At 32.9% G+C, this 72,089-nt stretch overlaps 4 protein-coding genes across 9 annotated transcripts in view; 3 read left to right on the top strand and 1 right to left on the bottom strand.

The window, feature by feature from the left end:
- Window positions 1-1,916: 1,916 nt before the first annotated feature.
- Window positions 1,917-41,352, top strand: LOC116350236 (putative inorganic phosphate cotransporter). Of its 3 annotated transcripts, none has more exons than XM_031781984.1 (9): window positions 1,917-2,604; window positions 12,887-13,407; window positions 36,227-36,411; window positions 37,942-38,278; window positions 38,379-38,605; window positions 38,701-38,853; window positions 38,949-39,081; window positions 39,160-39,401; window positions 39,485-41,352. In XM_031781984.1, exons 2-9 carry the CDS (start codon window positions 13,323-13,325, stop codon window positions 39,755-39,757), a joined length of 1,635 nt encoding a protein of 544 aa, XP_031637844.1. In that variant the 5' UTR covers window positions 1,917-2,604; window positions 12,887-13,322; the 3' UTR covers window positions 39,758-41,352. The 3 variants fall into 3 exon arrangements, with proteins under 3 accessions (XP_031637844.1, XP_031637851.1, XP_031637839.1); XM_031781991.1 differs by lacking the exon at window positions 1,917-2,604 and adding an exon at window positions 12,699-12,717; XM_031781979.1 differs by lacking the exons at window positions 1,917-2,604; window positions 12,887-13,407 and adding exons at window positions 30,244-30,365; window positions 30,556-30,866.
- Window positions 41,353-45,246: 3,894 nt separating this feature from the next.
- On the top strand, window positions 45,247-57,857 carry LOC116350204 (ankyrin-1-like). Of its 4 annotated transcripts, XM_031781964.1 has the most exons (32): window positions 45,247-45,421; window positions 46,915-47,013; window positions 47,078-47,176; window positions 47,249-47,347; window positions 47,409-47,507; window positions 47,570-47,668; window positions 47,746-47,847; window positions 47,936-48,025; window positions 48,091-48,189; window positions 48,530-48,628; window positions 48,730-48,828; window positions 48,907-49,008; window positions 49,203-49,301; window positions 49,380-49,478; window positions 50,202-50,300; window positions 50,371-50,469; window positions 50,996-51,094; window positions 51,175-51,270; window positions 51,498-51,596; window positions 52,633-52,731; window positions 53,784-53,846; window positions 54,273-54,377; window positions 54,848-54,946; window positions 55,260-55,358; window positions 55,432-55,530; window positions 55,604-55,702; window positions 56,197-56,241; window positions 56,331-56,431; window positions 56,534-56,674; window positions 56,921-56,971; window positions 57,047-57,224; window positions 57,315-57,857. In XM_031781964.1, the coding sequence occupies exons 1-32, from the start codon at window positions 45,322-45,324 to the stop codon at window positions 57,656-57,658; spliced, it is 3,399 nt and encodes a 1,132-aa protein (XP_031637824.1). In that variant the 5' UTR covers window positions 45,247-45,321; the 3' UTR covers window positions 57,659-57,857. The 4 variants fall into 4 exon arrangements, with proteins under 4 accessions (XP_031637824.1, XP_031637810.1, XP_031637829.1 ...); XM_031781950.1 differs by having other exon boundaries at window positions 57,047-57,857; XM_031781969.1 differs by lacking the exon at window positions 57,315-57,857 and having other exon boundaries at window positions 56,921-56,927; window positions 57,059-57,186.
- A 4,779-nt stretch (window positions 57,858-62,636) lies between these two features.
- Window positions 62,637-72,089, bottom strand: part of LOC116348226 (cadherin-89D) — a 21,930-nt gene continuing 12,477 nt past the window's right edge. The window contains exons 7-15 of the mRNA XM_031779140.1: window positions 70,316-72,089; window positions 68,452-69,573; window positions 67,232-67,558; window positions 66,728-66,894; window positions 66,585-66,653; window positions 66,282-66,503; window positions 63,425-63,559; window positions 63,123-63,359; window positions 62,637-62,973 (exon numbers count right to left, since the gene is read on the bottom strand). The exon at window positions 70,316-72,089 is cut by the window's right edge and continues 159 nt beyond it. Coding sequence (XP_031635000.1) covers window positions 62,823-62,973; window positions 63,123-63,359; window positions 63,425-63,559; window positions 66,282-66,503; window positions 66,585-66,653; window positions 66,728-66,894; window positions 67,232-67,558; window positions 68,452-69,573; window positions 70,316-72,089 — 4,204 coding nt within the window. The 3' untranslated portion in view covers window positions 62,637-62,822. The remainder of the gene's footprint in view (window positions 62,974-63,122; window positions 63,360-63,424; window positions 63,560-66,281; window positions 66,504-66,584; window positions 66,654-66,727; window positions 66,895-67,231; window positions 67,559-68,451; window positions 69,574-70,315) is intronic.
- Window positions 65,741-72,089, top strand: part of LOC116348247 (lipase 3-like) — a 36,935-nt gene continuing 30,586 nt past the window's right edge. Inside the window, exon 1 of the mRNA XM_031779162.1 lies at window positions 65,741-65,797. The gene's annotated coding sequence lies outside the window, so the exon portion shown is untranslated. The remainder of the gene's footprint in view (window positions 65,798-72,089) is intronic.

The following is a 72,089-nucleotide window of genomic DNA, read 5'->3' on the forward strand; positions in this document are numbered from 1 at the left end:
TTTCTTTAGAAAAATTGTCGATACATAAAAGTTCTTCTATTATCGCAATAACGTTATAGTTGAACATTCTTGCGTTCTCATGTTATCGAATTCTTTTCGTGTCAAATGAAAAAAAATCTATCACTCAATATGCAATATCATAAAAGTAATTGTAAATAAGTACCATACGCATTGCACCGTGTGAATGTTCTTTACAATTTTTACAGCTAACTATAAGCCTTCAGGTTGATTTCTGTCCCCCCATTGATTTAACTGGTTGAATGCAGTACAAAAACTATAGACATTGTTTCATCTGTTGTCATCTAGGTGTGTATTCTTTTACTCATTCGATTACAACTGTTTGCCAGAATAAAAATGCAATGATATTTCTTCCTCTGTTTTTTTCTGAGGTGTCTCTGACGTATACAAACGTCTATGAAAGGTTTTGCGTGCAAGAAAAAAAAAGAATCAGAGAGACGGATCGGTAATACTCAAATCAAATGAACAATTATTTGCACAACCGTGCACCGCGTTTAATTTTCTGAGAAATTAAAAACAAATGTTGCCATCATGGCTATAAATAAAAGAAAAGTAGTAAATTATAGAATGCGCCAAAAAAAGAAAGTGAAACATTTAAATGAGTGTACAAGAAAGGAATTTTTCGTGATTTAATGCAACGAAAGAAAGAAAAAAACTCTATGAGAAGGTGTGAGAGCATCAAAACACATTACCTGAAATATATACATATACAATGAGAGATTGTGCAATGGACATTCTTGCGTTCGCATGCATTTGTTGTGTATTGTCAAACGTTTGCCGAGCAACAAAACACGTGTAGTTGCAACAAAACTACCGTTCGATTGTTGTTTTTTTCTTCTTCTTTTCGTTACTTTCTATCTAAAAAGTTAGAAACTGCAGTCAATCGTGTGTGTGTTGTCGTTTCTGTTAATAGAGTATTTATTACGGTTTAATGTTACATACAACGATGAAGCGTATAAATATTTGATTGAAAAACGGTTTGATTTCATTTGAGTGAAACAGAGAGAAAAGACAAGGAAGAGGGATAGAGAGAGAGAGAGAGCTAGACCCAAATACGAGTTTGACAAAACAAAACGCCAACATGCTGTCGAATGCGAATAGGAAGAAAACGAGAGAATGAAAATATCAAGAAGAAATGTATAATTCATATCGTGCGTATCAATGTGAATCTTCTGATAGCATTCCACCACACACAGCTCTACAGTGTGATTATGTCTCTGTGTCTCTCTCTGTCTCTCTTTTACTCTGTACATCGGGAAGTGTATGTTCTGTCATTCGTCAAGTTTCGTTCTATCTCAATCATGCAATACAAGCATGCGACAGAAGCGCATAGCATAGAGCCACCAGTCACGCAAACACCCATAGCCACTGGCAAAACAATCATACAACAGCAGATAGTCAGCCTGTCATACAGCACACAAAATACTTGACAATTTGGATGGATGATATTGTTGTTGTCGGTTGTTGTCGTTTGTGTGTTTTTGTTTATTGTTGTTGTTGTTGCTGCTGCTTTTTTTGCGCGTGTGTATGCGACTCGAGAGATGCACGAGATTATGGGTGTGTATATGTGTGTGGGTGAATATGGACTAGGCTGAATGTGTGCGAAACGAAAAAGAAAAATATAAATAAATGTGTTGTTACCTGTTGTATGTGACTCGCAACAGTTAACTATTAGTTGATCGTCAAATTTTGTGTAATAAAGCCGGTCAGTGCATCGAATCCAAAAGTTAGATCTGCTCAACAATTTTTGGAAGAAAAAAAACAACGTCCGAATTATTGAATTTTTTTTATAATTTTTTTCTGTGTTACATTTGAATTCATTTTTTCGATCGGTAGTAACAAGAAGCATACATCATTTCACAAATCTAAATTGATTTTGTTTCAAATTGCAATCGTTTCGCTTGAATTGTTCGTTATTTTTTTTTTTGTATCGTGTTTTAAATTCAATTTTTTTTCTTCAAAATTAAATCGTTTTGAAATATGAGCGATGTCTTTAATAAATTGAATTTTCAACGAAAACACGTTCTACATTTTTCCTGACGTCGTTCCTGAGTTTTTCTTTGATCGCGTGTGTGTGTGTGTTTGTGTGCGCGCGCGTCATTTCAGCTCATTTTGTGTGTGACACTTGAACGTAAGTCGTGTGAATTTTTTTGTTCACTCTAATTAAAATATAGAGAGAAAGGCGACCAAAAGACACACAAAAAAAAACAGAATTCACATAGAAAACATACACACAACAAATATTCGAAAGAAGAAGAAATCTCTCTAAGCAAATTCTCAATTGTTTGCTACCACTGAAACGCACTCGTGAGCGCACTGCAATTTAAAAATAAAATCAATGAAATTTCCGCCGAAACATTGTAACCGAAACATAGAAAAATAACGACAAAAAGAACGAAGAAATAGAGAAATAAAAAAAACAACATATAACAAAACCAACTCTCGCTCTCCCGCTCTCGTTCACATCATTGAAGTAAGAAAATTGCGCGCACAGACTCTATATCAATAAATCACATTACATCGAATTGAGCACCGAGTGACACCAAACCAGGAAATAATTTCACAACCAAAATTATAACCACAAAAGTAAGTTTGTTCACATTTTTTTTTCTCATTGGTTTTCATTTATTTTTCAGTTTCATTAAATTCTTATCAACAAATTATTGAATAAAATCAACGTTTATCAATGAAGATAATAAATGATTCAAAGTTTTCCTTCGATATTTATCTTTATCATTTTACCTCAAAAAAAAGGTATGAAAATAATTAAAAAAAAAATTGGTGGTCGTTTGCAAAATTGTGTAATTTATCATTCGCGCGTGAAAAAAACTGGGCTATGAACGGTTCAAAGAAGTGATAAATAAAATGATCTATAGTGAATTTGTTGTTTGTGATTAAATCAAAATCGCCTTTAAGAGCTAATCGTTAATTAAATGCATCAATTAAGCAGCGCAAAATAAAAGTTCAATTAAAATCACATATTAGCGCCTTAAATGACTTCCCACTAAATCAACAATTCTCATAATCGTTGCGAATGAAATTTATTATTATTCTTTTAAATTTGCACAGTAATTAACGTTTTTTTTTCTTCTTTACATTATTTTATGAACAATTCACATAAATTTAGTTTGAGCAAAGAAAGTGCTAAACAAGTTGTTCTTGTTCACACATGCCATTGCAAAAGAAATAATTTTGCATATGATTCGGTTAAAATCAAGTTATGCACAAAATTTACGTTCATCAATCACGTGCGACGAAATTGTTTTTTTGATTCGAAATTTCTTACTTGGATTTGGCCACACATCCTATTTTTTTAACGCATGTGAACACTTGGACAGATTATAAATGAAACTTCTTATCATCAAAAACACTTGACGATTCAAAATTCCATTTCGTTTAAATTCTGTTGTTGTTGTTGTGTACGTATACAAGCCAGCACTTGTCCCGCGCAATGTCGTGCGATTCAAAAAAAAAAATCGACACATTATCATTATACAATAATCTGCTCTTTTTCTCTGTGTGTGCTGTTCTTCTCTCTCTGGTGATCGTATTTTTTTTTTTTGTTGTTCCCACTTAGATAGATCTGTGGCATAATGAAACGTGCTACCAATAAATTGTTTCTCGTGCAAACATGAATTCGATCGACAATTGTTGATTTGTGCGCTCGCGCCCTGTTGTCACACACGAACGGGTTTTGTGTGATTGGTAACTTTTATGTTTATTTACTTATTGATTTATAGATGATGTATTTACACGATTTCAATTCAACAAGAATTTTTATCACAGCTATATTTTTGTTGTTATTCGAATAATATGACAAATTGATAATTGAATATGGTCATTGCAGCGTAAAAAAACACAAACACACAACAACACCAGTCAAAAGAGACACGGCTGTGATAAGGAAGGAAAAATACAGACAGCGTGAATGTCAATGAAAATGTGTATACCTTCGTAGGCATGAAACACAAATGGCCCAAAGGAATGTGTCTGTGTGAATGGAGATTTTTAAAAATTGGCACGTTTGCCCATCGAAGAACTGACCATTTCCGATAATTTACATTTACTGTCATCCTACACTATGTAACATTCGGATATAGCCGAAGAAGTAAACGAGAGAAAAGGAAAAGAGGATACAAACAAAGAAACATTGTACAAGATGTCTGAGTCACAAATGTTTAAATATGTTTTATCTAATTGCAATCTTGTATATTTCACCCGAAGTGGAATCAATAGAAGCCGCCGTTTGAAAGAAATATGTGTGAAATGAGTCCCTTTTGTGTCGTATGTGTCAGGTTTGTTATTTCCGTTGCATTGGTTATGTTTGTTATTGTTGTTGCCCATAGTGTTTTCGTTTTGTTATTTCAATGGAATTCGAAATGCCGAAATTTCTTCTGAACTAGAAAGTCGGATTCTTTCCAATTCACTTCTCCTTTCGGCAACATTCAACGAAACAATGTCAATTCATAGAAAGTTTTGTGCGTACATGTGTCTCTCTCAGTGTGTGTGTGTGTGATGTGTTACGTGGAAATATTTACGAAATGCCAAAACGTAAGGAGTTTGTTAAGTATTTGAAAGTGAGCGATTCAAAGCGATATAATTCACAACACAAATTCAAGCACACAAATCGCTTGTCGACTCGTGAAGATTTCGAGATGCTTCATAAAGCCAAAAAAAAAAAAAAAAAAAAAAAAAAAAAAAACTACAAAACAATAAATAATATTTAGCAAACGTTGTATTCAGCATACGTCATATATAAACATGTCAATAAACATTGTACAAATGTAAATACAGAGAAGAAAAAAAAACGGCAGTAAGATCACAACCGTTGCCAATTTGAATGAATTTACATACTCATGGCATAAGCATACACTTTTTGTGTGACTTACTTTATGAACGAGTTTGTGTGTGTAGTGTTTTTGAACTAAAATTGCGGAATCGCCGCCAATGATAAATGTAAACATTTTTTATGTTACCAAGAAAACCACAATAATCCAAGTGCAAATTAATATATGGAGTCTGGTGTATTTTTAATTAGCGATTCGCGTAATAGTCGGCACATTTTTAAGCTACAATAATCATTGCAGTGATTTGAGTCCAAAATCTCGAAAACATCCGAAAGAAAATGGATATAAATATAGAATTCGGTTTTGGAAGAGCAATCAATGCCAAAATATCAATTATCGATCTTGCTAATTTACTCGTCAGAAATTGGTCGAACATGATTTGGCAAATGTTTCGATGGAAATGTTTGTCGGCCAATATGTCTGTCACTTATATTCGTTTTTTCCTCCGTCTCTTACTTACTTTCGTTTTGTTTTTCGAATAATCCGCAAAGATTCAAATTCATCACATACTCTTGTTGCGTTGAAAATCTCATCCTGATGAGATATTCCTTTGCCAAACATACGTTATGAAATCATAAATTTTTACTCAATAAATTTGTCGTTCGCTTGCCAACTGCTGTCAGTAACAAACACGTTCAAAACGATGAATAAAATAAAAAAATATTATACCGTCAAAGTTGTCTGTTGCTCTCAATCATCCTGAAATGTGCAACTCACAATTTTTTTAATTCATTTGAAATTGGTTGCAAAATTGCAGGCGACTATTTTGCGCATTAGAAAATGCATATGACGTTTGATTTTGATTCTTATGAGTATCAAGTAATGATCATTTTAATATCCATTTGATCTTAAACACAGGTATAAATAATAAACATTGATCACCTAATAAAATTGCATTAAGATACAATTAATGATGACGACAACAGCGGCGACAACAATAGAGAAAAAAAAATCAAACGAAAGAAAAAATATTTATATATAAAAATATACTAAACGATGCATCATGATTCTACCCTTTTTATTGTTTTAATGTTATGTTGTTGACAGTTGCATTTGCCACTCATTCTTAGAATCATATTTTAAATCAGATAGAAACAATTACAATAATGTACACACAAAAGACAAACACAACAACAACAACAAAAATCGCATAAAATCATCGGCATCAAATCACCGGCTAGTTTGAATTTTAGTCGCAATTGGCATTTGAAATGCGTACGAATGTGGAATAATTTGCTGAAAACGAAATTTAAAATGTGCATTTTTATGAGAGCGTAATATTTATGAATGAAAGGGAAACAAAACACGTTTATCAATCATTTTTAAAATGGAATTTAGTTTCTTTTCGCCGTTTTCCAAATTCCCAAGCTACACAATTATTTGCATAAATTCTTCATTTATGACGAAGTATTTCGCATGATGGCGAAAAAAAACTAGATCAAACTAACAGAAAGTAAGATTGGCTTGATATTTGAGCGATGAATCACTCGATTCAATGGCTCTTGAATTTTTTTTACTAGTTATGATTCAAGTAGCGAATTCTGTCACTTATCTTAAGTGGACATAAAATTGCAAATTTCACTGAATTTAAACATGAAAATGGAATTCAAATAAAAATTCGGTGTACATTTCTGGGTTAAGGGGTGTACCGGTGTCCATTGAGTTGATTGATTATTTTAAAAATCACAACAAATTTATTCGATTGAAACAAATGTTTGTACGCTTAAGCCTACGAGCCCCGAAACGAAATTCATGATTTATTCGTGTGTTGCTTCCTTCTGGCATCGCCGATTATTCTTCTTCTTTTTCTAATTTTCCTATGTGTGGTTTTTTTTCGTTGCTTTTATGCGACAAAAATGCATGCATGAACGAAGTCCATGAACGTGATCTCATTTGCAGCTATTGACTGCAATTTACGAACGATCAATGTGTATATATCGTATACGATTCACAGTTGCACATTTTTTTTTTCGACGTTGCTGTGTATTTTCTTTACATGAGACGCATATCTATCGATGAGACGTAGAGAAGAATATGTTTTTCAGACTTTTACGTTGCTTCGAGATTATCTATGACTACGAAATAATTGATTTTCGCGTTAATGATCTGAGATAAGATAGGCAATATAGGTATTGTTTTTATACATGGGTTATTTATTCGCTTTTTCTATAACATAGATAAAAAATCAATCAATTTAAGCACAAAAATCGACTAAAATAAATTTTGAAAACAAATTTCGCTCGAAATCGACCAGGTATAAGTACCGTGGAGGTTCGTTGTAAGTGCTGCTCGTCCTTGCCTTCAAGCGGCACTTGGCAAATTATACGGAATAGGTACTAGTGAGTGGCTGCCCTTTTCCGGTGCCAATATCCTAGATATAGTAAAATAACACCTCGACTATTTTCTTTATAACATCTCAACGATAGATTATGTTGATTGAAATTTAATCTAGGGGAACATATTAAAAATTCGCAAAAATTGAAAACGATTCATTAATATCAAGACCTTACAAAACGTTGTTTTGTCTAAAATTAAAATAGATATTCAACTCACCAAACATTTTGCATCCGCCACTTTTATCCGATTTTATCTGGCAATTTATTTATTTGTCTTCTGTAGTGTATCATCCCCTGTGCGCTCTTTTTAAACACCGTGTTTGCAATATATGGCATAGTTTTTTTTACAATAAAAAACAAAATGTAAAAATAACAATAACAAATAACAAATTAATAACCGTTTGAAATATTGAACTCGGAATATTATCCAAAAATATATATATTTGTTTATTTGTACGTCACTCAAAAGCCATTGAACGGAATGTAATGCTATTTATACGTATTTTATAATGTAATGTAAACGATGACAATAAATAAACAAAAAAACCGTAACCGACGACTATCGAATAAGATTTGCTATTGAATAGCCTTGAATGGGCCATAATTTCCCATATCCGCATCCAAATTCCACATAAAACTACGCTGACGGCAGCAGCGCCAGTATTTATTGATCAATGATTAATGATTGGCCCTGTTGGATAAACAAAGCAATGATCGTTTCATTAATTTTGTGCTCACACAAAACCGGATTGTACACACGTAAGGGAAATAACAGGACACATAGGCTGATTTTCTAAAAATAAATAGCAAAACCCAAAAAATGGTTGCAAAACTAAAAAAAAGAGATATTTGGAAGAAAAAAATATTATTTTAAGAATTTGATAATAATAACACGTGCAAATAACTTGACACAAATTTGCAAACCGCACATATTTGTGGAAAGATATTTCATGAAACATGTTTTGATTGGATACCGGTTCATAGAAGTGATATACTTGTTTTTTTTTTGTTGTTGTTGGATGATTTGAATGAAGGAAAAAAAATAGTCTTCATTTCTAATAATATAGATCGATTGTGAAAACGATAACCGAACCAGCCAGCCGTGTTGTGTTTCACACTGTCGTTCGCTGTATAAATATACATTCCAATGAAAATATTAATCGAAACGGGCGCCAAATAGTCTAGCGCAATATTGCCATGCACATTTTGCTTACGCAGTTCACAATGAGGATGACATTTACAAGTTGCATTTTCCTTATTGAAAATGCACCATAATATGAATACATTTTTTTTTTCGCTGATGATACCACTATATACATAGTCATATCGTGCGATATGCATAAATATTTATGCAAGTACAGCATAAACGTATATACAAACAACATATGTTACAGTACGAGACATATGATTCGTTGTACGGCATGTGTGTGTGTATGTGCGCTCACGCTCTTTCGCTGAAGGTGCAATTGTCATAGACGTTCACCTTCATAACATACATTTCAATATCAGAAGTCTCTTGTAGAATATATATTAATTGAAGAGAAAGAGAGAGGGATAGAGAGAGAAAACACACCTCACTAAATACCATTTTGTGTATCGTAAGTGTGTAAACGTGCTTTTTTGGGTCATTTTATGTAGTTGTTGTGGTCTTTCAAGCTTCTCTCTCTATGCTCAACGCCTCTCTAGCCATTGCTCTTTTTTTAATTTTAAATTACATTAAATCAACTCGAAGCACTGTTGGATTGTTCGAATTGCACGTAAACAAAATATTTTCTGTGTGGCGATACGGAAGAGACGATTTCATTTTGAATTGAAGAGACAACCGACAAAAACTTATAAGCAATAAAAAACCAGATCGAAAACTGGCAATACCATTTTCGATAAAGAGATACCAAATTATGTTGACGACTTAAAAAACAACAACATTGCCAATGATAACAATAATATTGTAGTAAACAATTCAGATTTTTTTTTTTTTGAAAAGAACGCCATGAATATTCATTACGCAGTCAAATATAATGCTGAGAATCCAAAACAGCCAAACGGTATGGCAGCATGAGTAAACATAATTATGACAGAAATACATGATTAGCATGCGTTTAATTAAATTTAAAAAAAAATATCCGGAATGAAAATAATGACGCGCCACACACAATAATCACTTGATCACAATTATAAAAAAAGATTTATCATATATCATCGGTATAAACAAGTACGTGTTTTGAGTCAGACATGCGCGTTCGTTCGGATAATACCAAAAATATACACACGTTCAACATTGATTCGGAACTAAAAATTGACATGATATTATTGTTTTGGCTGTTGTTTTGTAAAAATTTTTATTTTTAGTTCCTATTCAAGAGACACCTCTTCGCACCTGTCAAGACCCATATCAAAGTTCGCACATTTTAGCCACTTTCTATGGCTATTGAATTTAATTGAGTGTATGAATATTTTTTGCGTATTTTTTTGGAGGGGTTATTAATATCTGAATATTTTCAGATTGACGTAAAATACAACAATTTTAGGTTTTTTTGGTTCGTTTTGCCCATTTGTGTGTATTGGTGATATGGTTAAAGGTGTTCGGTCAATACCATTTACCACCTTGCAACCAGTGTAAACAGTATGTTTGTTTTCTTTTATTGTTTCAAAAAACAAAACATGTATCGTTGGATGTTATATGCATGGTGTATGCAACCAAAAAAACAAGTCCAATGTTTTTTTAACTCATACTCTGTATGCATTTTTGATTATCATTTTATCTATTGTTTATTCATGTTTAAGTGGGATAATTTGTTTGAAATGAATCGACAAAATCCATTTTTAGTTCGGCTTAAGCACACCATGTCATTTTATACGTGTATCTTTTTTCATTTAACGGATTTACTCAAAATAGCTAATCACAGTTTATTACTCGACTGTTTGAAGGTGCAATAAAATTTTGATTGTCATTGGTCTCTAGCTCTATCTCTGTGTATGTGTGTGTGTGTGTTTTTTTGTGTTCCGAAAAATTCCAAAACAACATAAATTCCAAAGCAAAGTAAGATAAAATCTCAATTGTTCTAAAATCAGATATACCATTTTGATGCTTATTTATCAATATTTTAGCAAAACAATTTTTTTCGCGCCACTCAACACCGCCACTGATAAAATAAATTATTCAAAATTGTGTTTGCCTTGTTACGTACATTGATCCAATTGAAAAAAATGTTGCGATTGAACAAAAAAACTAGACACATAATCTGAATCAAAAAGTCAACGACAAAGCCTTTTGTACTTTGTATTTTAGGCACATAATAGGAATTAGTTCAGCATGAAGATGACACAATAGCTATTTTCAATTCATTTGGATATTCGCAGTGCTCAAATACCATTATTTAAAGTGGCCAATGAGCTAGTACAAATCATTTGTCAATGTGTGAATGTGTTGTTCAAGTCGATGTGTCCTCAATTAAATTATTCAAAATTAAATATATGCTGCTGTGTCGTCGACATACAGTAAGAAAATATGCACACAGAGGGTGTGAGAGAGAGAGAAAGAGAAAAAAAGCGAACAACAGCACTACATAATGTCAATCATGGAACAAGTGCGTCAAATGATCCTGTTCAGTCTCCATTCATTATTTCGGAAGTATTATTATAAGCGGAAGCAAAAAATTTAGACCTAAATTGAAAATTGCGTGCTAATTTTCGAAGGAAACAACCGAATAACCAAACACACGAACACTTGCCGGTTCAAAGCGTACATTTATTAAGTAATTTACATAATTGTATTGGCCATTTGAACCAATTTTTTTTCGTTGTCGTCTCGTTCATTCACTGTCTCACACATCTTGTTAACGGATCAACTTCTGATCGAATATTGTTTTTTTTTTTAATGAAACTTTTTTAATGTTTATGTGTCAGTGTGTGTGTCATATTGTGTGATGGATAAACAGCTGAATGACAGCAATTCGTCAACAGTTGATGTCGTAGCTGAGATTTCAGAAAGATACGAATTACGCATGTAAAAAGCAACAACAATAAAATACAAAATCGGCATCAGCTACGTATGCAGAACGAATTTTATCGACTTTTTGGACGTAGATATGTTGAGAAATGGGCAAGAGAAGCAAAATTGTGGCACGTGATCATATCATGGAACGGAATGGAAAATAATTTGACTTTAATGCCAATTTTAAATTTGCAATCCTCTTGATGCGCTTTAATTTTATTATCTTTGATAAATGTCATATGTGCATGTGTTGAACATGCATTTTTTTGTGTGGGTATGTGTTGAATATTGCACACCCACAGTCCGAAGCAAATAATGAAATGTACCGTAATTTATGAGTGATCGTAAATGTGATGAAATCGGCTTTTTTTTATATTGTTATCATCGTCGTCGTCGTCATCACCTTTTGTCGTAAATATTTATCATACCTTAACAAATATGTGATATCCATTAAAATGAAACGAGTTTCATAAAGGTATTTAATGCGTTTTCACAAAAAAAAAAAAATAATAATATAAGAAAAATTGCATTTCAATGTGTGAAATCGAAATATAAACGAAAGTAAAGAAAATCATCAGTTGATCAACCTTGAAACAATAAACTTGATCTTTAGTTATACAGTGTATACGGCACGTTGCCGCGTAGAAATGACAACTATTCGATTTAAATAATTAATGCCGCATATTTTTATCTCGTTCATTTTGCAAGATACTTATCACAATATAATTGCAAACAATACCCAACAATAACAATTGTTTGCATTTCAGTTTGGTCTATTATATTCTATTTTTGTGATTGCATTCAATTTCGCACATTTTGTACTAAAAACATAAACAATTTCCTAAACTCTTCGGAAGTGGTAGCCTTGCATTTTAATCTACGAATTGCATCGTGAAAACATTTAATTTTTTTTTTCGCTATGGCAAATTTAGTCGTTTCAATTAAAAACCGTTTCCCACGTCATTCGCGCATTTTGACACATTGATACACACCTACTGTGCACAAGTAAGAGAAAGAAAGACAGATCGAATGAAAACAGACAGAAAAGATGAATTACGCTAAAAGTGCGCTGATAATCATAATATAATTGATCGAACAACCGCTGTTCACGAACCAAACAAATGCAACGGGAAACCATTGTGAGAGAAAATTCAACAGAAGAGAATAAAAATGAAAACGATCAGATTGAATCAGTGGCATTTTTTTCTCTTCTCTTCTCTGTGTGTATTCACTTTTAGCGGCGCTTAATGCGCTTACCTCAGTGAGTTTTCAGATAGTGAGATTTTCGACTGCATTCAGAAGCAAGCGCATGAGCGCACGTCTGACCTCCAAATCATTGGAAGTGAAAAATTAACTTGGCATTTGATTTGCGACTCAATGAAATATTGCATTACATTCGTGCAATGCAATTTTCACAGATGATGAGAGAAAAAAAAAAATATTTCACGAAAAAAGAAACACAGAGAGATTGTGTCTGACTTTAGAATCATTTTAAGTCGAATGACTCGAAAATAGCCTTAAGGTAAAAGTCAATTTCCGAAAGCCGTAAATTGGATGTCGCGCGAACACATACACATCATGATATTGACATTTATTATTCATAAATTTAATCGTGTTAAAATATGAGCAAACAACAAAAATTAACGAAAACACCTTCTTCTTCTTCTCTTTTTTTCATATTTTCTTTGCAGAACTCAACGTTGAATTGCCGAGAAGAGTGAACAGCATTCAATCGAAGACGACATGACCGAACAAATATCATTATTGCTGTCAATAGAATTTAACACATAAACAGCAACAAATTAACCGACAGAGCACTTCTAAGTCGTCGATGAATCAGTATTATAAAATAGAAGCACACAAGCAATAAACGATACAATTTAAAGGCGAAATTCTCCATATTCCGATCATAGTCGCGATATTACCATTATACAGTTACAGATTTGAAAATAGAGAATTACAATAGCAGAAACAAAACAAAAACACTGTGATATAAGTGATATTAATAGAACAAACTCCAGAAAATAATCAATTTTTTATTTGCGCTAATTTCGGCCGCACGCAAATTCCTCAAATTCAAATCCAACACATTTACACACATATATTTTAATTAATTAAGAAGCCAAAATGACGATAACAAAACCCAAAGAGATGATAAGCGACGAGAAACAAACCGAGTCAATCGAACAAACAAATAATCACAAGCCTGACGGTAAGTTTTTTTTATCTTTTTATTTTTTGATCGTCCCGAAAGAGATTCGATGGAATCTTTTGGTTTTTTTTTAAGTTTATTTGAAATGTATTTGGAATTTTTGTTATATCGACCAAAACCAATTTATGCAGTCAAATGAGAACAATCTATCAAAGAATGTTGGAATTGATCTTTAAATATCTTAGTTTTTTTAACCCTCTACCGACTAAGAGCGCCTTCAGGCAGATTTTTCTCAAATGCTATTTCAGTTTTTAATATATTTTGGTATTTAGCTTTAAGCTTTATACTTATTATTGGCAGTTATTAATGTTAGAAATTTTATGGAAGGTCCGATTTTTCTGTTTCGACTGTTGGAGGATTTAAACCATAACAAAACAAAACATCTAGTTTTTAGATGATCGTTAAGACTAAACATTCGTTAAAAATTATTGCGACTTAATATCAGCCAATTTATGCGGTTGTCTGCTGCCAATTTATGCGGTTTTCTTGTTTAACAACAAATCTATATCTATCGAATTCAACGAATTCAAGCAATATGTTTGAATCGATCTATCATAGTTTGTTAAGGTTGTAAAAATATTTAATTTATAGATCATCGTTAAGACTAGATAAATATTCGTTGAAAAAAAAATTCATCGGGACCAAATATCAGTTTATCTGCTCATAAATAATCGCCGAATTTAATGGAAAAATTTGTTTTTCAAATTCTGGCCACAGAAGAAGCGTTCGTGCTAATTTTTTTGTTAAATAGCTGACGCACACAAATCTTACCAAATTGAGGAGAAAACAACTGACACAGCCACTCACTACCCGCATTTATTCCATATAATTTCTTAAGTGCCGCTGCTGAATATAAGACAGAGTTGCACTTACAAGAAAAATGGCAAATTTCTTTGCAAACCGATAAAAAATCCAAAAAATAGTAACTGAATAATTATTTTTTTTTTCTCAAAAAGCTATCGAATTATAACAAAAGAAGCCACAATATCTTGTTTGGAGTTGAATGAGTAAATGCGAAATAGTTTCGAAGACGGAAAAAATAATTTCGTGAAATGATTGCATTTGGAATAAGTGGGTCAATTCAATTGTATATTTTTGCCTAATACGATCTCATTATTTAACACTTGCAGCTCGCTTTCGAATTTGATTGAATTATCTTAAATTTTCTATGGAATTGTTCGTCTGATATAAAATTAGGCTAGTACTTTTCCCCTTGATGTCCATTGAAAAGGAGATAAAAATTAGCGATTGTCCAAAGTACACTTTGTGTGGATAATTCCTCGTTGACTCAATGACACGATCTCTTTTTTTGCTTTTGGAATAACAAACACTGCCTCTTCCCATCGAGTTTTTACAAATACCTTCGTGTTGACTTAGTTTTGGGGTTAATATATGTTAAGTGGATAGTTTCCAAATTTGGTGGATGTCAATCTTACTTAAGAAGCTTACTCACTTTCATTAATATATTTTGCTGGCAAAAGCTAATGATCGTTTCCAAGAAATCAACATCAAATTACTCATAGATGAAAAAGTGACCGAGTTTGAGCCGCCAAAAGTGAATGTGTGTGTTAACGCGTACATCAATACAACTAATCTAACTGAATTATAAAAGTATTGAATAAGCCGCAATGTTGTCCTTCGGATTGATTTAAAATTAACTGAAATGCGACGGTAAATTAGCGATCTATGTACAAATCCATTTCGAATAGAAATCTAATTTGTAATAAATACAAACTTGAGAAAGTTTACCGCAGAGAAAAAATGATCTTGAGATCGTACTCAAAAATATATTATATATATAAGTCATGTTTATCTATACACAATGGTATTTGCATAATTCAAATTTTAATTCGATAAATGAAAACTGTATACGAAAAACACGCACAGGCCACAATCAAAGGCACGAAATACAAAACGCTATAAGCATAAAGTGAACCGTATTTGGAGCAAAATTAAGACGTAAAATATCGCTTCTGAGAACGCTTAAACAATTACGACTATAAAAGATGAATTGAATTAAATACGTGAAGTGAACATGATAATACTCAAATTGAATACACTTGTTGAATTGAATGGGCGGTTGTGTGTGTGTGTGCGTTCTTGTCGGATTACCACTTTAAATTATATATATTTTTTCATTCTTTTGTTCGTACCTATTATAAAAAGGAAACGAAAGTCATTCACTTATTGTGTTATCTATTTTTTTGAAAGAAAATCAAGTGCAATATGCATTCGCAAGTACTTGCGATATTTACCCCAAAGCTTTTATTCGATAGATCTTTATGACAGAAAACAGTGTTTTTGATTATTTTAATAGCCGAATCTATTGGAAAAAAGAACGAATTAGTCAAGTTTTTATTATTGAAAGAATATATTGATTGGTTTTACTTACATTCCAACAAAATATTTATCCAATTTATCCACCTGGTTTTCCGTAGAATGATTCGAGTTCTTTCGTTAAATATTCCTTACCTGGTATCGTCCTCAGTTCATGCGTGGCTTTCTTGAGCAAGTCCATTGGATTGGAGAAATTTGCTGTATTTTTTCCAGAATTTGCATGCTTGCCAACATTTCGAACATGAAAGAAATAGAATCAGAATTGATTTTCAATCTGTTTCATTTTGGATTTGTGTGGTGTTCAAATTTTGATTTACACAGCTGTAATTATAGCAAAAAAATATTGTGTACAGACCTACTTGCGATATTTTTACTGGTTTTTGTACGTGAATTACATCAACTTTGGCGATTTAGTCACATAATCTCAATCATTTAGTCGAAATTTATTCTAGAAAAATTAATTACTAAATTCTGCAATGATGCACGTACGAAATATAGTCAAAATGGGTCAAATAAGTTAACAACGTTTTCGTTGTGAATGAGAGAAAATAAAACACTATTTATAAAAACGGTATTAACAAACAGTGGAAATATATAACAAGGTGTTCTTTAATTAAAATTGTGTTATTAATGCAAAATAATTTTGATTAAAGAGCACCTTATATTTTCATTGTTTGCTAATGCAACGTTTCGGAAATTCGATTGATTTGGTTGCTTTGAAAATTAATTAATATTTTTTTATTCTAACTTAATCTCAGTGTACAACAGGGGCCACACTACAAACATTGTTGTTTGAAATTCAAAGCCTAGTGAACTCACAAGTTGCCTTACACTAATTTCTAATAAAAATGAATTTTAATTTCTAAATTAGTTATTGATTGAATATTGTTGAATGATGGCTAGTACTACCGCTACATTTCATAGAATGGCAAAAATGCGATTCTGATCTCTATGGAGTAACAGTGGCCGATTGTTGTCATTGTATGAATCTCCTTTCATTTAGATGAACTCTTCGATAGAACACCTTACATTCACACTGTCTATTATTTTAAGTAAAATTGCATCATATCTGTAACTTTGATATAACGATCAAAATACAATGCATTTTTAACAATTGCCGTTTTTTTTGCAATAAGCCATGCCGACATTCATGTGTCTTTACAACGAAAAATGATTTATTAGTAGGATTTGTTATGAGGTCGACAAAAGCTTTTGCTCGGTTGATTCATTTTTATAAATGACTTTCAAGTTTGTGATTTCTTTGATCTTTGCTAAAAATGTGTCGTTTGAAGAAAATGAAAATTTAGTCACAATAAAATATTGATTGAGAAAAAAAACATGCACAGCCAAAAAGAAACTTTTATAAAATTGATTTTATTAATCACTTCTGAGCTTATGCTCCTCGTTTGATATCAAGTGGACTTGACAGGATAAAATTGGACTTTCTGAGCTTTGGCAAACTATTCATCGACAAAATTAAACGAATTTATAACATTTTATACTGCAATCTGTAACATAACTTCAGGCAATATTTTTTTAAACTTGTCAAATTCTCAAAAGCGATTCCAAAACTTGTTTCAATTTAACCGCATACTAAAAGCATTGAATGGTCAAGCTTTTGACAATTAAGGGCTTCAATTTGACAATGTCGCGCCATCTGTCGGTCGTTCGCAAAATCGCGTTGAAGCGATTGTGTTCGCTATCTATGTAGTTGTGTATATCATACGTATGTGTTATCACGGTATCGTTTTTCGTACTTGAAATTCACAACGATATTGTGTAATTACAATTTGTCATCAAAATATTCACGTGAAGTACACTTTGGATCGGCCTGACTCAGCACGAGACCCAAACATGCAGCGAAAACGAATTCGATGCGAATACATGCAATCGAAAGCATTTCAGCGCTGTCTATCTTTCCCTCATTCTTTTTCGATTTTCATACCAAATGAATGTACGAGATATAAATCGAAAAATTGCGCAAAAACAAAAACGAAATAAACAATTTTTAGCATATTTTTTTTTTAAATTGAATTTTTTTTTTCATTCACTTTCCAGATATAATATATCTTTCAACGCTGATTATATGAATAAACAGATAATTCCATTCGGTTAAACGATTTCAATTAAATTGACATTCTGAAATCAAGAAAATTTGTTTTACACTTTTTCTTAATTTTCTTTAATAATGCAGCCGTTGTTTTGATTTCGCAAAGTAGATAACTGGTTCAAAAAAAAATTGGAACTGGTCTATTATTTCAATAAATTGGTGTAGAGTGTGAAGTCGATTCTAATCACCCTTATGATTAATCGCTATAATTTATTTTCATGATCAGATAAACACCTAATCAAAATCAATCTTGATTCGCAATTTAGAAATGACCTTCCAAATTCAGGAAATTTCCAATTGAATCAAATCGAAGGAAAAATTCCCTGAATTTTTCTTGCTATGAAATGGTTTTTTTTTTTTGATTTTATAAAGATCTTTTCGAACTCTTTCTTATTTGATCATTCAGTTAGGTCTCACTATTAAATAAAATTTTTCCGAAATCAATTGCAAATATTTTGTATCAACTAGTCGGTAGATGTTACAGAATTTTGTATCAACATTTGTTGTAACTATACATATATCCAAAGAAAAACAAAATTCAGATTCATTCCCGTGTATGCACACAAATTTTTGTGAATAATGGATCGGAATTTACGGAGGCTATCTTGATTTTAATGCATTTTAATTGATTATTTACCTCTCGGTAAGATTCGATTCAGCTATTTGTTTGACTAGTTAATAAGGACATTTTCTAGTATTTCGATTAGATTTTACATCTAATTAAACGGCTCAAATGACTTTGGTGGGCAACAAGTGAGCAAAAACACATACAAAAAAAAATATTTTTCGTGTATAGCCGAGCATTGATGCATCTCAAGCGTGAAAATGATTTTTGCATAAAACGGTGATTTGTAGGCGAATATTTGCAACGAGTCATAAACTTGAGCATATGTATGGACAAATTGGCCATAAAGTGCAAGGTAACAAAATGCACCCAAATTGCATTGTCGATCAGCATCGAATCAAATGTTGATATTTGTCGTCGTTGGCGTTTAGTTGCCTGGACCTTGTTATTTTTTTAAAAAATCATTTTAAACCAATATTTATTCACATCGTAATAATCTATAAATATTTGGTTTCTATCTTATTTCCGATCAGTTTTTTTCATCTTCGATAAATAAATGCATAATGTCAATAGCAAAGGCAACAAATTCGTAATTTAATTACGCATTAGCCCAGTATATGTGTAGAATATTTCTACCGAAATGTTATAAAGATGATTCCGTGTGACATACCACACGTACGCAAGCACGAACTGTAAATTGATGACACTCAGCTACGGCTAACTACAGGATACTTGAAATGATGGTCAACATTTTAAAGTGTTCGACGAAAAAAAAACAAGCGATATAGTGTCGTAGCATTTAATTTGACACAACAGACATCGGAAAAGAGAAGAGTACATTTTTTTTATTGATTATGAAGTGCGAATTGAATATGTATACAATTTAAAGTTTGGACACGACTATCGATTTTCGCACAAAAAGCACATTATTTTTGGAAGTTCAAATCGATATACCAAACTATTTGGCGATATATTTATATTTGGTCATGAGCAAACATAACGAAATGCGAAGCCAATTCAGTTTTGTGCAAAATCATCACATTCTTTTATATCGCTTTAAACGCAATCAGAATGTATTAAAGAAATAAATATATATATTTGTACAATATTATCGTTCAAGTAGGTGCGATAAGCGGAATTTTTGTCGTGAATTTTAAATGAAATGAAAGAAGAAGAAGAAAACTACTTCAACACACAATGAATATGTTGCTTTGTCTTTACGGACACGTGAATTGCTCATTTTTTTTTATTTGTCTGCACGTTTAAGGCGCTTTTATAGCGCACACGAGTTGACGACTTTGTAAACCAATTTAAATGGAAACAAAACCGAAGAAGAAAAAGTAACGAAACGAAGATAAAAGCAAAGCATAAGCAACCCACACAATAAAATCGACCGAATCGATCAACATATTTGGATGAGCATTTTAGTGGCGTCGTTTATTCAATTTCTCGAACGATTTATTTATATTCGCGATCAAAAAATATACAGTACACATCTAAATAAAGCGAAATTATTCGTCAACTTTTTTTTCTTCTTTTCGTCATCTTTGGGTATGAATTGGCATCGGTATTTGCATTTGTGTGTACGATGGATCGCACGGGTAGTGCTTTTATTAATTCAACTCAATTAGTATGTTAATTGATGTCGATCAAATAACAGTTAATCACATCATCAATTTATATCAATCATACTCAAGTTGGGATGAAAACAAATGGCACGCCTTGATGTAAAGCGATCATTGTAAAGAAGAGAAAAAAAAATCGAGATCAGCCGTTTGTTTCCCTCCTTCGTTGTTGTTCCGAAAAGGCGGCTAGTGCACAATGAATATGCAAATTTTTCCAGTCTGAAGGATTTTTTCTGTTGCTCGTTCATATCATGTTTTAAAATGGTGATGATTCATTTTACTCGGAATCGGCTTTCAATCCGAGGCTGTTTCCATGTTCCATAACTATAAATCTACTTGGTCGCTTCATCATGTGCCGCACATTGAATGTTGTTTTTAGGTGATCAAGATATGTGATATATGTTGGACGTTTTTGTTTTAAAAAACAAGATAACATTCTTTTTTGCAGTATCACATCATCGATATAAATTAATTCGGCGAGTCATGCGAAGAAGCAACGGAAGAAGGAGACAAAGAGATTAAGCTTAAAATTTGCACTAAATTCAGATGAAATTACCGTTGAAAAAGCTTATCTTGAAATCAACTGGCACACAACGTGTCGCACACATGAAGCACCTAGGTGGTAAACAATGGCTGAACAAAAGATTATTGCCATTACCGTGATTCTGTAAATCTAGCGAACGCAATAAATTTTTAGTGCGATATAGTTGCTTTATTTTATTGTCAGGCTTGCTTCGAAATAGTTATCATGTTCAAAATATGTCTCGAAAATTCATTATCATTATTCCATAATGGACCGGCAATTTTGAAATTGGCGCACTTCAAACACCATTTTTGGTGCGATCAATCCATTCACGTGACGAAAAGCATCGGACGTGACCATACAAAAAAAAATCCCCAGAAAAAAAGATCACACGCAACTATAACCAAAAATATATACATTTATCGACCGAATTGGAATTTTTCGTTTGTTAATCGAATCATCTCGAACAAAATGGAATATAAACTTGAATTTGATTTCGTTGCCGCGCATAAAACACATTTATTGAATCAATTCGCACATACGTGTGTGTGTGTGGATCTTTGCCAATTTGGAATGATCACATTATTAAATGACTGAACATGTACAGATACAAAACAGAGAATTGGTAATAAAAGTGCAAAAATCTTTGCGTATCACCACCTCATATCCACTTTCATTCAATTTTTTGCGATTGATACATTTCTCACATGTGTTTGTCATGTGATTTCCCAGCATTGAAAAGAGAAAAAAGTCATGAAATTGATTATGAGTTAAGTAAATATCAGTTAACCGATTTGACTTCCTAACTTTTGATGTTGTTACTATCAACAATTATTGTGAAATATCAGTTCCTAACAATGACTAGATCACGTCATGACTAAATTGAGCAAGCAATCTTGAACTTATCACAAATTCTTCTACTATTGATAACAACGGGCACATTTCTACGGAATTGGTGTCACACAACATTCCTTTATTCGAAATAAACGTTTTTGCAGCTCAATCACGTGAACACAGTTTGATATAATAAAAGTGAAACGTTTTTCGACTAATTTTTTTTCGTCTTCTCTTAAAAACGTGACCTTTTTCACTCCAAGAGGAAAACAATAGGTTCAGATACCAAAATATGACTCAATTAAATGAAGCAGCACATTTTGTGTTATCAAATTGACTGTGCTTATTATCTTTGTGCTATGACTTACTTCGATTGGTAGTACCGATAGTACAATGCGCCATGATTCTTTTTTATCGTTATTTATATATATGGTGTATTCAAGTGATTCAAAGTCACTTGCATGCTTATTGTGGACTTTTGGTGTTTATCTCTAAAGCAAATGAATCGCTTGTATTATCGGTTTAAACGCATGCTTTCATGCAACTTGGTCGCGTGACTTTCAATTATAACCACAATTTGTGATATTGTCTCAGAATAAAACCGAATCATCGATAAAATGTTGCACTATAGAACTCAAGTTGCATGCAATATTGTACACCAGTAATGTGCGAGCTACATTTTACAGGGGGGGTGATTTTTCAAAAACAAAAAATTCTCTAGCAAATCAGACAAATTTTCGTTTTTTTTTTTTTTTGGAAGTCACTTTTTGAGGCGAAAATCCCTAGCAAATCGAAAGAATTTTCTCCGCGAAAAACCCTAGCAAATCGGAAAAAAATCTCTCGGAACCAAAAACCTTAGCAAATTGAAAGAATTCTCCGCAATTTTCTACATTGATGAGCTAAAAAAAAAAAAGGTCTTCACTTTTTTCGTGAAAAACCCTAGCGAATTCGAATAATTTTCACGAAAAAAAATTTCTGATCCAAATCACAGGGGGGTAAACCCCCCCTACCTCCCCCCTTCGCACATTACTGTTGTACACATATGAAGTGCACAACAGAAGAATATAAATGGAAAACGTAAAATTTAACGAGACAATTAAAGGCTATAAAAATCCAAGAGGTGGTTAAACAATGGTTTAATGAAGCAGAAATAAAGTAATATTGAAATCAAGCAAGAATCATGTAAAATAGCAAAAAAAAGCATAGGAGCAAATTGTAACCTTTAATCAAAAGAAAATAAGCACCCATAAAAAAAATTATAAATTTAAATGGCAACATTTTTAATGGATTCACGTGACTTTTTATACAAGATTTCGACATGAATTGAAATTTAACACACGATTTTGTTATCACTTGATGCCATGACTCGACAATACACCGTGTATTTATAATATAATATTTTAATTTTGTACTGTCATTTTTTGCCTTTTCTAGTGTTGATGGGCCGTTTTTATTTGATTCAAAATCAGAATAAGTTTGATAAAACTCAATACAAAATATTGTAGTATGATGACGAAGAAAAAATCTTGAAATTAGCGGTTTGAGCATGACGCATAACAAATAATGTTCTTCTTCTCTTTTTTTTTTTTCAAAACTAGTTGTAAATGGTCACATAATGAGAAAATTGTACCAATTTTATTAAGTCGCAATGTATGTACGTCATATGAGCATGATTTATTTGGTTATTGTTGCCAACCTGATGATAAATAATCTCTGGTGTTTTTGTTTTACTTCAAAATCCAAGTTCGTCAGTATTATTTCATAGTGGTTCATTAAAAATGATTGCAAATCGTAATTTAGCTCTTGCAAATTATAGTAATCGATGTTGCGTGCCTGTTATTTTAATTGTGACTGTGAATGCTCAAACAAATGTTGTCTTCATTTCATTTTCATCGAGACACATTCAAGTGTGATGATCAAATGTGGTTTGAGAATATATAGATCGTTTTGTGCACGATACGACAAGCACGTGAATGCATTTCAGGTTTTCGTTATGATTGTTTACATTTTGTTGTTGTTGTGCAGTGATTCAGCGCCGTCCAAAGATTTTATAAGCCATACGGAAATCAAATATTGTTTTTGTGAATGCGCAAGCGCTCAACTTAAATGTTCGTTACTGTTGAAACGAAATGGGTCTGTGAATGTCGTTGTGAATAACGAAGACGTCATTGCCGCTACCGCCGTCAGGCACACGACGTTGATTTTGATCACATAGTCTGTATATATGCGGAATGACTGAAAAGGCGCGCAACAAATGGATTTGATCCAAAATGTATTGCTTTCATCTCTCACTCACTCTCCGACACCAAATGAACCAGATAAAGAAAACCAACAACACATTTGCTCTCTATTCATTATGGTGTTTGCTTCTTGATAAAGTTTTTTTTTTTTATAACCATCTTTAACGAAGGTCTCGCCGCCGTTTTTTCTTCTTCTTCAATTTTTCGGCATTATATGAAAGAATCCCATTTTATTGGAACAAATCGCATTTTTTCTGTATTCTTTAGATGTATTGAGTGTGATGCGCAAAAAAGAATTGGCCAAAAAATGACCTATTTTTAGATATATACACTATGCACCTCATCATTACTGAATCACTTTAACCGTTTCGCTGAACTAATCATATTGTACAACGGATTATCAGTTTAGTCGGTATACTTTTATTATAATTTTCTATAAATAGGCGGGTTTTTTTGGCATTCATTACTCATCAAACGGCTCAATTCAATTATATAGCATCAGTACAGAGCGTAAATAAACTTGATTATTCATTGATCACAGAGAAAATGTTTAATCACATCGAAAGAGAGAAAAGAGAAAGAAAGCGAAAGAACGAATAACAGAATCGCACAGTGTATTTACACCATCAATCAAAATAAACTCAATAAATGAATGTATAAAAAAATAATAATCATCATCAAAATCGACAATGTCAACGCTTTAAGCGAAAAATCAACAGAATTTTGTTTGGCACACAGAGAACTATGTTGCGGGAAAATTATGATTGAAACGTGCAACACGATTCGCACAATGCGATAGAACGATGACGAAGAGAATTCATATTCGTACACATGTTCGTGTTATGAATGAAATTAAATAAATTTACATTCGCCTTTCATTCCGAATGTGTAATAAACATAGTTTCTGTCAATAAATTTTTCGAATTCGTCTGGCGTAGCTATTTTGATTATGGCGACAGCCATCTCAGGCGACATTTTTGCGAAAAGGAGCGAAAGAAAGAAAGAGAGAGAGAAAGAGAGAGACAGCAAAGTGACGATTGAACATTGGACCATCACAAATCGATAATTTCCAAGTCAACACATTGAATTTAATGATTATTAATTGATTTTAAATCACTAAAAGTTTAAATTAATTCGCTTGATAAGAGCGTAACAACCATTGCAACAACGAACGGAATAAGTGTTTATATATTGAGGAAGGAACAACTTAACTGCTCATACAATAAGTTCCATTCATAAAGAATGATTATTGAATTGATTACAAGACTTTTTTTTGTCGTTTTACCATTTGTTGGATCCGATCTAAATGTGTTGTGTCATGAAGAATGTTTTTTTTATCGAATTATGGTTGTTTTTGCCATCTTTAAACGGTTATTTCAAAATTAATTTACAAGCATATAGATAACTGTGTAATTGTGATGAATGGATCGTTTGTTTAAGTCACACGTTTTGTAATATCTAATGATTAAAAATAGATTTGAGACGAAAGAAATAAAAAAAAATACGATTGCCTCTGGTTTCGATGCATTTATGTCACGTGAAATAGTCATGTAAATAAAATTGTGCTGTTTATTGGTCCGAGGGCAAAGGAACAAAATGACGCAACTTTATTTGTCGTATGTATTTGGGTTCGAGAGTATGTATTAAATTGAAAGGAGACCAACGCTAATACCATACGGCCAATGTGACCCTCGATCATAGTCATCAAACAATATTGATTGAAATAATCAACTGAAAGGTGCCAAAACTGATTCATATTCGGTGCTAATGCAATTTCACACTGATGCACATTCGAATGGACTCTTCAGTTCAATGAGGACGAAACGGTTGACAATGTTATGAACGAGACAAAATGCATCTCGAATTACATGCACAACACCATCGACGATTTAGAACGAAAAATTATTGTTTTGTTTTGTTTTTGAACATAAAACCGAACGAGAGAGGGAGAGAGAGCTTTTTCTCTCTCTCACAATTATGCATAGTACTAAAAATATATTTCATTGCGACATCAGCATTTATTTTTAAGCAAGTAAAGAATGACTCTAGTCGCAACAGTTTGTATTTTTCTTTATTTATTTGAGCCAGGAAATTTGAAAAAAGTCCAAGAGATCGCTTTGCACAAAAAAAAAGCCATTTCGACGCAACACAGACACATACAATATCGTTGTGTGCGATCCGAATTTCGGATATATACTGCATAAGTTTTTTTAAAGTCATTATCTATATTAGTTCGTTCGCAGTTGCTAACACTTGTCTAATTGGAAAACATCATCGAATCATTGGGCAAAATATGCATTCAATATTGAATATTTTTCGAGCCGATTGTATATCCGTATGGCTTCGTTCATTATCAAAAGTCTTTCTTCTGTTTCATCGTCGTCGTTTATGAGTCGATTTTTTTTGTCATTCTATCACATGTTGCAATTGGCAAATCGATGGCACAGCGTGCAATAAGTGTGACGGAGAGCTAGAAAGAGAGAGAGGGAGAGAAATTAGTCCAAAAATAAAAACGGAATATACGTAAATGAGAATAATACACATTCAATAGATGTGTCTGTATTTGTAGTACACATATAAAGTCGTGGAGAGAGGCACGTTTGTGCGACTGAAACACATCTACCTCGTGCTACGGCTTCATTTGAAACGTAAAACCAGTAGTGGTCGATTCTATTCTCGAATCTCTCTTTCTATCGCACTATGTTGCGGCAACATTAGCTCTGTAAATATTTACGATTTAATGTATATAGACGTGCTATGTCACACACTGTTGAACGAACCGCATATGTATACAAGAATGATGAGCACATGTCGATATATGAAAGCATGCGGCACGCGATTATTTCGATAGAATTATTCATTAATATTCTTCTTCTTCTATTTTTGTTGAGTGTGTGAGATGATGAACGCATTATATTCACACACACACACATACGACTACGTACGCATATCATAAAAAAACATTGAAACGGTGCAAAAAACATCTTTTTCGCTTCTCTGCCAAAACAAAAAAAAAATGGTCCGACGGAATTTCATGGTATTGATCATTTGATCATCCGTTTTGGGACGCATTTCGATAACGTTCATAATCGCCATAAATATCAAAGTGATGGCAATTTTGCTCTTTCTCTCACACATATAACTGACTTTATGTCGAGAAAGAGTGTACGAGGAGAAATGAAGTGAAATTGAAACAGAGAAACACACATTTTGTTGTTGTTGTAATATTGTAAAAGGTTCTTATTTAAGTCGCCATGTCATTCGCGCTTATCGTGCGATTTTGTTCCTTACAGCAAGTGAAAACCGCATCGCATGCCGATGTAAAATAGAAACAGAACATAACACACTGAACGAGAATCAAACTAAAACCGTCTGACTTGTTGAAGAGAAGAGAAAAAAAAAACATTTTTTTTATTGTTGTTGCGTGTATGTGAATATGTGTGACCAAATTACACACAGTGATGCTACGACCGCGAGCGAGTGTGTAAAAAGTCAAAGAGAGACGAATTCGACCCGAACGAAATGAACGAATTAAACGAAAACATACACACAAAATGTCGAGGAAAAAAAAATCTGCACATGTTCGCTTGAATAGTTTGCGGCGTTCTCATTTATATTTCCAAGTGTTATTTTCTTCTTTCTTTCTCACTTTGGGTCGTGTTCTGTGTCTCTGTTGGATTTGAATATGTGTGGGATCTATCTTTCCTTTTCACTCGACGGCGGACAGAGAATCATGTTCCGAGTAGGAAAGCAAACGAGAACAAGAGTGTGAGAAAGAGGGAGGAAGAGAGATAGAGAGAGAGCGTGCAAACGAGCGGAAAAGAACGCGCATACACACGGACTACAACAGCGATAACATAAACGAAGCGACGATTCGATTCTATCCGCGTGCGATTGTGGTCGCGTAACAACAACGAAATAAAAAAAAAACTCAGTGTAACCATCTCGCCAACCAACCAACAACCGCGATTTATTCTGACAGTACCCTTACTCAGCACTCCACGGAACATTCAATATTTAATCAAAGTGTGACCAAGAATTAGGCAGACAAAGCTTCTGCCCGCAACAGCCAAGTGTTCGCCTCGAATAAAAGATTCTTTATTTAATTTTGTAATTTTTTAATTTTCGATTTTATTTTGGTGCGAAAATTATTTACTGTCATTTTCAATGCAATACAATACATATTTAAAAAAAAATAAACGAAATAATATCGCGTAGAATTTAAATAAAGTTAAACAAGAAACAAATTTAATTTTTTTGTTTATTAAACAAGATATTCAAAATTAAAAACACTTCTATAAATTGGTTAATCATCATAGTGCAAGTGCCTGTTGGAGAATTAAATCAATCGAAACTTAGTCGCCGATCGGAAAGCAGGAGAGAGAAAAAGTCTATCATAGGGACTTAAACATTTAATGTTCAAATCAAAAAGTTTTTACGATCATTTTGCCTGTTCATTGCAATCCGAACTGTAAGAGAAACAGTACAAATCAATCGATTTTTTTTATCTTTAATTAAAAACAATTGTTAATCATTCGAAAGAAGAAAAAAAACACATTTTGGCGGACGACTATCATTTCTGCGAATGCAAATCAAGAGCCTGCAGCACCACAACAACAAAACGGCGTAATTGTGGCACGGTATTCAAACACCAGGTAGAGACACAGGCTACAGGGGATATAATCTGAATGACACTCGCAAACCAATAGGAAGCACCCGAAACGAAAGAAAGAGAGAATCGAACAGATGTTTTTTTTGTTCTTCTTTAAATTCCTCAGTTACTTGAATTTTTATCGCGTTCACTCTACCATTCCGTCCGTGTGATTGCGTATGGTGTAGATTACAGCATGTCTACGGTCTGTTGAAAAAACGAAAACGCACACATAAAATAGCGGTGCGCATACTTTAATCGTCGTCACGGTGTGTGTATATGCGACAACGTTCCTTCCGAAAAAAAAAGTATTTTTTTTTATTATTAGTACAAATTCGAAATAAGCCACACGGTGAAAAAGAGAGAAAAACAGGAAAAGAACACAAATCTAGCGAAAAGGAGCAACACAGAACGAATTCGAAATTGAACGAATTGAGAAAATTGTTCAAATGATGAAACATAAACGAATTAACCATACAGAAATTATGCAGCCGCCAAAATCACAGCAAATATAAAGCGAGAGACAGAGAGATCGATAGAAAAAGAAAGAGAAACCTCGAAAGAGTGAGAACAAAGCCGAAATTATACTCCGCACTAACAGTATCAAAGAGTGAAAAAAAAGCGCCAAGAGGAGCCAAATAACAATAATAACAACAACGATTCATATTATTGTATGTGTAATGCGAGTAGTAAAGAAGGTAGTAGTTAAACGGCTAATACGAAAATTAATTATTATTCGCCGCTTTTTTCTATCGCCATTCATTACACTATAGCTCAAGCAAGAAAGAAGAAGACGGAAAATAAACACCGAAACTAGAATTATTATCGTTTCAATTTCAGTCCAGTTGAAAATTGTTGAGCAACACAATATATATTGTGGGAATTAAATGAACAGTTGATTCGAAATCCTTTAGAAAAACCAAGAGTTTTTTTTCTTTCGAAAACTGATTAACAAACAATAGCAACCGTTCGAATACGAAAAAAAAAGCGCGCATACACCAATACGAATGAATAACACTCACAGAGACGTAGAGTGAGAAGGAGAGACGCAGAGAACGTCATTCGTTAGAACCGAAGCACATGCATTCGTCGCGAGACCGTCGTCAGTGTAGTTGATACAGTTTATTTTTTTCATTTCTGTTTCATTGTTATATTTTCAACGTAAATATTGTGTTGAGTTGAACGAGTTACACTATCAAACCGCGAATACTGAAATTTAAGAAGACTTGATAAATTGTTCTTTTATAAAATATATCAAAAGCCGCAGAAACATACAAAATTCATCGCACACATTTTTCCACCTAAATACATACAAATTCGAAGAAGAAAAATAAGAAAGAGACAAAAAATCGAACACATTTCGACGAGTGTTTAAAAAATATATACATGAAACGGTAGCAAATTCAAACCGTCGTACGAACAAGTTATAAAACAAAAACGAATTTAATAATCAAAAGACAATAATAAAAAAATAATTAAAAAAAAGAACCGAATAGAAATATTTTGGTGTATTCTCGATTTTTGACGTTGATAAATGGACAGAATATGAGACATGTTTTGGCACAAAAGCGTTCGTAAAAAGATTAAAAAAACGCACCCAAATCCCATTGTGTGCAAACCAAATTAATTAATTTATTCGAGAGATTTACACTACGCACTTGCCACATATTTCCATTTAAACCAACATACTCATACGGCATACACACAACCGCCATCGACAACCTCAAATAGTCAGCGAACTCACACAGTTCACCGTGTGTCATCATCAAGTCAACCAAAATATATATATATATTAATTGTCAAAGTGCCGGCATACCGCGAACAATCAATAATCAGAAATAATGGAAATAAATTTCGTAAATAGACGTGCAATCGATCTGTGATTTTGTTGATTTTTCTTGTTTTTTTTTAAATATTTTTTTAAATAATTATTATAATTTTGTTGTTATTGTTATAAAGTCAACAACCGTTTGTTTTTTAATTTTATTCAACGATTGAAAAGAGAGAATTAACGTGATTTAAGACAGCGGCATAATTTGATTTTTTTAAAGTACATTTTTCGTTTAAGAAATGGTAAATATCTTTCAGTTCATTTAAAATGTTCACCCAATTTTGAAAAAAATGACATTCGAACAAACATTGTCGAATCGATTTTTTGATTGCGGGGAAAAATCAAACACAATTGCGGACGAACGCACATTTCAAAAGTGAAAGTTATTTCTTTTACTTACACATTTCTCTCTCTCTATCTATTCTTTTTCAGAATTATTCTATCGATTGTTGTTGAAACGTTGTCTCTTTAAAGAGAAGAAAATTTAAGGAATTCGAAATTAGTGCAGTGATTGTGGATTATAAAATTCGATAAATTTTATACTACGATAAAAGATTCACACAGATCAAATTCGAAATTTTAAGTTAGAATACAATTTTATTGTATAAATATAACATAGAAGAACGTAATCAAACACATACACACCTTTAAAATGCGGATCAGCGAAGAGAATCGTCGCCGGAATGGGCATGTACTTGTTTGGGATCAACCAGATTTGTCGCTCGACGACAAAAAGAGCAAAAGTAAGATTTTCATCACACATTTATTGTCAGATTTTTAGATAATTTTGATCACACCCTGCCATATCTAAACCATAGTCACCAAATCCGTTTGAGGAATTCAATTTGGTTTTTATGTGCGATTTGATGAATTAACGATAGTGTTACAAACATTCGAACAAATTATTTTTGTTTCGGACAAGAATGATTGTGATTTCGTGAATGAGTATTATCTCTCTTTATGTCAACTATAATTTTCGATTAAGAAATCATCTCGAGGGCATCGATAATTGATGGAAACGGATGAAAAGTAATATAATTGAATATTCTATGCACGGTTTCCTTTGCACTCAACAGCTCAACAGATTATGCTCAAATAAAACAACGACAAAAATGTTGTGATAAAAATTGGTGAACAAATATTGAAATAAATCACATAAAAATTGAATGATATGAAATTATCGCATCTGACATGATGACGAACATGAGATGTCTGTGCGTCTTGTGTTTGTTGTTTGCGCACCGAAAATCGTGTCAATATTCACGTTTCAAGCATTGCCGCGTCTGCGTACTGTCTTCGCAGTGTTCTTCTTTTTTTGTATCGTCTGTCGTATTTTTTATCATCTTAAATTCGCAAAATTCAGTTCAATGTAATTCAATTGCTTCATACTCGTATTTCGTATTTAAAAGAAAAAGTTAATCGTTCTAATTTATTATATGTTTCGTTCATCTCTAATTCACCGTATGTATAATACGTGTCAATGAACTTTTGACCAACGCGTTTTTGGAGATCTCCTTCCTACCAAAGTTCAGTCATAGAACAGAATAATTTATGAATGAATTTACCAATGAAAAAATATCAATAAATTCGCGATCTTTGATAATCTCTCTACTTACTACTCATGTTGATAATAATTTTTTTTCCGACGTGATGAGTACGCATACACGGGAAGGGGGGAGGTGATGGTTAAAGTTTCATTTTAAACAAAATTGGATGTTTTTCGAACGAAAATTGATAGGAAATAAAATTCGGTGATTTTATCATGAATCGTGCGCGTACGTGATGACTTTCATCGCCATACGATCGGGGTTAGTTCGATCCGTTGAGATTAGCATGATAGTTGACAATGATGTGTGAAGCACAGCCACTGTCGCGCTATATATTTTTGCTGTATTGTATTTTTAGCTGCCACGTGACGCTGACTCCCCTGAAATCACATTAAAAATATAACACGAAAATTCCGTATTCCTCTCAGCTCTTTGTCGTTCGCATCTTTACATTTCATTCATTCAATGATAATGATGTGAAATACTGTTGTTGTCGTCGTCGTTGAGGAGCGATCCGCGCACAATATCATTATTGATGAACTATAACGAATTTAATTCGAGGAAGAGAATGGGTTTTGTGATGCATAAAATGCATTTGCAGATATTAAGATTGACTTTCGAATTAATCGTATAGTTATTGCGCGATTTAAAAAAACAATCAATCGTAAATACTTATACACAAAAAAAAAAAAACAATAAAAATTAACATATTGAAAATAATGATGAACTTCCCCATTGAACGTGATTATGTTGGATTTTCAATAAAACTGTATTTTCTATTTCTTTTTTGTCGCATTTTCAAAGCAGATTCGATTTAAATTACAATGTACTTGAACTTCGCGTGTTCAACGACTATTTATCTACATTTTTGGATTTTTTTTGTCGATTGAGGTGTGATATCATACTCATTAAATCTCATTCGAATTAAACAAATAAAACTTTACATCAAATTATTCACTTCTATCCAGTTTTACATCTCCATGCGTCTGTCATTCTCTGTATTATTATTAGCAGTAAAATGACAAGCAAAAAAAACATTGCTTCTAAAAACAAACCTCATTCGAATCTATTTTTAAATTTCATTTGTTTTGTCGTTTTGCATTGATCGTTGTCAAATCAATGCACCAAAAACGGAGCTGTCGCCAAAGTTACAAATATTGCATATGGCCAATGCAAGATCTCTCAAATGGTTTTTTTTTTTGCAACAAAAAAGAAACAGCTTGATTTTCAATTACAAAGAACGTGTGTGCGCGAATCAAATGTTAGTGTCACTCGGGGAAAATGCACGAAAGAATACGATGCAAGAAAAAATCGAAAACATACTGATTCACTAGATGGCAATTCGATCATAAATTTTATAACCCGACATAGCTTCGCTAATGATGTACACACGCATTAATATGCATGCAAAAAAAATGCGTACACATTCTACTGTAAATACTAAAGTTAGACTGGTTTCCAATTCAAAATTTATCTGATTGATTTTTTTTATTTTCTCTCTTTTCATCGTTCACATTTTTCTCATTCTCGTACCGTACGACAAATTAAAAAAAAAGACTTTATTCATGAATATTCATTGGCGCTGTAATATTTGTAAATGCTTTTGTGGAACAGTTGTCAAAAAAAAGTGTTAACAACAACCAGGGAATAGAATTTTGACTGACGTCGACCATTTTTCTTTTTGTTAAATTTTTCATGGTTTTACGCTTACGCGTATTTATTGATTCACACTTAAAATTATTTCTCTTTCTCTGACACTCTCCATCAGAACCGTCTTATTGAAGGCGCAACGTATATTTTGCAACAAAATTTACACACTTTATGTTTCTTCTCCAATGTTTTTTTTTGTGTGTGTTCAAACACACTGGGTTTCGTGCGTGTACGTATATTTTTTATTGTAGCTTTCATGCTCAAATTCACTGAGTTTTATTATAAATTGGCAAATTTGATTGGCATTGGATATGTGAACAGGATATATATAAGTATCATTTAAATGTTGTTTGCATTCACATTCGAATGAAATGTTTGGATGGAGTTTTAAGAAACACCAAAAATATATCTGGGGAAAATTTACGTCTGACGTCATATTCCATGGAATCGCTGCAATTTTTTTTAATTCCAAATAGTTGGAATATACGTAAACAAACGATGGTAAAAGATCGAATAGATGACGCGATTATACACTTAAGTAATAAAAAACAGTGGAGAAAAAAATCCAAAAAAAAAAAAAAACCCAATGGGTCAAATAAATCACAGAAAAAAATAATATAATTAAGCATATTTTCTCGGCGTCAACAGATGATCTGCGCTGTTGGTCGCAATGTAAGTGTTATTGTATCAAAAATTTGAAGATCATTATAACAAAATTACAACGAAAAGAACAACAAAATACACACCACCTAAGCCAACATTTTAAAAACAAAACATTCCGCAATTTGCCAACAAACGTTTTTGTTGATGTTTGAATAACGTGTTTTCTTCTCTCTCTCTCTCTCTTTTTTTTTTTGTTCTCTTCAATTGAAAAACAACAAACACACATACATGCACACACATATATCGTTGAAATGCAGAGTGCAGTATGTTGTCTGTCATTTGTTGTGTGTTGATCATCATCAGCTGAGAAAAGCGGTCAACATCGAAACAAGATCGTGTATGTCATTGACTTGCATTGGTGGCTTGATTTATAATTTGTAGTTTTCCATTGAATTGCGAACAATAATTTCTTTAGTCAATTGTCGCCGCACTCGATCATAATCAACTCGTGTGTTATTGTTAGGTTTGAACTGTTTCACGGTTATCCATTTATAATATTGTTTCATTACGTTTACCATGTGTGCCCTGCCCATTATGAATAAATAGAACACACTGGAAACTACGGCAAGATAACGATTACGTTTATACTAGGGTGCATTTTTTTTTCTTCACCACAATTTTATGATTTCAAGAATCCGCTTTATACGTAATAAAATTTGAGCAAAGTTTAAACAACGATTTTTAAATTTATTTATTTACCATTTTTATCTGAATTTTTTTTTGTTAAATTTTGATAAACACAGACAAAACCAGTATCATACGTTTCATCATTCACGTGTGCAAAGAATATCAAAATTCTGAGAAATGTGCATCATTTGCGATGATTAGTAGACAGTTTGCGATGGAAGTCATTCGAAAAATTTGCATAATCTTGACAACGAGAGTAAATTACCCCTAGACTATGATTGCTCTTTTTATCTCTTCGTTTTAACTTGATTCACTCTGCAAACACACAGAGAGAGAGAGATTCCATGAATTAAATTCCATCTAAATGCGACGCTAGGAAAATTAAGGCACCGACTGTAACAAGTTGATTTTGATTAATGGTTGTTGTGCTTTTCACACATCAACCACTGTAAATAAACACAATGATCAAATGCCTCGTCGTGAAAATCAAGACGAACGCAAATAGCGCACAATCACGCGGAAATCAACAAACATGTAGGAAAGGGGAAAAAACAAATCAATTTCAATGCTGTTCGTTATGTGACTCATTGATAGAAACAATCTTGTGAATATTACAGTATGTTCGAATATTATGTAGCTTATTCTGTAATCAATCAGTCTGTGCCAATGTGTATAAGGGAGCATGTGTCTATTGGACGGTGCATTGCACAGTTCACGGCTAGACTTCAATCAAATTTCACTCAAGCTCAAGTTCGTTGACAGCAAATATGGATTTATTCATCAACGCCTGATCTCTTTACTTAATGTTCAAAGTTTGATTTTGTGTTTTCATTCGAAAAGTGACTTGAATAAACAGAAATCTCCTTCGCTTTATTGCATTCTTATATTACATTTGAAATGTTATTTACTTTACGATTATCCACTAAAAATAAACAATCTTTGAAATATTTTAAACAAATGATTCATTTATTTTCACTTCATTTACACTTATTGATCAACTTTATAAATGCGACATAAATATTAATGAATCAAATTATGTGTTTAGACTGTTTTTTTTTCTTTCAAAAATCAACTATTGAGAGTAAAACTTTCGTAATTGTTGTAATCGATATTGAATAATACTTAACGCTACAGCGAATCAGAAACGGAAATGGTTTCAAACAAACATGATCACTCCCCAGAATTCGATAGGTATTTTCCATAAAAGTCGTTCATCATTGAAGAAAATTTTAGTCACTAAAGTAAAAAAAAATCTCGTCCCATTTTTTTTTTCATGTAGATAGAACAACCAAAAACGCGGTAACTCATATACTAACAAGAAACAGCATTCGAACGCAGTGTCAGAAGTTATCATGCCATGTGTTGATTAAAAAATGTGATTAACATACGGAATGCCAAGACTTCTAGATGACAGTTTTTATGATCGTTGATGTGATAAGAGCGTTCAAAATGGGCACCGAAACAATCCCATTTCGCAAGATTAACAAAATAAAATAGTCATAGAACTGGAAATTTGGTCGATATAAACAATGAAATAGTAAACAAATTTGATAAGGTCACCGACTTTTATTAAAAATTGACTAAAAATTTCTTGATTTTTGTTTGAATCGTTTCAGAAATGTTCGGGACCCGGCATTTTGTGACATTTATGCTATTCCTGGGTATGGCCAATGCATATGTGATGCGAACAAATATGTCGGTAGCCATTGTTGCAATGGTGGACCATACAGCTATCGCAAATTCAACTCATGAGTTAGTCGATAATGAATGTCCAGACTCTGGTTATGATACCAGCTCCAATGTAAGTTTCTTTATATGCACTATTATTTATTTTAAAAATTCAATTTTCTACCTTATTTCCACAGTTTGTCTAATAAAAACAAACGCATACGCACACCTCAACGGAAACAAACTGCATTGGACAAACAGAAATGAGAATATTTCGAAAAAATCGATAAATTTATATAAACACACACACAAACCGAAATCCAAATGTGTATTATGTCTATATACAAAACATATTTTGATTACATTGTGATATGACTTTGTTCAAGGTGAACAAATAGCCTTTCTCTGTCTCTCTTTCAACCAATGGGGAATTTGTTGTGCGGTGCGAATGCCTTTTTTTCGTGATACGATCGAATTTAAAACAATTTTTGTATATACACTGCCGACCAAAATGTTTGACTTGCAATGCATGATTTCCAATGGAATTTTGCATAGAATTTTTGTGAAAAAAAAGTTCACTTGGCATTTGAAACTTCGCCAATTGATAAAACTCAATAAAACAATAGGCCAACAGTTTTAATTGTTAAAAAAATTGGAAATACCGTAAAACGTCAATTGGTAAAAAAATAATAATATCCATGCAATGGGTCCAAGCTTTTGAACGCCAGTGTATACGTATGTATAAGAGCACAAAGCAAAACAATGTATATGTATATACTTCATACAGAAATATGCCATTTCGCACGTTGCCAGTTTGAACAGAATAAAAAAAAAGTGTCATACTAATGAATTCTGCCATCGGTTGTTTGCTAAAGATTTAATATAGAATGCACGTAGTGACTAGTCAACAGGCATACAGCAGCCTGCTTTAAAAGACCAATTGGCAAACACTTATGTGACGTAATGAAGAGTTGAAATGCACGAGAGCGCATCACATTACTGTCGCCAGTTGTTGCGGTTGCAACTGATATATAAATGTATATAAATATACAACGATTTTGAACCGAGTTCAGTTGAGTAAACACACGTCCGAATAATCTTTTTTATTCTCTTCAATCTTCTTAACGCTTCCCTTCTCGTCAATTGTTCCTTTTTCTCTCTTTCTGTTTCAAGTGAAGCACAAAATCAAAGCGAGACAATATTAAAAAAGAAAAAAAGAATTTTGTTATGAAGTAAATGTGAAACGACTCATTGATCTCAAGTTAAGAGGTTAAGTGAAGTTCCAGTACTCATTGATATTTCCACTTTTTCGCACAATGGTCGGCGGAATATGTGTTTACTTTTTCACTTAGCGCAGCGCAACGCAAAAGACTCAAAACAAACTCAACTGATTTTGACATTTTGTAGTATTTATTCACCGTTTATTTGACTTTCAAAAAACGGAAAATAAACAGAGATAAGAGACTGATGCATTGGATCGCCAAAAAAATAATAATAAATAAACTATAGAGACTGTGATTTTGCTCACTTTCGTTTTAGTTGTTTACCTGATAGAGGAATGTTGAGTAAATCACAAAACCGTTTTTAATTCGATTATTTCGATAAGATTAAACATTAATTATTTACATAATATTAAAGTAAATTTCATTTTTATTATTTACAGCATACACAACAGAATGGCGAATTTCCTTGGAAACCAATCGAGCAGGCCGTTATTCTATCATCATTCTTTTATGGTTATGTTATTACGCAAATTCCATTCGGTATGTTGGCTAAGCGATATGGTGCGAGAGGCTTCCTTGGATACGGTATGCTTCTCAATTCAGTGTTCGCTTTTTTCGTTCCGGTTGCTGCACGGATGGGTGGCCTTTATGGTTTGTGCGTCGTACGTTTCATTCAAGGTTTAGGCGAGGGTCCAATTGTGCCATGTACACATGCAATGTTGGCCAAATGGATTCCGCCCAATGAAAGATCACGAATGGGTGCTGCCGTTTATGCAGGTAATTGTTTTTATCAATTCAAACGGATTTTTTTAAAAATTCATAAAGACAAACAAATGAACGATTTTAATGGTCTGAATTGTTTTGCTTTGATTAACAGGTGCACAATTTGGAACGATTGTATCAATGCCTTTGTCAGGACTTTTATCAGAATACGGTTTTGATGGTGGTTGGCCATCAATATTTTATGTGTTCGGTTTGGTCGGTGTGATTTGGTCGGTGGCTTTCCTCTTCTGTATTTATGAAGATCCATCAACACATCCAACCATCGAAGAAAAGGAAAAGAAATATATTTTAAGCTCATTGTGGGGAACAACAAATGTAGCCGTAAGTATATTTCAGCAGAATAATCGCTAAACAAAATCAAAATCAACTACTCTCTCTTCATAATAATGATAATTATGAATATATTTATTTTGCAGCAATCACCTCCGGTGCCATACTGGAATATTCTAAAGTCCCTACCATTCTACGCGATATTATTCGCGCATATGGGTCAAAATTATGGTTACGAAACCCTGATGACTGAGTTACCAACGTACATGAAACAAGTGCTTAGATTTTCACTTAAAGAAGTAAGTCGTTTTGTTTAACATTTAATTTGTAACATTGAATTGCATTGAAAAAGTCATCAAAAATTATTTGTTAATTTTTTTTTTTTTAATTTCAGAATGGAATATTGTCAGCACTTCCTTATTTAGCAATGTGGCTATTCTCAATGTTTATTTCTGTTGTTACCGACTGGATGATATATTCGGATCGTTTCACACACACAAACGCCCGCAAAATCATTAACTCATTAGGTAATTCATTATTTACTATGTCCATTTTCAACTTTTCATTCATTTGTTTTCTTTTTGTGTGTATGTGCAAATTCACAGGTCAATATGGTCCGGCTATATGTTTGATAATTGCATCGTACACTGGCTGTAACCGAACATTAACCGTATTCCTGTTAACACTGGGTGTTGGATTGAATGGTGCGATTTATTCCGGTTTTAAAATCAATCACTTGGACATAACGCCACGTTTTGCTGGCATTCTAATGGCAATCACAAATTGTACGGCAAATTTGGCTGGTTTATTGGCGCCACTTGTTGCCGGTACACTGATCAATGAAAAGGTCGGTGACAATCAATCTCTATCTTTTTTTAGTCCGAAATGTAAAATTAATTTTTTTCTTCTTCTTTGTTTTGTGTTATATAGCCATCGATGGCCAATTGGCAAATAGTATTCTTTATTGCGGCTGCTGTGTATATATTTTGTGCAACATTCTATAATTTGTTCGGTTCGGGTGAACGACAGCCTTGGGATAATCCATTGAATGATGCGCCGGTTGCAGCAATTCCAATTCGTCAAATAAATGGCGGAACAAATAATGGTGTTCAGTCAAATGGTGTACAATATAATGGGACAACGCCCGCAAGTAACGGGCAAACACAATTAAATGGAAATGGAGTTCGTGAAACGACACAATAACCGACCAATTTAAAAAATAATATATATATATAAAAACAACAACAAATGTATCGCTAAGCACATTCGTTTTTTTAAACACACGCACACACACATATGCCTCTGTTTCGATGTAATTCCTTTTTCCAATTAATTCTTTTTAGTTTATTTTTTATTTTTGTTTAAATTTTAATTTAATAATTTTTTTTTTCAATTTCCATTTTGGATGTTGTTTTGTTAGAAACCGAATTGTATAAATTGATTGTTTTATTTTTTTGTAAGAAAAAAAAAAGATATATACTATTTAAGTTGAACTCGATTCGCATGATAAATGAATGGCATTTTTCCTCATAAAATCACTCACAGAGACAGAGACACAATAAAATTGATTAAATCCGTTCCTGATATCGAGGAAAATGCTGCGAACGCTTGAAATGGTCGTAACCAAGAGAAAATAGATCATCCGTAAATAAAATATGGGAAAGAAGAAATAATAAATATGCCAATCGAGTGCAAATAATATTTAACAAAAAAAAACTATACATATATAAATATACAAAATTTCCAAAAGCTAAACGGAACAGCAAAACAAATTAAGAACAATATTCTCTCCTGCGCGTGCCACTGTGATTGAATAAGAACTTGAAAACAAGCAAAAGACAAATACAATTTGATGCAGTTAATCGATTACGCTCCGTTTTTTAACGGAGAAAAATGGTGCAAAATACATGAATGGATTTTATTATAATAAATATTTTTGAATTGATGAAAGAATGCGATGAACGAAAACAATGAATGAAATCACGTATCATTTCAATGTGAATCATGGATGGATTCCATTTTTCTGTGAAAATAATTATGCAATCACCGTGTGAGAAATGCGTCCTGTTCTGTTTGAAAAAGAAGAAGAATAAGAAGCAAAAAAAAATGCAAAGGAAAATTCAAATAAATCTATTGTTGTGTATTAAAACAGACAATTTTACATGTAGATAGCCTTTGAAATTTTTTTTTATAAATTTATAGATTTAAATGAGAATGCATGAGAGCATGGACGAGTTTGTTTGTAATTTAGTATCAGCCGAACAGAGAATTTACTAGTACGAATGGATTTTCTTTCAAAGACAAACATTATGAAAATGAATTTTAAAAACGCAGAGAGGAGAGAGTAGAGAAACAGAGACAAAAAATAAAAACCAAGTAAATAGGATGTAGAGTGTAAGTGATAGGATTTTACGGTTTGAAAATAAGAACACACTTGTTATATTAGAGTTTGTTTTTGGTATTAGCCATCCAAAAATGAAAAATATGCCTTATCATAGTTCCAGTATGCATAGTTATAGCTCATATTTTTTGCAAATATATTTTTATTATTGTAGCATGCATCAATATTTATTAATTACAATTTATCGATTTTAATAAAAAAAAAAAAAATATGAAAACAAAAAATACAAACAAACAAAAGGGAACCAATAAGAAATATAAGCCACTCATCAACAATGGCAACACTTAAAATATGTTGAAGTTTTACAAAAAAAAAAAATTCTTACGCATGTATTTTGAAAATAAATTGCAGCCACTAGTAAATAATTTTACTGTGGACACCAAAGCTGCCGTTCAAATTTAAAGTTCTTTTTTTTTCATACTTTTACATGAATGGAATAAATAAAATTCTTAAAAACCGTATTGGATGGATCTACGAGCTATTTCGTTTTCATTGACGTTTCCTAAATGTTTTAAGCTTGGGTCTTTTTCAGCAAGTGTTTTGTAGCCGAAAAAAATTCAACTTATTAGTGTGAAAGAAACCCACTGACATATGTTTAGATAAATTTCACGTGTACTTTCGAGAAGATATTGACCAATTTTAAAACCGCGATAATCAGGATGAACAACAAGTGCGTCGATATTCAAGTATTTTTGAACTTTGAAATAAGTATATACTAATGACATCATTAAATTGCTCATGGATCTCTGAATAAATCCAAATTAACGTTAAAGGTACTTTAATATAAAAAAAATAGTTGTCTTTTTTTCTTACAGTTATTGGATGTTTACTCTGGTCCTTCAATTCTAAAATCATTAAGCCCACCAACTGTTCCGATCCGTTTTCCTTCACATAGCATGAATTTCAAAATAAAGTTAATACTCGTATAAAGTAAAAAAAAATAATTTAAAAAACTTACTAATTGAAGCACACATTGGATCATCTTTGAGATAATATTGATTTAACAATAATTTTTATAACTTTTTTTTGTTTTGGGTATGTCTCTTTATGAATGGTGAAAGTTAGTGATCTCGAGGCTCTTGAGTGGGAACATTCCGTAGGGGATTCCTGACGAAAAACTCTTGCAAATCGAAAGAATTTTCTCGGCCAAAAAAAGTGAAGAGCAAAAAAAGGTCCTCATTTCCAAAATTGTTGAGGGTTCCCAAAAATATTTTATAGGGGGTAATCCAAACCCTAGGAACCCTCGTCATCACCAATATTCTTTTTTCGATATTCTTCAGTTAATTTTTTTTTTTGCGATGTGAGAAACAGTGACCGGTTCGCGCATATTTCTATGCCTGATAGCTATGCTAAGCATAGCGGAGACGCAAGCCGCAACTCACCCGTCGCCATTCGATTCGAGCTATATTGTATGCGCACGGTCGTCTGCATAAACGAACATGTGCATTGTTCATATAGAGTGAACGGCGATGCGTCGGCTGCGTTTGCGGCTATGCTTGGCATATCTATGCTACATAGCGTATTTAGGCAAGCATAGAAATATGCGCGAACCGGTCACTGGTGAGAAAAAATACTGTTTTTTAAATCAAAAAATGTGAATGATGTGAGGAAAAATTTGTTGAAAAAATATAATAGCTCCTATTTTTTGTTTTTGTATTTCTATTGACATGTTTTTCTGTCACTTGTGTGAACAAACTTGGGTGGCAATAAATGTGTTCAGAAATTACACGTGTATCACTCAAATTGGCACAACTTACAGGCGTTTATTACACTGCAATAACAAATACCAAAATATCAACCAATGCACACGGCACGTTTATCAGTACCTCAATACTACTATCAAACTCAATTCGACGAAATACATCCATTCGCGATGGCGTACAAATTGGATTTACGAAAAAGTATCTCAAATGGTTTTGGCGGCTAAGTTCAAAACAAATTCTGAATGTGTCTAAAGATGAACCAATCTGTCTTCGAACCATGTATCGTGTTTCATGGACTTAATATGAAGACAAAGATTCTAGAAAAAGCAAAAAGTACGGTCGTATTCCCAATTTAAATGCTCAAACCCTTCAAAATTGTCATCAAGTACCGAAAACCGGGTTGGTCAAGCAAAAATTCATTTTCGGTGATTTTATGGTTACAGCACATCCAAATTTGAACTAAAACAATAGATTTAGACACGATCATTAGTAATCAGCAAAATAAGTTTTGAAAAAATTCCAAAGGGTGTCTGAAATTGGGTGTTTACTTCATCGCATAGCATGTTGCACTGAAAAATTCAACATTTTGGACAGTGAAACATTAATCGCCAAATCGAAAGATGAATTAAGTGCAAGTGGTTTCTTTTGCATTGATTATGTTAAAGCACTACTATATAAGTCTAGAGACGTCGACAAACCGAAATTTGATAAAGGGGTGTTTGTATGGTAGGATCTTCTTTGGAAGGTGTTTTAGAGCCATTATTCGAGAATTTAGTGCTGAAACGTAAGGTAAAACCTCCATTATTTGCTCCATTATCAACCAATTACTGTTGGAATCGATAGAATTCATTGAGAACTATCTGACTTAAGACAGAATTTTGCTTTGCAAGCAGAAAAACCACACTAATGGCTCAATTCTTGGAAAATAGCATTTCCACGAAAAAAGGACCATCTTTTTAACTTCACAAAAAAACACCATATTAATTAAATATTTTAATGAAATGAAACCGCTACCTCTGATCAATTCAAATTACAGTAAATAAAACACCATTATATTGAGATAGCAAAATAGACTTTTTTAATGTCAATCTTTGTATGCATTTCGAGCAGTTTACCGCTCATCATCAGCAACACGACTAAAAATCAAAAAACATACAATCGTCAAATCATAATCATAAAAGTGCAAACAAAAATCAAAGTACAAGTGTATTGCCGTCGGCATTTTTTATATAGAAGAAAGAGAGAAACATATGAAAGAGTAAGATATACATCGCAAACTAACACCTCTGCGTTCGGAATGTATTTCACATATCAAAAATGAAGACAAATAAACACCATCTAAATTAGAGTGAATAGGTCAGATTCAATATTTCCTAAATCCAAATTTAAAGCAACATCTCAAATACATCGAGAACAATGAACCGAGAAAGTCGGTTTTCGCATTGCATGCACTGGAACACCAACACTTTAGTACAACAATAGATAACGTTAAATTATTAAAATATAATTAATATAAGTTGTGTCCGATTCGGGCTTTCCTTTGAACTTTTCTTCTAACAGAACAAGACACATATCTCACACGGTAAATGAATAAGTATTTTCCATTCATGATTCACATTGAAATGTTTTTCAAATTTCTTTAATTATCTAAGGCCCTAATAGGCCTTATTTGCTAGACACACGATCGCGAACGATTGTAATCGTGGACGATTTTTTTCGAAATCGGTGAACAAATCGGTCGCCGATTATGAAAAACCCTTTGCCGATTAAGATCGTGAACGATTTATAACAATCGGTAGACGATTGAAATCGTCCACGATTACGATCGTGTGCTTAGCAAATAAGGCCTTAAACGTTCATTTTCAAACAAAAAATGGAATGCATTAATAAATATCACATAAATAAAAACTGTAAATTCAATTATCATTTCAAACTACACGTTGCTCATTCATACAAATAAACTGAAATGTCATTGATTTGTGTGCCGAAGCGTATTTATAACACGCCGCATAAAAAACAAAACTGAAATGAAAAATAACACTTTCATCGAAAAGAAACAAAAATTGGCAAGGAAACAATGACGGACAACTACAGTATTTCAGCAATAAAATGATCATTTGAATTACTTCTAGGTTTGATACAGCAATTCCTAGTTTTTTTATTTTATTTTGAAATGAATAGTTTTGACGAACTTGGAATAGTTAAACCCACTATCAAAATCTCTTTTATTTAAAAAAGATGTACTTTATGCATCATGCGAATTGCATTTAAACGCTAAATTGTAAATTGTAAAGTTGTTTGTGCGTACCAGTATTGAATATCAGACGATAGAACAAAAACAATCATAGAAATATGAATTGCGCATTTGTTGTGACTAATTTTACATGTATGAAATGTCGCAACTGGAATGATGAAGATAGGAAGAGAATTGACGTTACATTTGTTTACTATTTCACAATATTAATAGTCTAATCTCGAGAAGATAGTTTCTATTTTCCCAATACGTAAACACAAATCGCAAAAATCTTTGCTAATAAAAGCGAAGATCAGGGTGATTTCGAAAGTCATAAGTCTTGTAAAATTGAAGGAGAAAATATTAAAGCGAATATAACGTGAATTGTGTTTTTTCAACTAAAAATCAGCGATTTCACAATTTAACTGAAATGAAGTACTTTTTGGTGTTGCTATTTTTGTGTGTTGAATTAAAAGCTGCACTTTCCGATAACGATTTGGATCGGCAGCTCTTGAGTGCCGTTAGAAGAGGTAATAAAAGAATTTGTGATGAACATAGGGTAAATGACTATCAATGAAATGGATTTATTTTTATGGTATATTGAATTCAAGGCGGCTGCAGTTGTTATGATCGAAATGGACTGTGATTACCATGAAAATTGCCAATACAATCAGAAGGAGAGGTTGCAATTTTTAACTTTATCACCATGAATTGTTAGATAGCTTTTTAATTCGAATTATATAATATCAGTGTTCAAAACGGGGAGCAATGAAAATTTGTTTGGGCATTTTTCAAAAGATTTATTTCAAGTGCAATCAGATTAAATGTGGGTCAATTTTCTTTCAGTAATATTGATAAAAATGAAATACGGAAGTGGCCATCTTTTCGATTCTAATGATATATATCACAAGGCACTAGCTTCTAGTTTAGCGGTTTCTATGGTGGATAAAACTTCCGTACCTCATTACCCTTATGAATTGTTTAATGTATTAAAACCAACTAGCCAAATTCTCCAAACGCATAATGCCAGTATTCAATACCTAATTGAATTCGTATTCAATAATATCATCCAGTCAACACAAGAAACAATAAATCCAAAAATTCAAAACCAATAAAAGTGTAAAAGCGACTTTGTAAGATTTGACCCCATAAGGGGCACTGAAACTTGGCCAAAAAGGTGAATGAGAAAAATATAAATTCTGAGGTATTTTTGCATGCTGATTTCGAGTTTCGGGATTTACAACTTTGTAGTACATTATTTTTTGATCCGATGAACTTTTGAAAAATTGGGGGCCGCCTGGGGAAAAATTCAAAATTCTGCTCCGATAGAAATTTTCTATTTTTTACCCCAAACATACCCCCCAAAGGGTTTTTCGAAATTTTGACTCCTTCATAGTGGCCCTGCTTCGTGATACACCCTGTATATAAATTTTGTTTCAGACGAGCTCAAGCAGCCTTTTTATAAAAACAGTACATTTTAATGGCATTTACATCACAAAACGGTGTAAATATAAATACTTTGAAACTGCTTGAGAAAATTGGTTTGACATTGCTAATTTGTTTGAAAAATGGAAAAGAAAAACCAGAAAATGAAGGGAAAGGCTATTTAAAAAATTTGTTTTCACTAAGATATACATCATTCCCAGAAACTTTTCGTTTATGCTAAGCTTGCAAAACATTCGGTAGCGAATCAGCTATTACTGTGTATTATATAGGATCTATATAACTTCTATGTAACTTCTTTATAAGGTCAAAAAAAAATTGTTGGGAGTGATCACAGTTAACTAACTATAGTAGTCTATAGTAACTAAATATAATTGACTAAAGTCAACTGTAGCCATAGTTAGCCAAAGTGTCTCACTAATGATACTAAAATTGACTATACTCAATTGTTTTACAAACAAAATTTCAATAATTATGAACTTGCCTTTTGATTTTAGGGTCAATAGTAACATATTCATTTTTTCCACAAGACCAAACGAACGAGTATTAAGAAAACCACACTGTTTTCATGCTTTTTTAGGTAATTTGGGTAAAATCAAATATCTACTTGCACATGGAGCTAATGTGAACGTCGAAGATGGAGACAAGCGTACACCTCTACACAGGGCTGTTATGGCGGGTAAATCTGAGCTTTTCGAATTGTTTCAATAAAAAACAATTTTATCACATTCAATGCTTTCTAGATCACACAACTGTAATCAAAACTCTCATCGATGCGGGAGCAGATGTAAATGCCACATCTACAGATAAAAATACACCGCTTCATTATACCGCTGAATGGGGTTAGCGCACCCTTTTTGAATTTTGAAAAATAAACGAATTTTAATCAAACCACTTTTTCGCATTGGTTGTAGGTAACACAGAAGCGATCAAGTACCTAATCGACCACCGAGCCAACGTACATGTGCAAGACAATCACAAACGTACACCTCTTCATCGTTCTGCACAAAATGGTAACTATTTAGCGATTGTGTTGTAAAATAAATGAACATCATTAATTCTCATGCTTTCTAGGCCAAACAGAGGCAGTCAAAACTTTAATCGATCATGGAGCCAATATAAATGCCGAAGACAATGAGCAGAAGAGTCCGCTTCATTACGCTGCCGACAAAGGTCAGAAATAAGAAAAAAAACATTTTCAAAGAATTTCAAGCTAATTTTTTCATGCATTTTAGGTCACATGGAAACAATCAAAATTCTAATTGAACTAGGAGCCGATGTGGATTTGGGAGATAAGAAGCGAAACACACCGCTCCATTGGGCTGCTGAGTATGGTAATTTTACATTGTTCCGAATTGTGAAGAATTATTTTTACATGAAGTTTTTTCTCACCACTCTTTATGCTTTTTAGGCTATACAGATGTAGTCAAATATCTGGTCGAACATGGAGCCAATGTAAACGGTGACGATAGCAAGCAATTAACACTCGTTCACTCCTCCGCTGCTAATAATGGTAATTTTACATGTTTCCAAAGTTGATAGGAATCATTTTTACATGTAGTTTTTTTCTCACCACTTTCTATGCTCTCTGGGCCATACAGCATTTGTCAAATATCTAGTTGCTCATGGAGCTAATGTGACATCGGAAGCTGAATCCAAATATACACCGCTTCATCGGGCTGCTCTGAATGGTAATTTTACATGTTCCTGAATTCTAATTATCTTTACATGTAGTTTTGTTTTTGTATGCTCTTAGGCCATACAGATATAGTGAAATATCTAGTTGATCATGAGGCCGATGTAAATGTGAAAGATATCAATAAAGCAACACCACTTCACATGGCTGCTGAGAGTGGTAATTGTACATTTTTTTCTCAAATATAAAATATTCGCATATTTGCAATTTATTCGGGAATATTTGGAAGCGCAGCATATTCGCTATATATCAGTGCATGTCATATTGTTTGCTACAGGGGTTTTATATATGGTTCGTTTGCCGTATATGTGTCCGCATGTTTGCTTGCTTGCCGTACAAAAGATGACGCAGGCAAGCAAGTTGCTTTTAGTAAGCAATATGACATTCACTGCTATATATTCGGAATATTCATTTTGGTCATAAGCTCCTAAACTTTTCCGAATTGAGCAGAAATATTTTTATATGAAGTTTTTTTCTCTACACTTTTTATGCTCTTTAGGCTATACAGATGTAGTCAAATATCTAGTTGATCATGGAGCTAATGTAAACGTGGATAATTACAAGCAAATAACACCACTTCACGGGGCTGCTGAGAATGGTAATTTATGTTTAATTTACTTAATTAATTTACATGTTTCTGAATAGATCAGAAATATTTTTACTGGAAGTTTTTTTCTCACCACTTTCTATGCTCTTTAGGCCATATAGATGTAGTCAAATATCTAGTTGATCATGGAGCCAATGTAAACGTCAATGATAACAAGCAAACAACACCTCTTCACTTCGCTGCTCAGAATGGTAATTTTACGTGTTTCTGAATTGATCAGAATTATTTTTACAGGAAGTTTTTTTCTCATCACTTTCTATGCTCTTTAGGCAATATAGATTTAGTCAAATATCTAGTTGCTCATGAGGCGGATGTAAATGCGGATAATATCCCCTATAAAGCAACACCACTTTTCGTGGCTGCTGTGCTTGGTAATTGTAATTTTTTCCCTAGGGATAAATTTATTTTCTCAAATATGAAATATTCGCAGCATATTCGCATAATTGCAATTTATTCGGAATAAATTCGCTATATTCAGTTTGGTCATACACCCCTAAACTTTTCCAAATTGAAAATAATTATTTTTACATGAAGTTTTTTTCTCACCACTTTCCATGCTTTTTAGGTCATACAGATGTAGTCAAATATCTAGTTGAACATGGAGCCAATGTGAACTCGGAAGATGCATCAAAAAGTTCACCACTTCACTGGGCTGCTAGCAATGGTAGTTTTACATGTTTCTGAGTTGAGAGGAATTATTTTTATATGAAGCTTTTTTCTCACCACTTTCTATGCTTTTTAGGCCAAACAGATGTAGTCAAATATCTAGTTGAATATGGAGCTGATGTGAATTCAGATTCTGCTCATAATGGTACACCGCTTCTTTCAGCTGCTAAGAATGGTAATTGTACCTTTTTCTGAAAAATTCATTTAAATATAAGTCTTTTGAAAATATGTTTTTGAAAAAATGTAAATTAGTGTTGAAGGATTTTAGATTGTGTGTATTTATTTGTGAATGTGTTAGTGCTTGCCTTTTTTGTGTTATTATTATAAAAATTTGGTTTTACTAGATGGCGTTGGTGTGCGAGAGAGAAAGAGAGAGTGTGTGTGGGTTTGTGGAATTGTTTTTGTGGTTGTGTTGGTAGTTGTTTTGTTACTCGGGCATAATCTCTGCGTGGCAACGGCCTAGTACAGTCGGCAGCATATTTTGTATGGTGGTGTTACATTTCAATAAGTTGTGAATAGAAGTCTCGCTTTCATTCTCGGGCAATCATATATGCTCTTATGTTCAGCGTACACAAATATACGCTCTTCCCTACGGTCTCTAAATAGTCCCGTGGTGATCGGTCTCTTATTAGTCCTGATGTTGGCTTCTCAAACCATTGTCTTAGGTGCGGAGCTCTATTTATACTATGGGTAAAATGGTTTACAGGGTGATTAGCAAGTTTTATGTTGTATAGAATGTATATAAATGGCGCGCGCATGGATTTTATTATTTTGTGATGTGAATAATTAGTGTTTTGTTTTATATGATTTTTTGTATTTGTCTACTTATAATATATGTGGGTTAATTCGTACATCAACAACATGAAGTTTTTTTCTCACCACTTTCTTTGCTTTTTAGGCCATTTGGATGTAGTCAAATATCTAGTTGAACATAGGGCCGATGTAAACGTCGATAATTACAAACAAATAACACCACTTCTCGAAGCTGCTGCGGGTGGTAATTATGCCTTTTTTCAGAAGAATTTTTCAAAATGAAGTTTAATTTAATCACTTTTCATGCGTTCTAGGTCACACAGAAATAGTCCAATATTTAGTAGAACATGAGGCCAATGTAAATTCTGAAGATCACGAGCTGAGAAGTCCGCTTTACTGGGCTGCTAAAAATGGTAAATGGTATTTATTTTCAATCATGGGGATGAAGCGCATGTTTTCGGTGCTGGTTCTTCTTCTATGTGTACTATATCAGTAGTGTTCGAAGGTAGGGTAGGGCTCTTACCTTGTTTTCAGCTCTTCACTTTCCCCGAAATTTTTTTTATACTAGATAGAATGCACTTTTGCACACTACTGCTGTGTATATACGCGTTACGTACTAACCGCATACCGAAATAATCGACAGCAGTATAATATAACAATGCCACAACTAAGAACAAAAAACTTCACCATATTTGTGTATATATGTATATGCATTCCATGGAATATGTAAGTAGTTCCAAAAGGAGGTCGTTTATAACATAAGCTATGGAACAGCTATTTTAAAATATATGAGAAACCTATCAACACAATTGATGGTTGTAATGGAGTGTCAATACGACGTCTGCTGAAGAAGATTCAGAACCGACATAAAAGTAACCTAGGCGATTCATGCTCACGTTTTCAATGGAATTTAGTTTTATCACTTTCTATACATTGTAGGTCACAGTGAGACAGTCGAATACCTAGTCGAACATGGAGCCAATGTAAATGTCATACTCGGTAGCGGAGGAACGCTTCTCCACTATGCTGCTAAAGATGGTAATTCAATACTTCGAATAAATGAGAATTATTTATAGAAGAAATATAATAAATGTCACCCATTTTTTTATCATTTTTAGGTAACTTAAAAGCAACCAAAATGCTAATCGATCATAGAGCCAACGTGAATGTCAAAAATAATCAATCAACGCCCCTTCACTACGCTATTCAAAATGGTAAAACGAAAAGAGTGTTCCTTTTTACACCCCGCTTCTTATAATTTGTTTCAAATCAAAAACCATATAATTTTTTTATGAAGTTTAAATTTATCGATGGGGTTCTTTGTTTCAACCAAAAAATATTGATAGAGGGCTAGTACCTCGAACAAACAACAACAAGATATTGTATAAAAATTTGACAGTTTTGCCACCCATTGAAATTTATCGCTTTCTATACCTTTTAGGCAATATTGAAGTGATTAAGTATTTAATCGAGCATAGAGCCAACGTGAATGCCAAAAACAACGACAACGCGACACCTCTACAATACGCTGTTCAAAATGGTAAATTAACACTCTGGGTTAAAATGGAAACCCAAGGGGCGAAGCAGTACTAGATTCAATTCCACTCAAATCTCTTCAATTCCAAATTAAATTCCGTGTGTGTTTTAACTCATTTACTTCAGAAAATTTTGTCATGGCAGCAAAATGACACTTACGTGTATTTTTTCATTCTGATTGAACCAGGTGATACAAAAAATTGACCAGCATTTGAGAATTGAAGAAAAAAATAAAATGTCTTACATACGTAAGATGAACTTTTCCGCACTGTGATCCACAAAATGCATTTATTACATATCTTTTACTTGAATTTGAACTCACGAAAAACTGAATCTGACATTAGTTTTGCGATACACATAATTTTTGACACACTGTTTTTACAAAAATTACTTAAAATGGGAATTTTAGGATGGAATCAATGCTTGTGTGATATCTTAACGACGTGAAACTTGTCACAGGGCACAAAAAGCCGACATTCTGAAAGTTTGAAAAAATTACAATACAATTTAGGGGTACTTCCCATACAAAATTTTCGTAAAAATAACCTGTACAAAGTTTCAGCTTCATCGTAATTACGATATCATTCAGGAATGGCTTCCATGCAAAAATTAAATTTTTTTGAAATTTTTGTATGAAAAGTGTTTCGAAAATTATTTGTATCGCAAAACTAATGCCATATTCGGTTTTCTCGTACCCAAAAACCCCCCAAAACATATTTTTGAGTGTGTGCGGAAAAACTAGGTGTGTGCGGAAAAGTAAAATTAATTTTTTTTTTTTCATTTTTCACGATTTTCCACCATATGATGGGAGACTTTTATGAAAAACATGAGTTAAAACACACACGGACTAGAATTTAATTTGGAATTGAAAGAATTGAATCTAGTACTGTTCCGACCCTTGTGGAAACCTCTACATTTTATCAAATAATACAAAACCATAGAGTTGCCGTAAGCAACTGTAAAAAAGCGCTTGAATTAAAAGGATTTTCTTTACAGTTATTTAAATGACGCTTATTTTGATCACTTTCGATACTTTTTAGGCAATATTGAAGCGATAAAGTATTTAATCGAGCATAGAGCCAACGTGAATGCCAAAAACAACGACAACGCAACACCTCTTCATTACGCTGTTCAAAGTGGTAAGTCAATACTTTAAAGCAATTTTAATCGCTAAAATTTAAGTCAGTTTGTGGTCTTAATATCAAAATATAAACAATAAACACCTTATTAACCGCAAAAATCGAAATAAAAAACCAAAATTTTAACAAAGTTAGATTTTTATTAATATCGAATGCATTTCGGTTGACAAATGTGTAACCATCATCAGCGAGCGTCGAATGAGCACTAGAAAGACCAATGAGCGCTAATATCGTAGATTTTTCTTTATCGATTCCACCAATATGACATCTACTAAAAAACTTGCCGATTTCTGTTACTAGTGGTGTTTTAATACAGCTCGTGTAAACGTACATAGGAACACATAGACTCCGATTCTGTGTATGCGTATGTATTACAAATTCTGCACTCAGTCGTCAATCGTAGCTGCTTGTGCAAATGATCGGAATCAGTGTGTTCTTTTGTATTAGTTCGTCTGTAATACAGCCATAGCCGTATAGTTCGCTCGAGCTGTGTCAAAGCAACAGTAGTAACAAAAATCGGTATCTTTTTTAACAGATGTCGTATTCGTAGAATCGATAAAATTAATTTGTATGGGGAATATACGATACTAGTTTCCATCGAGAAAGACAAAGAGTGCATTTTTTAATGTAATGAAATTCTAATGCATGTATGACATCAAATATGAAATCACATCAAATATCCATGGCGAGCTATAATTGTAAAACCGAATTATTGTATTTTCTTTATTTTTGCATTTTCAAACTTAGTAGACAATTGACATTGTTTTTTCAAAAAATAAATCAGTTTCATTGTTAGCCTGAAGATGAGCACACGGTTGCTCGAAAACGTTTGCGTAATGCAAATAATTGCTAATAAAGCATAAATTTATTTACATCAGAATGAGAAGATATACTTTCATTTTATTTAATTATTTAAATAACTGGTGTAGTTGCTCAACAAAATAATTTTTGGTTAATAAGGTGTTTATTGTTTATATTTTGGTAAGTCAATAGTCTGAATTAATAGGATATATTTCCATTGGATCTTAACTCCACCTACTCGTGCTTTCTAGGTAACTTGGAAACAATCAAAACTCTCATTGAACATGGAGCTGATGTGAATGTCGAAAATATTGGTAATTGAACTAAGCCCGCCTAGATTTTTTTAGAATTATCCAAACCGAACGATCCAACATGACATTATTTCTGTTAATAAAACCGACGGAATTTCAAATAAAATCTGAGCGAAATCTGTTTTTTTATGTCATCCGGGCGTCTGAGCCGGGCTATTTTTTGGAAGAGTTTTTCTACGAAAATCAGGGCGAAGTCGAATTAATCCGGGCGACCTGGATAGCTTAAATTAACATTTTTCTGTATTGGGAAGAATTATTTTTACATGAAGATTAATCACTTTTCATGCATTTTAGAATAACTAACCCCAGAGACCTGTTTAGTCAATAACTTGACTTATTATCATCGTTTTTTTATTAAAACTAATTAGTTTTAGTTTTAGACTAATATCCTTAACTACAGTATAATTAGTTATAACTAACTATAAACAGGTATCGGAACTATCAAGTTTTTGAGACTTTTTCTAATCACACGTGGAAAGAATGAAAATATCAATATCGAGATAGGAACACCAATTCACTGGGCTGCTCAGAATGGTAACCATTAGGGTGGTCAAATCTCACTATCTTAACGGATTGTTGTTCCCCAACCGGTTTTGTTAATAATGAATTTTTTGCGTTTTTTTGTTAATAATTATTTTTCGAGTATTTTCAAGGCCAGATTTGGATTCAGCGCAAAAAATTACCCTAGAAATGATGGTGCATACGATTTCAAAATAATCTGCTTTATACACTTTTTTTGGTTTGAAAGTTAAAAAAACGAGCAAAATAAGGTATTTTTGATATGGGTGGGGTCGGGCCCTTTTTTTCCCTTTAAACAATGTAATGATGGCAGTTACCTAGTTTTGGATCAAAATTAACAAAACCGGTCGGGGAAGAACAGTCCGTCAAAATAATGAGATTTGGGCCACCCTAGTAACCATGAATTTTATTCTTATTCAATTCGGCGAATTGAGAAGAATTACTTTTACATGAATTTTTAACTCACCACATTCTATGCTTTTCAGGTCAAACAGAAGCAATTAAATATCTAGTCGAACATGGAGCCATTGTAGAGTCCAACGGTGACAAAGGAAGATCACCTCTTCACTGGGCTTCTGAAAATGGTAATTGCGTGAGAACAGTTTGAACCAACTCGGATGTCATTTCACTTCATCTCACATGGCATTATAAAGTTTACTCATTCATACGTGAGAGTGAGATGAAATAAGCTGGAAATGAACTGTTCCGAAAGCACTCATAATGTTGGATTTCGTTGGTTTTTCGATTTTTGAATCGGGAAAGCATACTGATAAGCTCTGGCCTTGTGCAGTTGCGTTAAATATCCAGATATTCCAAAATATATCGGATGGATATCCGAAATACATAGAGTGCTGAGAACATTTATTTTCAATGTTTATTACTTTTCATGCTTTTTAGGTCAAACTGAAGCAATTAAATGTCTAATTGAACATAGTGCAAATGTTAGCGCCATTGACTTTTGGGGATATACTTCCCTTCACCTAGCTGCGTTTAATGGTAATTCAACACTTAGAATTGAGATGAATTTTTTGCTATAAATGTTAATCTTATTACCTTCCATGCCTTTTAGGTAGTATAGAAGCAGTCAAATATCTAGTCGAACATGGAGCCAATGTCAATGCTAAAAATAGATACAAAGGTACACCACTTCATGCGGCTGCTAAAAAATGTAATTCAGCAAAATGAAATACGAAGAATTATTTTCAATGAATGTTTATCTTAATGTTCTTCATGCTTTTTAGGCAATGTAAAAGCAGTCCAATATCTAATAGAACATAGAGCAAATGTGAATGCCAAAGACACAGCTGAGAAAAAACCAATTCATTATGCTTCACAGTGTGGTAATTGATTTTTTTTTCGATTTGACTATACGAGGGCCACAGATCGCTAATTCCTGATCGTTACTGATCACAATCCGAAATTTGTGCATAAGCGTTAAAAACGTTTGAACGTTTTTGGTCAATTGAATATTCGAATATTTTATATACAATTGAAAACAATAAATGTAGGGTCAAACATTTCACAGGCGTACCGAAATTATGTCCAAACTGTCAAATAACAACGGCGTTCAGTGTAATCTATATACTAAGAAGTTGCCAACAACTTGTGATAACAGTTTTGCTTGTTTGCAAACAACTACAGTCGTCCAATACAGTTTTTCATTTTATACAATATTTTATGTGACATAAGTTCAGTGCGTTTACATGTTTTCTCTTAGGTCTAGAATCTTGAAAAATAGAAAAACAAATGTTGTGGCGAATTTTATTTAGAAAAAACTTAACTCTAGCGAACTCTAGTAACTGCATGAAAAAACTCAAATATTTTATTTTCCCAGATCATAGACATGTAGCCAAGTTACTGAGGAAAGCTCCCAACTTTGGTAAATAAAAATCACTGAAAGCTTTACCTTCATTTTGAAAACGATCCCTATTTGATTGATTTCTCTGTTATTTCTATTTTCTTTCTAAGTTTCCGAATCGCAAACAGCTTGCACAGAATATTCAAGCAATAATGTAAATATACGAATTACACATGGTGAGGCTGTGAATGTCATACAATTTCCTTGGATGGTAAGTCAATTTATTTATTTTATTTTTTTTGCATTTTTACTCCCCCTTTTGAAATGCTTAATACAGAAATTGACACTTCTTTGTTTCCATTTTCATTCAAAGGTTGCATTATTGTATCCAAGTACAAGCCGCAGGGAAAACGAGATTCGATGTGGGGGCACAATAATATCAGATCGTTATATTATGACTGCGGCTCATTGTGTACATGTAGACAAAGAACCGTCTCAAGTTCGAGTTGGAAAAGTGAGTAGATACTATTGCGAGTTTTCTAAGGAAAAAATTAACATTCAAAACATGGAATATGAAAGATTCTCACACTGAAAAATTACATTACTTAAATGAACTTCACAAAACTAAAAATATACTATTTTAGGATTGGCACTAAGCATATTGAAAAATAGATTTTAAGTTGATAGCTGAAACAAACAAGCAAACCGAAAACGATTTTGCGTGTATAATTCAAAATTCTTTTACTTTTCATTCAAATAGCTAACTGGTAATTATGATGATGGAATTGAAGGCGAAATCTATCTAATACAAGTAAGATCACTTAAAAATCTAATTTTATTTCTTTTTTTCATCATTTTCTTAAATAAATGCTGTTATTACATCCAGAATATTACAAAGCATCCAGAATATAATTCACTGACGATGAAAAATGACATTGCATTGATTCGAACTGAAATGAAAATTCAATTCAATGATAATGTTACAGCAGCGTGCTTGCACACAATAGAGGAGGATGTTAATTTTGAACTGATCGTAATCGGGTGGGGTGCCACTTTCAATGAGGGTAGTATAAACTTGTCATTATTTATGAGTGAACATGAAACAATTTTTGTCCAATTGTTTAATGCAAATTTATTTAATTCTCGCTTCAAAGGACCCAATTCAAACAAGTTACTCATGACGAACTTAACATCAGTGCCATTGCTCGAATGTAATGCAACTATTTTGGAATGGAATAAAGAATCAAAGTTAAGCGAGTTTCAAAATGGTATCAGCGAAGGACAATATTGTGCAAATGATCCAGAAGGACGAAGAGATTCCTGCCAAGGAGATAGTGGCGGGCCTCTTCAATATTTCCCGAACAGTAATTCAAGCAGATCGACCATAGTTGGCATTGTTTCATTTGGTGTAAATTGTGCCACCACACTACCAAGTGTCTATACTCGTGTTGCTTATTACATTGATTGGATTGAATCCATCGTTTGGCCACCCGCATAAAATATTTAAATATTATAAACTGCCGTAATATAGCTTGAAACTATGATGCAGTCCAAATATATACTTTTTTATTTTATTTTTTGAAAAAAAAGAACAAGAAATCATCACATAAAATACGCAAAACTGAAAGTATGACTCAAATTTCTATCAAGAACTTGTTTATAGATAAACTGATTAAAAGACTATTTAAAGTATCAAACTGGTAACATTGTTTTAATACTCAGAAATTTGTGGAAAAACTGAACAGCATTTTCTTGCTACAAGAGCTCAAAAAAGCACAACAATAATTTATTGACATTTTCGTTTATAAATAAACTTAATGTTGAATGGATTTATTTTTTTATTTAATTATTAATAAAGCAACCCGCTTTCGCGATATTGTAAGACATCGGCTAAGACAAAGACAATACTCATGATATGTGTTGTGATTTGGATTAATTTGAAATGATTTGAATAGGTTTAAAATTACCAAATCAAAGCATTAAATTCCATTTCAACAATGTTTCTTAGATAGGATAGACCCATAAGATCGTTTTAATACTGGATGCATACGCTAAACATATACAATACGTCGACACGCGTTAAATGAATTTTTTTGTTAGTTCGGTTGTGGGATAGTTGTTGATAACGACCAGTCTACAGTGAATCTAATTTTTTTGATAGACAAAATAACAATAAAAGTAAGCAGAGAAACTCTCCATTGGCATAGGATTTATATACGAATGGCGTGTGAGTGGAGTGTGCCATGCTTAATGTTGTCTACCAAAAATATTAGACTCAGTGTATGTATTTCGGATGGATATCCATCCGAGATATTTTAGAATATCTGGATATTCAACGCAACTGCACAGCGCCAGAGCTGTGTGCGTCGCAAATAAAATCTACGGTATGTCGCGACGTATATGTGTATCAAGTGTCGCACGTACACAGTCACACTGTGTCTGTATTTTACGTGTAGCGACATACCGTAGATTATATGTGCTACGCACACAGCTCTGGCTCTGTGCAGTTGCGTTAAATATCCAGATATTCTAAAATATCTCGGATGGATATCCATCCGAAATACATAGACTGATAACGACAAAAGGAACTATAGTGAATTTATAAATATTAAATGACCTGAAACATGTTTAATATTAAAATCTAGATTAAATTAACTCATCTTCTGACTCTCGTTGATGCTATATGCATGAAAATGAAAATCTTCAATAAAAAAAATTATGTTATGCTTCAAATTTGAAGGTTTTTGAAAGTATTTAGTAAATCTTGGGTATTGCAGGACCTGCAGGTAACATTGCAAATTTGATCCTTGTGGATACAATTTTGAAGTGCAATTTCAAAGCAAATACATCCACTGGATGCCATCCAGTGGAAAATGTCTTAACAATAATATACTAACCGTTATAATTGAATAAGGAAGTTTTTTTTTTTAATTAGCTCATATTTTTTTGCAAATATATTTTTATTATTGTAGCATGCATCAATATTTATTAATTCCAATTTATCGATTTTATTAAAAAAAAATCTATGAAAACAAACAAAAGGGAACCAATAAGAAATATCAGCCACTCATCAACAATGGCGGCACATAGAATGTACTTTGAAAATAAATTGTAGTAAATAATTTTACTGTGGATACCAATGCTATACAAATGTTACAAGTTCTTTAATGTCGACAAACACAAACTTTCTTTGCATTGCAATAGCCACCGCGAAATCCTTTACCGATGCAACCCGCAGCACAGGCTGTTGCACTGAATGGTGAAAACGAGAATAAATCACAGGTAGCACGTTTCTGACGTAATCCACGTTGAACAGATGCAGAATGAACCTCGACCAATGACTGATGGTCAGCTCCAGATTCATCTACCAATATAGGCCGATAAGAGGAAGAAACGTTAAGCTTTTGTATTAAATATGAAAATATGTTAAGGAATAGCTTCGATATAATCACTGATTTTATTCAATTGTACTTTAATTTTATTAAATTTCCACAAAAATATTGATGCAATTATCATGAAGTCACTATCTTCATCTCAAAAGTCGTGAATGCGGTTCTTTTTAACAAATGTTTAGTCATTAAAATTGGAATGTTTGATTGTTTTTCTCACCGATAGATTCAAATGGTACATTGAATGATGCGGCAAACGAAGAGACAGCGAATAAGACGACTGCTACAAAGATTGCGACTAACTTTGAATTCATTTTTTTTAAATGATTTTCTTTTTCCTTAACGATTTGAATATTCGTTTGCTTGATAGCAAATTAATACTGTTGCTTTGGCCTCATTTTCAAGAAATATTTATAGTTAAAATCCGAACCGTTTCTAAAGTAAATATTTTTTAAAAAATTACCACTAAATGATCAGTTATGGGTAAATTTGAAGCTATGGCAAATGGAATATTTTTTAAAAATATTTGTTTTCTTCAGAAACTGTTCGGTTCTCGGAATCTCTTCGCAGTTTCTGTCTGTTATATATGTAAATACTGATTTTAATTTCAATTTATATTCGCTTCCCAAATGATTAAAATGTGGACTTACGTGAAGATATATATGCGGGGCTGTGCGGAGCAGTGTTGATTTAGACGAAAACAATTTACGTATTTCATGTGATTTTTTATTATTCGTCTGCAAAACAGATTACGCTCAAATTGATTCACATTGTATAATTTTCATGAGAAAAGGTATATTTGCCACTGAAACTTCTACCGAAAGAGACTTAAACGGTGGCCTCGGTCGATCGACGATTATTTGATTAATGGAATCTATTCATATCATAATTTTAAGAAATTGATAAAGTAGACCTCTCTTTCTGATTCCGTTTTTTAAAGAAATTGTCAAATTTGCCCATTTTGGAGAAATATTTTTGTTAAATCTCACAATTTCTTTAAAAAAAAACTGAAACGGGAAGGGAGGGAACGGTCTACTCGATCAATTTGTTAGAAATAACAAACGAATAAACTCCATCAGTCAAATTATCGTCGATCAGCAGATAGAATAAATTGGCTACCGTTTGAGTTTCTTACGGTAGAAGTTCCATTAAGAATTCATGTGAAAATTATACGTGATTCACCTTTTTTCATGATAATTATACAATGTGAATCAAATTCAGTATAGTATGTTTAATATGCAGTCGAATAATGAAAAAATCACATGAAATACTATATACAAATGATAGTACGTCAATTTAATAAATGCATATGTATTCAAAAGCGAAAATAAATAACTTTTGCTTTCTTGCACAATGAATAAATCGATTTAAATAATTTCAATTCTATTTTTAAAGTGATACGCAACGAATAAATAACATTTCATTTGCATTCATAACAGACAGACAGTCTATCTTATCAAGAAACGGTACAAAACCTTTAACACCTCATGTTAAATTAGTAATGCAATTGGCAATTAAATATGACGTACTCTTATATTTTTTGTTATGTTAATTCAAACAGAAAAATCCCCTCTGGAAAAGAAAAATCCCCTCGAACATTTTTTCCTTTTTTTCTTTCATCAGAAACTGCTCGATGTTTCGGGATTCCCCGATGATAAGACAATGGTAAGAGTTAATGCTTGTAATGGGATCCCCAGATTGAAGTTGGTGTTATAAAGTTATGTTTAAGATAGGTTCATAACTATAAATACTTCTTAAAAATGAGTCCAAGGCAACAGTTTTAATTTGCTCTCAAGCAAACGCACATTGAAATCGTGAAGGAAAAAGAAAATTATTTTAAAAAAATGAATTCAAAGTTAGTCGCAATCTTTGTGGCAGTCGTCTTATTTGCTGTCTCTTCGTTTGCCGCATCATTCAATATGCCATTTGAATCTATCGGTGAGAAAAATAATCAAACATTCTAATTTAATGACTCAAAATTTTTTAAATAGCGACTTCATGATAATTGCAGCAATATTTTTGTGGAAATTTAATCAAATTAAAATCAGTGTTACAATTTAATAAAATCAGTGATTTTATCGAAGCTATTCCTTAACATATTTTCATATTTAATACAAGACATTAACGTTTCTTCCTCTTTTCGGCATATATTGGTAGATGAATCCGGAGCTGACCATCAGTCATTGGTCGATGTTCATTCCGCATCTGTTCAACATGGATTACGTCAAAAACGTGCTACTTGTGATTTATTATCGTTTTCTCCATTCAGTGCAACAGCCTGTGCTGCAGGTTGCATCGGTAAAGGATTTCGCGGTGGCTATTGCAATGCAAAGAAAGTTTGTGTCTGTCGACATTAAAGAACTGGTTGGGCCGTTAAGACTTTCCGTTGCTGACTCCATTCCCGCTTTAATTTTTTTAAGAAATTAACTCAAATTACTAGTAAAATTTTCACCTTAATTTTTGTATATTGTTTTGATTTGGATGCAAAATAAAGTTGACTTGATGAAATGTAACTTCCAAGCTATTAATTTGTTTTGTTTTAAAGTAAAATATATTTTGTTTAATAACCACCTTCAAAATTTAAATAGCGTGAAATGAATTTTTCGTTAGTCGTCAACTTTTTGTCAGTTGTTGATAATGACGAACAAACCTACCGAATGTTTTCGAAAAGAAAATGCAGAATAAAAAGATCCAATATAAACAAAAATTAAAATCTAGATTAAAATAACCCAGATTCTGACTCTTGTTACTGCTATATGAATAAAAGTTAAATATCTCATTTTGAGCTCTAAATTTGAAGGCGAATCTATCTAAGTTTTGGTAAATATTGTGTGTTACCTTCAGGCGTTTGATGCATCCGGATGTAATTTTGGGGCTCAAAATGTATCCATTCTTAAATGTCTTAACTATATATACCAACCTTTATAATCAAAGAAGTCCATTGCTCGCTCGTGGTCAATTTTTAAATAAATACCTCAATTCATTCATTTAAAATACTTTTATTATAAACTAATTAACATTCTTAAAATAATATTAATCTAAAATAGCATCAAATCAAGACTTGTTTTTTAAGAAAAAATCCGATAAACTTCATCTAGAACTTCATGTTCGTTAAGTTGCGTGAATTGAAAAGTTTAATTAAAATGAATTGAATGCGATTCACATATTATAAAACCATATCTATTCTATACATGTTGTGTACGCATTACGATTATGTTTCGCTTAACTCCAGCTCAAAATTAGACCTTCAATAACATCGTAAATGGTTAGTGTTTAAATTACACCCGAAAATGGATGAAGATCACGTGGCGTTGACAAGCGATGAGAACGAAGACTTCGTCGGAATGCATTTGATTTTGGAAAAGACGTTCGACGCGAAATTCTCAAACAGCTTACATTCTTCAGCGAATCTTCATAGCTATCACTAAAAATAAACATGAAAAGAAATGAAATGGCTGTAAAATCAAATAAAATTAAACATTTTCAAGAGATTGATGTAAAAGAACTGCAAAATCTCGAGTAGAATAATGCAAAGAGTAAGTTTAAAATTGAAAATGAAATTATTCAGTTTACCTGCTTTCTTCTCCGGCATTACAAACGTGCGCACCTGCCGCTGCATATCCGCATACACATCGCTTAGTTCGTTTTTCATTAATCATTCGATCACGTAAGTTTTCACGCTGTGAACTGCGCATCAATTGAACTAGTTGCTTATTTGAACCGACATTCATTTGTGTGGTCAACCCCACACCAGAATCACAACCACTCGAATGTATAGACGGTACTGATGTATCCAAATTGTTGACATTCCTGTGTTAAATCATTAAATTTAATCATATTTTGTATATGAGAAAAGAAAAGCAAAATTGTCTTACTGATTCTGATGTTGCAGTGGATTGTATTTGATGCATCGATTTTCATGGTCCATCAAATTGAAGTTTGAACTTAAAGCGGGCTGGGATAACGGCACATCAATAAAATCATGTCGTCCATGCCCACTGTGACGATCTCTATGGTTTAAAATTGATTTTGTTTTCATATAATAAACAAATTTGCAAGATGTATCACAATGAATTAGAATTTGTTAGCAAACAATGCACAAAAACAACATTTCGACATCATTTTCACGCACGACTTCTTATAATGAAAAAAATGACGATTTTGAATGTGTAATGAATAAATTTCTAATGAGCTACATTGTTCTGACAGTAAATCGATTGACAAGCAAATAAAAAGATGAATACCATTTTCAATCAGTCTATATTTTAGTCTGAAAAACGGCACATTTTGATGTTTTGTACACTCATGAAGAACGCAAAAGAAATCATAACAATAATTGCCAATGCCATCAAAAAATATGTGTTGTTGATGTGCAAAACACAGAAAATACTCGGGTTATTACAATAAAAACAAATAAATGAACCTTTATTTTGTGATGATGGTGCGAGGGACAAATTTTGGATGAAAATTATTTACGATTACATATACATTGTATTGTTGTTTTATTAAATAACGTTAAATTCTATAAATATCAAATTTTTTCTATCAGTTACTATAAACTTTGTACAATACTGTTGTTGTTGCAGTCTAGATCTCTTCGACATTGCACAAAATCTCATCAATTTATTTACCATAAACTTTCGTATAAATCAAATCAATGCTTTTATTGGCAAATGTTTACGTGATGATTTTGGATTGATATGTGTGATGTCTTCTTAATTTTGCATTTTGCCGAATTCGAAAAAATTTCTCATTTTCTTCTCTCTCTCTTTTAGTGAAATTATAAATCATTTGAAAAAAAAAATCCATTTTGGCAAATTTGTTATTTCTAACTAATCAGATCTCAACAATCTGTTTAATTTTGAATATTGATGGATTTTGAATATGAATGGCTCAATAAATCATCCATCGCACACTTTTTTCCAACTTTTTTCTTTGAATCGAAACGATTAATAATAAGTTTGTATTTTCCAAAATTAAATGGAAGAATATGCAAGTAAGCTAACTTAATTTCACGATAATAATCTCTTTGTGAGTATATATGTGTGTGTATGTGTTTATTATTATTTTAAATAGTGCCTTTTGTTTTCTTAGTGCTTAGCCAGTATATTATTATTATTAAGTTCTACAGTCTACATTTTTCGAGGGAAATTGGAATATATGATACTGTGAAACGCATTTATTTACTTATATTTGCTTTTATATCATTGGATTTTGGATGCTCAATATCTTTGCGATTAACTGAGCATATTTGGCTGAGCAATTTGCGTAATTCCTGCACAATGTATGCACACTGCACCAGGTGATCGGCTATATGTTTTGTATCACAGTACATGCGCTACACAAATTGCTCAGCTATCGCACTGATGTTGAGCATTCAAATCGCAATGTGACTGTTTTATAATCAATGTGCCGTAAAGCATTTGATTTATTATTTATGCTTGACAAAAAGTGCAACTAAAATAATCCATCTAAATAATTAAATGCTAACGATCTACATTTGAGTGTTCTTTTGGATTTTGTTTTTTATTTTCCGAAAAACTTTTTTTTTCATGAAATTTCTTCATTTTCGATCGAAATGTGCAAAGTGCTAATATTATTTGTATGTGCAATTGACATTGGTGAAAAATGTCTTAATGAAACGTACACATTTTTTTGTAAATTTATTTTCAACATTGCGGAAAAAAATAAATATATAAACTACATCTTGACATCTGTTCATTTTTGTTTTTCTCATTCGGTCAAGGCAGGTCTTCTCTGAGGATTATGTAAATATACGGAAATTTGAATGTTCAAGGCTCTGAGTGCATGAGTCTTTCTCTCTGAGACTAACCTTGACCGTTGGAGTGTTAAATGTTCTGCCTATCAGTGCGTTGAACATGGTCGGTTAACTGCTTACACGAGATGAGAACGTTGAACAAACAAAACGAGTTTATCTCACAATTTTTTTTTTTTTTTTTTTTTTGAATTAAAAATCATGCTTCTTTATAATTTGGAATATTTTTTTAAGTTTAGTTATATTTTGTACGTTTGACTTGTGGCACATTTATTTAAAACAACAAAGAAAGAAGAGAAGAGTGTGTGGTAAAGATAAGATAATATATTCGATCGAAAGATATGTTTATCTTATCCAAATTTTAATCCTACCAAACACTGTGAATTTTGTTTCATCCTCCAATTGACTTTTTACACATCAGTCAAGGTGCAAAAGTGGTTGGACCAATTTCACTTGGATGTTAGTCAGTTTTGTAAGTGATTTTACGTTTCATATTTTTTTGTATGACTACTGCCATTGAATGTGTTTGATATAAATCAAAAATTTCATTTCAAATAAAAGAGGTATTGCAAAAAAAAAAAAACGACTGAATGCAAAATCAGTTCGAATTGTGTGCAATAATTGTATAATTTTTTGTTATTATTGATTGTACCAATTTACGGAAGATATTTTGAAATTGGTGTTGAAACTGTCTGAATTTCATTGAATTTGATTGAAGCCGTTATCTTATCGAGATGTAAGGAGCAAAAATGAATGAATCATTTTGAAATGTGAATGTTATAATTTAATGCAGATATAATTTAGTGGCAGATTTAATATTTGATGACGAATTTAAGTTAAAAAAAAGTCAAATGAGAAAATTAAACGAGTGTTAAATTCTATGAATTTATGAGTGCTTTAACGCCTATGTACTAGTGTCCTTTTTTGATTATTTGCAATTTGTATTATTATCTCACCGTTTATATCGAACGCAAACCACGCAAAATGCGGTCGCCAAGCCCCCGGTGAACACGACAATGGCCAATATAATTGTGGCCAATTCGGATGTTTTTAAATTCGAGCCTTTGTATGTGGTTTGCGGGATTCTGGCATTGAAACTTTGGTATTCGCCCAATTCGGCCAGTCCAAGAATGCGCGATGTTATCGTTAAATTGCTCATTGAAATCGAACTCATTTTGCTTAAAAAAAAAAAAAAAAAAACGATTTTTAAATATACTATCGTGGAAACGATGGAAAAGACAAGAAAAAAATGAATCAACCTTTGCAAAACGTCCATATCGACAACTGTATTTGATCGAGGATCCACTGCATACAGATAAACATCAGTGCTGTTATTGTGAATAAAACAAAATCAGCTTTATTTCACTTTAATTTTTAAAATTCTGCCCAAAGATACACTTACGCTGGCTGATAGTTATCGCTCATGTGCGGCTCTAACATTCGGATTCGTACATCGAAGTTCGTTAAATCGCTGAGAGAGCTGGTCAAATTCTTAAGATCTTTTTCGATATCAACCGGTGTTCCTGCCATTACCAAACGTACGTTACGCATATCATCCAGAATGTATACCTTTGAAAATTATTTAGTGTTTTATTTTTAGTTCAATGAATTCGAATAAAAATTCAAGCTTTCGAATAGAGTTCTTTTAAAAATGAGATGAGAACCATACATGGGCGTCAATTCTTTCAATTTCTTAGGACTTTTGACGAGAGAAAGACTTTTTCGATTGTCCCAAATTCCTCAAACAACAACCCTCCCCCGTAATCAATTTTGATCCAAGTCAGATGAAAAATCACTTTTTGCTAAAAAAGAAAAATTCTTCTTTCGATTTTATGTGTGGATCCCCCCTTAACGACCATGTATGATAAGAACTCAATAATATTATCCATAAAAAAAGTACACGTACAAATACATTAACAATCGCACTTCGTCCATCTTCTGCGCCTTTTCGATCGGTCGCTTTAACATCAAATCCATAAACGCGTTGATCATTCGCAATCGGACCAATGACACGAATATTGCCAGACATTTCATCAATTTCAAACAGTTTTGTTGGTTCGTTCAATAAACTGTAACGAATTTCCGAATTAAGGCCAACGTCGTCATCAGTTGCCTCGACTCTTGTAACTGGATAGCCAAAATTGGCTGTATTTGGTATGACAGCAACGATTGGCTTTCCATTGCCAATAAATTTAGGTGAGTTATCATTTTCATCGGTCACACGTACCACAATCTATAAATAGAAATAAAACATTATATCACTCTGGAATCTGAAAATATCTATATCAAATTATGGCTATCGAACCCGATGGTAAAATGACGGATTTTATACGAATTACTTTGCGAATAATTCTGTATGCGTAATTAAATGCATCTTCACTGCAATTCATTTTGTATGAAAAGAGACTTCAATATATATATATATCTTTTACTAGTTAGTCGAAATCGTATCGGAAATTCAGGTTGTTAAATAGACACAGCATGCCTTTTAGCAAAGCAACATGATTGAACGTATAGCGGTACATTCAACATCACTGACTAGCACGCATCGCACTTTATTTTACATATCAGGCAAAAGCGCTCAATTTCAACACATACATTGACTTCGATTCAGCATTTCCAAGTGCTACCATTCAAGATTGATTAACGATATTGTGTATAGGCTTAACCAATATGTACGATATACCGTTGTTTATAGAATATATTTCGCATATGCCGTTTTGCACACAGCATACCGATCAATTTTACTACTAGAAAATGTAATCTGCAATACATAGTTTAGCCAGCAGGAAAAAAAAGAAACATAGAAATCGGAATGCCGCACACATTATCTCACTAGGATTGATGAGAATCACTTGTTTTTCTTTTCGATATATTTTACGCTCTTTTCCAATTACAACAGAAACGTGTTTATAACATTGGAATTCTAAGCAATATAATGAACGCGATAACGATCATTGATAAAAAAAAATAGGATACGAAACAAATTCATACACTCTCAATCTCCATCAAGATTCCATCAAAAATCTTGATTAAAATATTCCTAGATCATTGTGATGCAAAATGTAACACATCATAAAATCATGAATTCCAATTTAATTAAAAAAAACATTCCAAAACACTCACCCGAACTTCGTTATCCATTAAATCGCCAATGCGTTCGTCTGTAATTGGGTACATAATCGATGCGCGACTTTCACGAAAAACTGGATCGGCGCGCACTTTAAGTCGATATATATCTTGGAGTTCTCGATCTAAACTTCGCACCAACCACAATGTACCGTTGTGTGGATCGATACGAAATTCTCGATTTCTCTCCGTTTCGGTTGTAATCGTCCATTTAAATGATTTTTCACGATGAAAATGTGTTGCATTTATTTGCAACAACATTGTCGGCACCACATTATTTTCGGGCACTTCAATCTCATAGTATTTGTGATGAAAGAAACTATTGCCGACAATTTCTTCATAGTCACTATCTACATTACTGGTTCCTTGTAAGTTAACGATGAGCAATGCAACCGATGATTTGGACGGTGTTCCCAAATCGGATGCAATTATTGTTAAATTAATATGTTCATATAGATTTTGATATCGATTGAATCGTGCAATGGTCGTTATTACACCGTCACGTGAATCAATTTCAAAGAAATATGGTAGACTATTGTGTCGCAATGCATACATTACCAAACCATTACCATTGCCCGAAAAATCTTTGTCAATGGCCGTGATTTGCTTAACATACGTTCCAGGTTCTGTATTTCGATTCAAATATGCTTTGTATACGGGCAAATTGTATGGTAAATCTTCATCGTTTATCGATTCAATTATTTCATCGGCATCTGATATTCGACGACCGTAACCACCGTTTAGCGTAAGCATTTCATCAAAACCAGTAAATATTGGCGCATTATCGTTTACATCCATGACATTGATTTCAATTTCTACCGTCGATTTCATTTGCACTTCCTTTTTACTATTATCACTTGCAATCACTTTGAATTCGTACAGCGATTTCATTTCACGATCCAATTCACCATTGACTTTTAATATGCCCGTCAATGGTGTTATGTAAAATGGATGCGATTCATTGCTTACTAATGAATATGTTATATTTGCATTGTCACCGTAGTCCTCATCGGTTGCGGCGATTTTTCCAATTACCATATGCATGTAGTAACCTTCACTTATGTCAAATGTATACCATGGCTTTTCAAACACTGGCGCATGATCGTTTACATCAATTACCTGAAAATTTAAAATGATATAGTATTCAATTATGCAATGGTGCTCATTAAATTTTATCCAGAATTTTTTATAATAATTTAATTGAATTTGCGTAACGGCAATAAAATTCAAAACCAATTAAGTTTGAAATATGTGCACGATCAAAATCGTCAAATTGATTGAGGGACTCGTGGGAAAAAGTTCAAATAACAATTTTTTATGAGAGAACTATGGCAAAAATATGTGTTGATAAGCGAAGCCAGAAATTTTGGAAGTTAAAACTACTTCAAAATAGGTTTAGTTTTGCTATTTTTTATGCTTTCGTGTGGCAAATTTGAAAAAAAAAATCTCAAATAAACTTCACTCTCTCAGAGAAGGGGGTAAAATCTCTAAGCATTTTACCGATGGTTTGAATTTGAAAAAAATTGTCTTGCTAGGGGGCCAAACCGGAAAACTTCCAGCGTGCATGTGTGATTGGTTTTTGCACGGAAGAAATGAAGAAAAAATTCCGAATTTTCCTAGGGTTTTTATCTCAATCAAAACACTGTGAATATTGCGTATATTAACTGCGAATATTCGCAAAATATTCGCAAAATACGTACATTCAATGCATGATTCGTAAAACATGCATAGTATATGTACTGTCGAATAATATATATTCGCAAACAGATAGTGTGTTGTAAAAATGAAATCCATCATTTCTAATAACTTCACAAGAAAAAAAAAATCTTGATCTCAAATATAAATGAACATTGTTTCTTACCTTAAATTTAATTAAAGTGGCATCGCTCAATCCGCCAGCATCAATGGCCGACACATTCAATATAATTTCAGCTTGTGCTGGTAATGGTCGTATAACACGTAGTTCACCGCTTGACTCATCCATTCCGAACAATTTTGTGGTGAACATTTGTTTGGCATTTGAACGTGGCACCGTGTGCGATTGTGAAACGATTTTATATGAAACTTGTGCATTATTTTCGTAATCATCGTCGGTGGCAGTGAGCCGAATGACGGTGTTACCAACTTCAATATTTTCAAGTATTGAAAAAATGGCATATGGTTTATCAAAATTGCGACGTCGTGAACGTGATCGATTCGATGTTGTTGTTGAACGTGTTCCATTTTTTCCAATGTCAATGTTCAATTGACGTGGCGTACCAATGTGTTGACCATCCGCCAATTGCATAATTTCATAGTTCATATTACTGGCGCTGGTCATAAGTGGATCGACATTCCGTACATGATGTCGAATCGGATAAGTTAATGTATCGGGTTCGGATCGATCGACAAAATAGACTTTTAAATCGTTTGGATAATCAAGAACCTCAACGTTTGCATCTTTAAAAATGGCAAGCTTATCAAAGATCGGTGCATTATCATTTGTATCAAGTACATAAAGTGTAAATTTAACTTCTGAACTTAAACCACCTTTGTCCCGTGCAATCACATTGAATTCATAATAACTTTGAATTTCACGATCGATAACATTTGGTCCAATATATCTGATCACATACTGTGGCACATTAATAAAATCATCCAAAAAACTATTGTTCGAATGTCGATTTGCGTGAATTTTTGATAGTGCACGTGCAAATCGTTGATTTCCAATTGAATAGGCTGATGTAAATTGATTGAGTAGATTCGATGTGGCATTTCGTCGTTCAATCGTAAAGAAATTGCTTCCTTCACCTTGAAGTGTTAAATCAAATACGGCATTATCATCAATATCACCATCGTGCACTAACATCTGTTGATCGAATGTCACTTCGGTATTAACGGGCGAATTTTCAATTATTGATCCCGAATATGAATGCATGTTAAAAACGGGCGGATTATCATTTACATCATCGACGTAGATAACAACTTGATAAATACCAGCACCAGTCACATAACCTTGAACATATTCAGCGATAATTGTTAAATAATAAACATCGCGCTCTTCACGATCCAATGGTTTAACGGTCATTAGTGTGCCATCATTTGTAATTGTTATCATATTATTGACATCATGTTGATTTGCAATGACAAATCGCAAACCACGGTGATTATTATTCGATTCATAACGTCGTTTCACTTGTTTACCAGATCGTGTAGTATTTTGTAGATTCGGAAAAGCTCGAGGTTTTTCGGTTTGCTTTCGTAATGGACGCGGCGTAACCAATATAACTTTTGACATTGATGTTGTGCTCGTATTTGATCTCCTGCTCGGTATATCATCCAATAAATTATCCAATGTTGTCATGTCGTGTGTCATTATATGTTCCGTGGTTGGTGTTTTATTTGATATTGATGATGTTCGCGATGTCACCGTAACCACTGTTGAACGTGTTGACACGGGATGCGATGTTACGCCTACTTTTTCCGTTTCAGATGCAATCATATCATTGTAGAATACAGACGGTGTTACTGACACATAAAATTGATCCTCCACGTTTACATTGCGATGCGTACGCTTGTATGGCACCGTACCTTTTTTTATCTTGAGTTTATTTTTATTAAAACGAGAATTTAAGTAACGCTCATGGCGTCCGGTT

This window comes from Contarinia nasturtii, unplaced genomic scaffold, assembly GCF_009176525.2.
Source record: "Contarinia nasturtii isolate CC-2019 unplaced genomic scaffold, AAFC_CNas_1.1 Cnas_scaffold_129, whole genome shotgun sequence".
Taxonomy (NCBI): Eukaryota; Metazoa; Arthropoda; class Insecta; order Diptera; family Cecidomyiidae; genus Contarinia; species Contarinia nasturtii.

Coding starts and splice junctions, on each gene's coding strand:
- LOC116350236 (XM_031781979.1), top strand. CDS start 30,776: ATGCGGATCAGCGAAGAGAATCGTCGCCGGAATGGGCATGTACTTGTT. Junction 39,082..39,159: donor CAAAATCATTAACTCATTAG/GTAATTCATTAT, acceptor GCAAATTCACAG/GTCAATATGGTCCGGCTATA. Junction 39,402..39,484: donor GTACACTGATCAATGAAAAG/GTCGGTGACAAT, acceptor TGTGTTATATAG/CCATCGATGGCCAATTGGCA.
- LOC116350204 (XM_031781950.1), top strand. CDS start 45,322: ATGAAGTACTTTTTGGTGTTGCTATTTTTGTGTGTTGAATTAAAAGCT. Junction 45,422..46,914: donor CTTGAGTGCCGTTAGAAGAG/GTAATAAAAGAA, acceptor ATGCTTTTTTAG/GTAATTTGGGTAAAATCAAA. Junction 51,597..52,632: donor ACAATACGCTGTTCAAAATG/GTAAATTAACAC, acceptor GATACTTTTTAG/GCAATATTGAAGCGATAAAG.